The 72,089-nt window shown below is 35.9% G+C and overlaps 1 protein-coding gene and 1 pseudogene across 1 annotated transcript; both read left to right on the top strand.

Annotated features, from left to right (window-relative positions):
* The first annotated feature begins 34,560 nt into the window (after positions 1–34,560).
* Positions 34,561–37,408, top strand: LOC134363918 (tyrosine-protein phosphatase non-receptor type 12-like; annotated as a pseudogene).
* Positions 37,409–45,982: 8,574 nt separating this feature from the next.
* On the top strand, positions 45,983–49,385 carry LOC134364099 (liprin-alpha-1-like). Its single transcript, XM_063080025.1, is given in 3 exon segments — positions 45,983–46,903; positions 47,174–49,174; positions 49,176–49,385. Coding segments are annotated over 3 exon segments (3,132 nt in total).
* Positions 49,386–72,089: the final 22,704 nt, after the last annotated feature.

Below are 72,089 nucleotides of genomic sequence, written 5' to 3'. Positions count from 1 at the left end.
AATGTATATGTAAATTATCTAGATTTAATCATTCCTCTCTATATATACTTTAAAACATCATGTTGTACACAATAAATGTCTACAATTTTATCATTTTAAATATAAATAACTAAAAATTATTTCTTAGATGAATACTTACTGATGTGTGAAAATAATTACAAAGCACTTGGCAAAAAGCAAAACAATTACTACACAGCATAGGTTGTACAATCCCAGTTATGCTTAAGTATATATGAATACATGTAGTTACATTTTAATATAAAAATACTGAGAAATGTGTCATAATTTTAACAATGTTTGTCTCTGGGTAGTGGCATAATAAATAATTTTTAATTTTCTTCTTTAGAATATTTTAAAAATCCTGGACATTTCTTTGTCTTTTAGTAAATTCTTCCATTTTCAGAAAAGTAAATTGTAAGCAATTCAACTTTCTTTTTAAACCTCTCCCAGCACCTGCTTTCCATGTCAAATAAATGGGACTGAGGGCCCATCTCTTAGTTGAAAAGTTTGTACTTTTGTCAATTAGTTTATTACTTTTTCTTTATTACAAAATATTAGCCATTTTTTTCTTTAATAATTTTATAAATTAACTTATTTTGGTTACTTGAAATCATGCAGACACAGTTAAAGTTTTTAAGTCTTTACCTTTATCCATATATTGCAAAGTTCAATTGTTTTATTGATAGTAATATTAAATGTCTATACAAGTGGGCAAAGCACACCAAGTGTATTTTCTATGTTTTTTTCTCCAAGGGACATGCGTCACTATGATACACCCAGCTGTTCACTATGTCCAGTGAGATATGCCACCACCCTAAATAGTGTTCAATATTCCCAACCACATCCATGAGATAAAATGTTAAAGCTAAATATGACTTATTTTGTAGGGAATGTGTCTATACTTTCTCTCCAAAATGAGAATTTTTCTTTTAATGCTTAACTTTCTGTAAGAATCACCCTGCAGACTGTCAACAGTCCTTGTCATTTGTTTCCACTCTAGTCCTCAATAATGCCACATTGTATGTTATTATTTTCTTCTCTGGCCCTTTTTTTTATTTACTATCTATTTACCTCTGGATATCAGACTATAATGTGATTATCTGAGTTCGATGAGCATTCCTCATACACTATTTGTAGCTTCAATGTACTGAATGGTTGTTTCTTACAACCTTTAAATACATAAGAGGATACACAGCCCTCCCTGTTTATCTGCGGGTTCCGCATTCTCAGATTCAACCAAACAGGGAGGTAAAACATTTTAAGAAACAAAAAACAAACCTAAAACAATAAAAGTAAAAATTCAACAATAAAAATATAAAACAATATAACTATCTACATAATATTTATATATTGTATTAGGTATTGTGAGTAATCTAGAGATGATTTAAAGTTCAGACAGTACCCAATTTAAGACGGTTGGCCTTAAGATTTTTCACTTTATGATGGTGCAAGAGTTTGTACCTTTGAGTACTCGTACAACTGTTCCGTTTTTCACTTTTAGAACAGTATTCAATAAAATACATGAAATACTCAACACTTTATTATAAAGTATGCTTTGTGTTAGATGATTTTGCCCAACTGGAGGCTTGAGTTAGTTCTGAGCATGTTTCAGGTAGGGTGGGCTAAGTTATGATGTTTGGTAGGTTAGGTATATTAAATGCATTTTCTACTTAATGATGTCAACTTATGATGGATTTACCAGGTCATAACTCTGCTGTTAGTAAAAAAAAAAAAAAAAAAAATCTGCCTATGGGAGAATGTGGGTAGGTTATATGCAAATACTATGGCATTTTACATAGGGGACTTGAACATCCATGTGGATTTTGGCACCCGCGAGGGTCCTGAAACCAATTTCCTGCAGACATTGAGGGACAACGGTACTGCTCCTCCTGGATAGTCTCTCATGACCATTTGAAAAGACCTCACTGTACCTCACTTGTAGATAGTTGTTAAACTCTAAATTAATGACCCAATGTTCTTCTTCTTACCATTTAGGTAGCCGTGTATGTGTGTGTGATTTCTCTTGCTTGAGAGGTTAGTCTCTCTCTGTTCCACCATTTTCTGCTGTGTGAGACCCCTGTGTCACTGCTGCCACCAAGATTTTCACCAGATTTGTCCCCCAACTTTGGACTTCCAGCCTCAGAAACTGTAAATGATGAATTTTGTTTTCTTTACAAATCACCTGGTTCCATGTATTTTTTTATAAGCAGCAGAAATGGACTAATACACTGAGTGAAGTGTGAAGCAGTGAGCAAGACTGAAGTCTTAATGCATGAAAACTGATTTCTGTTCAACCTTCGTAATGAGACCTAAGCATATAGTTTCTTTAAACTAGCTGAATACATTAATGCAACAGAAATCAACTTGTCAGATCTCTACCATAACCATCAGCATGAGTTGTTTGGATTCAACACTCTTAAAATTAGGGAAATTTTAAATAAGGAAACAGGCCTATTTAATATATATTAGGGAATTGTGACAAAAGTAGACAGAAACAAATTTGTATTAGAAGTTGAATACAACTCTGTGATTATAATCTCAATAAAATAGTCATGTTTATAATAGAGCTAATATGACATGGAGAAGAAAGTCTACAGTTCTGTACTAAAGTGATGACTAATAAGTTCAAAGGTCAGTATTTTATCAAAAAAGATACTCCAAATCAGCCTCACTTTTCTTCATTTTCTAATTTATTGGATCGGCTGTGGTGATACTTACATCTCATAAATGTTTCTGTATCTGTTTTCTTCATTTTTTTCAAGTTTTGTCACATAGTGTAGACTTAAGTGTAATGCTACTTGATGAGAAGGTACACCTCATTAAGAGGATATCTACAAACTAATGATTTAAATACTTGTATTATTTCCCTATTTCCCTAGACTGAGTTAGAAGCCCTGCTTTTTTCTTCTGTTACCTTGCATTCCCTGCACATTTCACATTGTGTTATTTATAATTGATGAGTATGTGTACTTCTTCCCTAGAATACTCTGTCTTTAAGGAATAAGGTGTGCGTGTATATATACGAGGGTACTTTAGAAAATTCATGGAAAGCCTCATATTATCTTCAAGGTGTGTTTATCATGAGCTTTTGGATATATGTATGTGTGTACATACAGCACAGTTACTATCCCACCTCATGCTCGTGTTCTGTGACACTCTCCTGACAAACTCTTCGTTGGCCTCTTTCCCCCACTTTCTCACTCCACCAATAGATACACATCTTGAGATTCAATTATCTAATTGAAAGCGCTCATTAACAGTTTCAAAGTATTTATGGGTATTATGCACTACAATGCCTTACCATCTTGGTGACAAGATTGCATGGCATTACTACTCTTTTCACACATACCTTAGGCCTGGTGATATTAACACCAATGAAGTAGATAGGGTTCTTAAAGGGCTCGTGTGTATTAAATCAGGAAGCCAAGGGCAGAGATATGATCCATAATAGCATTCAAGAAACAAATATAGGAGAGCAAAGGTAAATAATATGTAAGAGGAGAAAATCAGGAGTGTTGACTAACAGAGAAGAAGGAAGGATCACATTTTAAGTAGAAGAGCATTGTGTGACATATGACAGGTTGATGAGAATCAAGCAAGATGATGTTTTGAATGTTCCTATGTAATTTAATGCCATGGAGGTCATTTTTTTTTCCAAATTTTATTTTATTTCGTCAATATACAACGTGGTTGATTATTGTGACCCATTACCAAAACCTCCCTCTGTCCTTCCTCTCCCCTCTCCCTCCCAACAATCTCCGATCTGTTCGCTTGTCGTAGCAACTTCAAGGAATAGTAATTGTTGTGTCTTCTTCCCTACCCTCCCGTTTTTTATGTATTTATTTATTTATTTTTAGCTCCCAGAGATAAGTGAGAACATATGGTATTTCTCATTCTGCACCTGACTCATTGCACTTAATATGATTCTCTCTAGGTCCAACCATGTCATTGCAAATGGCAGTATTTCATTCTTTTTTATAGCAGAGTAGTATTCCGTTGTGTAGATATACCACATTTTCCATATCCACTCATTTGATGATGGACTTTTGGGCTGGTTCCAACTCTTAGCTATTGTAAAGAGTGCTGCAATGAACATTGGGGAACAGGTATACCTTCGATCTGATGATTTCCATTCCTCTGGGTATATTCCCAGGAGTGGGATAACTGGGTCATATGATAAATTGTTTAAGGAACCTCCATACCATTTTCCATAGAGGCTGCACCATTTTGCAGTCCCACCAACAGTGTGTGAGAGTTCCTTTTTCCCTGCAACCTCGCCGGCATTTATCATCTGCAGTCTTTTGGATATTATCCATCCTAACTGGGGTGACAAGATATCTCAGTGTGGTTATGATTTGCATTTCCTGAATGCTGAGTCATGTTGAACATTTTTTCATGTGTCAGTTGGCCATTCGTATATCTTTCTTTGAGAAATGCCTATTTAGCTCTTTCGCCCATTTTTTAATTGGGTTGCTTGCTTTTTTCTTTTAAAGTTGTTTCAGTTCCTTGTATATTCTGGATATTAATCCTTTGTCAGATGTATATTTTGCAAATATTTTCTCCCACTGTGTTGGTTGTCTTTTAACTCCGTTAATTGTTTCTTTTGCTGTGCAGAAGCTTTTTAGTTTGATATAATCCCATTTCTTTATTTTTCCTTTGGTTGCCCATGCTTTTGGGGTGAAATTCCTGAAGTCTGTGTCCAGTCCTTCTTCCTGAAGTGTTTCTCATATGTTTTCTTTAAGAAGTTTTATTGTTTCATGGTGTATATTTAATTTTTTAATCCATTTTGAGTTGATTTTAGTATATGGTGAGAGGTATGGATCTACTTTCATTCTCCTGCTTATTGATATCCAGTTATCCCAGCAGCATTTGCTGAATAGTCAATCTCTTCCCCAGTGTATAGGCTTGGTGCCTTTGTCAGAGATCAGATGGCTGTAGGTGTGTGGGTTGATTTCTGGATTCTCTATTCTATTCCATTGATCAGTGGGTCTGTTTTTAAGCCAGTACCATGCTGTTTTAGTTATTATAGCTTTGTAGTATAGTTTAAAGTCACATAGTGTTATGCCTCCAGCTTTATTTTTTTGCTCAGCATTGCATTGGCTAAGCGTGGTCTTTTGTTATTCCATACAAATGTCTGGACAGTTTTTTTTTCCATTTCTGAGAAAAATGTCATTGGAATTTTGATGGGGATCACATTGAATTTGGGTAGTATGGACATTTTCACAATGTTGATTCTTCCAATCCAAGAGCATGGGATATCTTTCTATTTTTTTGTATCCTCTCTAATTTCTCTCAGCAGTGGTTTGTAGTTCTCATTATAGAGATTTTTCACATCCTTGGTTAACTCTATTCCTAAGTATTTTATTTTTTTGGCAGCTATTGTAAATGGGCAAGATTTCTTGATTTCTCTTTCTGCATGTTCACTTTTGGAAAATAGAATTGTTACTGATTCTTGTGTGTTGATTTTGTATTCTGCAACTTTGCTGAAATCACTTATCAACTCGAAGAGTTCTTTTGTAGAATCTTTAGGCTGTTTGATATACACAATCATGTCATCTGCAAAGAGGAACAGTTTTATTTCATATTTTCCAGTCTGGATGCCCTTTATTTCCTTCTCTTCTCTGATTGCTCTTGCTAGTACTTCCAATACTATGTTGAGTAGGAGTGGTGAGAGTGGGCATCCTTGTCTAGCTCCTGTTCTTAAAGGAAAGGCTTTCAGCTTTTCCCCATTCAGGATGATATTGGCAATGGGTTTATCATATATGGCTTTAATTATGTTGAAATACTTTCCATCTATACCTAACTTATAGAGGATCTTTGTCATGAATGAATGTTGAATTTTATCAAATGTTTTTTCAGCATCTATAGAGATGATCATATGGTCCTTCTGTTTGATTTTATTGATTTGGTGTATCACATTTATTGATTTGTGTGTGTTGAACCAACCTAGCATCCCTGGGATGAATCCCAATTGATCGTGGTGTATAATTGTACATATGTGTTGCTATATTCTGTTAGCTATTATTTTATTGAAGATTTTTGCATCTATATTCATCAAGGATATCAGCCTGTAGTTTTCTTTTTCAGTTGTGTCTTTACCTGGTTTTGTTGTCAGGATGATTTTTGCTTCATAGAATGAGTTTGGGAGATTTGCCTCTGTTTCAATCTTTTGGAATAGTTTGTAAAGAATTGGTGTCAATTCCTCTTTGAATGTTTGGTAAAATCTGCAGTGAATCCATCTGGTCCTGGGCTTTTCTTTGTTGGGAGTCTTCTGATAACAGCTTCAATCTCCTTTATTGTTATAGGTTTGTTCAGGTTTTCTACATCTTCTTGGCTCAGTTTTGGTAGGTTGCGTATGTCCAGAAATTTATCCATTTCCTCAAGATTTTCAAATTTGTTGGCTTATAGTTGTTCATAGTAATCTCCTTGTATTTCAAATGTATCAATTGTAATATGACCTTTTAGAATTTTTGTTATTTGAGTCTTCTCTCTTCTTTTTTTTGTTAGCCATGCTAATTGTTTGTCAATTTTATTTATCTTTTAAAAAAGCCTACTTTTTCATTCATTGATCTTTTGTTTCATTTTCTTTGTTTGTTTCAATTTCATTAAGTTCTGCTCAGATCTTAATGATTTCTTTCTGTCTGTTAACTTTGGGTTTAGATTGTACTTATTTTCTACTTCTTTAAGGTGAAGTGTTAGGTAGTTCACTTGCCATCTTACTTCTGAAGTAAGCATTTAATGCTATAAATTTCCCCCTTAGTCCCACTTTTGCAGTATCCCACAGATTTTGGTATGGTGTGTCATTATTTTCATTAGTTTCAATAAATTTTTTGATTTCCTCTTTGATTTCTTCTTGGACCCATATGCCATTATGTAGAATGCTGTTTATTTCCCATGTCTTTGTATACTTTTCATAATTTTATTTGTTATTGATTTCTAATTTTAATCCATTGCAGTCTGAAAAAATACATGGGATAATTCAACTTTTTTTTTGGAATTTGTTGAGACTTGATTTGTGACCTAACATGTGATCTATCCTGGAGAATGATTCATGTGCTGATGAGAAGAATGAATATTCTGAGGTTGTTGGATGGAATGTTCAATAGATATCTGCCAAGTCCAATTGGTCTAGTATGTTGTTTAGATCTTGTGTTTCTGTGCTGATTCTTTGCCTAGATGGTCTGTCCAATATTGACAGTGTGGTGTTCAGGCCCCCTGCTATTATGGTATTAGTGTCCATTTCCATCCTTAGGTCTAATAGAGTTTGTTTTATAAATCTGGCTGCTCCAACATTGAGTGCATGTATGTTTATGATTCTTATGTCTTCTTGCTGGATCAATCCTTTTATCATTATGTAGTGGCCCTTGTTATCTCTTTTTATGGTTTTTAGTTCAAGGTCTATTTTATCAGATATAAGAATAGCTTTTCCAGCTCGTTTTTCATTTTTGTTTGTACGGTAAATATTATTCCATCCTTTCACTCTTAGTCTATGTGAGTCTTTATGGGTGAGGTTGGTCTCTTGAAGGCAGCATATAGTTGGGTCCTCCTTTTTAATCCAGTCAGCCACTCTGCATCTTTTGATTGGGGAATTTAAGCCTTTTACATTAAGAGTTGTATTTGAAAAGTGTTGATTTAATCCTAGCATTTTATTGATTTTTGTTTGGGTGTCTTAGGTGTCTTTTATTCCTTTCTTTCTGATTTACTGTTTGTTTTCTGTATTTGTTGGTTCCTTGGGTTGCAGATAGCCTTTTTTTGTTTGTTTGTTTTCTCTTCATGGATGCCATTTTTATTATACTTGTGGGTTTTGATTTTTCTTGGGTTTTTCTGGCAGTGCTATTTGTTTTTCAGGTACCAAACCCAGTACTCCCTTGAGAATTTCTTGTAAGGGTGGTCATCTGGCAGTGAACTCCCACAGTTTTTGTTTGTCTGAGAAATATACTATTTTCCTTTCATTTTGGAAGGATAGCCTTGTAGGGTAGAGTATTCTTGGCTGGCAATCTCTGCCTTTTAGTATTTTGAATATATCATCCCATTCCTTTCTGGCTTTTAGGGTTTGTGATGAATAGTCTGATGTTAGTCTGATTGGGGCTCCCTTACAGGTAATTTGACACTTCTCTCTTGCAGCTTTTAAGATTCTCTCTTTGTCTTTGAGTTTTGCCAATTTGACTATAACATGTCCTAGAGAAGACCTTTTTGGGTTGAATACAATTGGGGATCTTTGAGCTTCCTGATTCTGAAGATCTGTGTCTTTTCCAATAACTGGGAAGTTTTCTGTGACTTTTTTGTTGAATATGTTTTCAATGCAATCTCCATTTTCCTACTCTTCTGGAATACCCATTACTCAGTTATATGAGTGCTTAAGGTTGTCTGATATCTCTCTTAGATTTTCTTCAATGCTTTTAATTCTTTTTACTTTCTCTCTCTTTTTTTTTTTCGTCTGCCTGAGTTATTTCAAACAGCCCATCTTCAAAGTCAGAAGTTCTCTCTTCTGCTTCTGCAAGCCTGCTGGTTAAACTTTCTGTTGTGTTTTTTACTTTATTGAATGAATTCTTCTGCTCGGCAAGCTCTGCTCCATTCTTTTTCATGGCATTGATTTCCTTGTACATTTCTTCTTTCAGATCCTGTATACTTTTCCTCATTTCTTCATGTTGTCTAACTGAGTTTTCTTATATCTCATTCAGTTTCCTTAGAATTGTTGCTCACAATTCCTTGTTAGTCATTTCAAGGACTTCTTGTTCTATAGGATCTAGAGCTTTGAGAGTTATTACCCTTTGGTTGTGTACTTTCTTGATTTTTCATATTTCTTGTATCTTTCCTTTGATGTTTAGTCATTGTGGCATGGTGTTTTATAGTCCATTGGTTTGACACTATTGTCTGGCTTGGATGTTGCTGGGGTTGCCAATTTGGTATGGCTACCTCAGTGTCTGCTCTGTTGGCCACTATTGCCTTGTGTGTGCATGGTTGCCTTGGGTCTTGGGCCTCACCAGGGAGCCATCTCTCTGGTCAGCATGCACTCAGCCAGGCAGGGGATGGAGTTGGGTGGCAGCAGTGAGGCCTATCTGCTGGGTCGTGCACTGGCACTGCAGGGCATGTGGTCTCTGTGGACCTTCCACCTCCCCAATGTTACCCCAGCACTTGAATTCCAGAGCAATATTAGAACTTGGATCTCCAGTGTTGGTTATAATTTTTCCACATTTGTTAAATGTTTATTTTCTTTTTTACTGTTAAGTTTCTAAAGCAGAGAAATCCAAAGTCTGTCTGATGGTGGTGAAAGTGACACAGAGGTTTCGTATTGCAAGATTGTGGAAGCAGAAAAAGCAGAGAGCATGGAGGTCATTTTGGACATTAAAGAAGATCCTCCAGTGGATCGTTGGAGCTGAATTTCTGTCTGCAATGTATTTTGTCACAAGTAGGATATAGGTAAAAGAGAGGATATGTTTAAACACAAAATCTTATAAGAAACTGTTCTATGAAGAAGAGTAAGAATGGGTAGTATCTGAAGATGGAAAAAAAAATTAAGAGAGAAATTTTGTTGTTTTGTCTAGATGCAAAAAAGTCAATATCTAAGTTGGAATAGATAGATTTATAGATTTGGGTATTAAAGGTGTTGCTTTCTTATAGATTTTAATTTTCTATATGAAGTAGATTAAGTCATATACTAAGAGTGATTCAGAGTTAGAGACTTATAAAGTAGAAGTGAATCAATTTATAGCATATGCATGTATGGGAACAACACCCTGTACCCCACAGACATGTACACATAAACGTTCACAAAGAAATGAGATATGCAGGTGTTTTGAAATAGTAATTTTGGAAATTTGATGAATATGGTGACTAGAAGAAAAGAACTGTGGACTAGTATTGAGAGCCTCGTGTGAGTCTGACCAGTTATGTGATACTTTCTGGAAATGCTGAGCATCTTGGAACAGTTTATTATTGCTGAGAACACAGGGACTATAAGGGTCATTTTTATTGCTTATAACATAAGGCATAAAGATAGCACTTATGGTCTTTTAATCCCTTATCATTGTTCCAATGCAATTTTGCACTTGAATGATCTTGAGAGAATAGCTGTTCTTTCCACTAGAGTATGATGTTTTTCCTAATGAACACCTGTGCATGATATAATAAATGATTCATTGAATTGCTCACACCAGAAATCAAATTCTGATCTATGGGAACTATTTCACAATCAACCTACCTCTACTAAAATATGCATTGTTGCCTGTCTTGTGGAACTAAAAGAAAACAGAAATAGAAAGGTTCTTTATTATTATTATTATTATTTAGTGAATTAATAAGAACTAGACATAAATATGCAATGTAATGAATATATTTGCCATCTTTTTGCTTATCTCTTCTCTGATTATCATGGTGATCAAAGGTAAACATTGTTACATAATTAAGCACAGATATTTGTATATTCATGTTTACTTTATATATGGAAGTAGTAAAAGGAAGTGAGGATGCCAAAATGCCATCAACGTGGCATTAGACAATATTTTAAGCCTTTTTGCACTTAAGGAGATAAATACTAATTTTTGACATATGTAGGAATGCCCTACACAGTATCTTAACATGTGGAGAGTTTGACACAGTTCCTTGGGAGATGCAGAACAAGAATCTGCATTTTAAACGAAATCTAAAAATTTTATTTTTTCTGAAAATAAAATTTTAACACTATTTTATTTTGATGTGAGTGATGTAGAAATTATATTTTAATAAACAGAGTACCAGAGGTTATTTAAAATATATTATGATCTGCAATACTTTATGATTTTATTCTACTTTTTGATATTGCAAAATATATAAACCATTTTGGGGTAATATAATAAGTTAGAAAATCCAGGAACAGTTCATAATGCCGCCTTATCCCACTCCAAACGTCTTCCAGTAAAGGGACATGAAAATCAACTACAGTGTATATTGATTCCAGTGTTAATAATGTGATATGTATCTTTTCATGCTTCTATCTATGCACACACACCCACACACACCAATTATATTTCATGAAAAATGAGTATACTTACACATTCTCATGTATAATTTCTGTCATGGGAAAACCAAATCCCATGGCAATTTATGCAGATAAGAAAAAACCACAAGCAGCTAAATGGCTCTCATATAATAGGAAAATGTGGAAACAGGTAGAAAGAAGACAGAATATTCCAAATGATCAGGATAGGTGTGAAAGGGCAAATAATAAGGAGACTGCTCAAGTAAAATGGGAGGGGGTTAACAGAAGAAGACCATCTCGGTGAGTATAAGACCATGGTTTGAACATGAAATGAAAACAGCAAAAGACATATCTGGAGTTATGAAAGTAGAAAAGCTATTTTAGAAAAGGTTAACCACCTGACTCTGAAAGTGTAGATATGGCTCATTGTATTTTAAATGATTACTAGAAAAAGAAGTCATAGTTGAATCTCATATTAGTTATTTTAGAGAGAAAGAGAATAAGATCAGAAAACCATACTAAGAAGCTCTGAAGCAAACCAGAAATCATACTCCCCCCAAATAAAAATATCACAACTCAATATAAAATAAAAGCTATGAAAAACAATGTCAGAATTAGAAAAGACCAGAAATGACATTATTACAGAACAGAAAATTTTGAAAAGTGAGGTAAAAACACTAAGAAAAGAAAAAGGAAAATAACCATTTAAGGAAACAACTGCAAAGAGAACAATAGTAAATAACCACAGCCTAGCCTGATAAGAACTAAAAGATGAATAAAGAGAGAAAAATAAATATAACAAGCAAAATTTATCAAAGATTAGCAAGTATTAAAAGAAAATTATGTATAGAAAATATAGATAAATAAACATATATGTATATATGACTGTGTGTGTGTGTGTGTGTATAAAATTCCCTAAAGAAGGGAAGCAATTACCATGAACAGAAATATAGTTTCACTAATATAAGAAACATTACCTGAAATTTTAAAGAGTTGTTGAAACAATATAACTTTTGAAGGATAGAACTAGTATCTGGGAAAATTGAACTCTATAGCCAAACCCAAAATATATCCCAGTAAAAGTAATGATCTTTAAACAAATAAATGAATGGTATAAACATCTAAGCAAAAGGCAAAGTCACTTGTAAAAGGAAGAAGCCAGATCCAGAACTTTACTGGGTTTTTTTGTTGTTGTTGTTGTTTTCCATACCAACAGTTCAATGCCAGAAAGCAACAAAGTAGTATATCTAAGACACTCGAGGGGGAAATATATAAACTTTTGTTTTATTTATTTATTTGTTTATAAATGAATTTATATTTTTATTTTAATCGAGAAAACTGAAGTATTACTCAAGTATTATTGATCAAGTATTAAAGTCAAAGAATAATTGGTAAATATGCAATAATGTAAAGAAAATTATTCCCATTTATCTTTTGCTAGTGTCTACTAAAAAACTAACTCAACCCTCTTAGATGACTGGGGGGACATCAATGTATAGACCGGTGGCTTCCCAGAAGCCCACTAAATATGTGAGGAGGAAGAAAGTATGTGGCAAAAATCTCAGATGATTTAAGAACACTTTATGTTTTCATTGCTAATGTGGACCACATATCTTTCATAAACTTCATTCTAAGCTCTACATTGGATCTGGGAAAAAGGAAGGTTAAAAGACTGTCCTCCTTCTGTTCTCAGCATCATCTCAGTGCATTTGTATTCATTGACTTTTAAAAATAAACTTTAAAAATTCAGAATATTTACAGAAAATTTAAAACAATAGTACAGAGAATTTCCATATAACTCATATTCAGTTTCTCCTGTTATTAACATCTTACATTAGTATGGTATATTTGTGACACTTAAAAAAATTGTATATAAAGAAGAGAGAAAAAGTAGTGTCAAAGATGACTCATATTTCTAGATAGTACAATTATATCAAAATCCGAAAACTGGAAGTCACCCTGTCTTTTTCTTTGTTTGATTGTTTGTTGTTATTGTTACTTTTTGTTTACCTGTTTTTATATGGGTGTGGATGTGAATAATAACTTTCATTTTATATTTTATTTAGATGAGTCATTAAAATATTTATATATAATTTATATTAATGTAAACGTAAATATGTATTACTTTTTATTACTTAAACATAAATAAAACCTCAGAATTATTTAGCATCTGTAAGGGGTTTGGTCTATTAGAACATTAAGGGTTTTTGGAGATATTTTTACCGAATACAGAATTTTTTATTGTACTGATCAGAATTTTTTTGTTGTTTTTTGAAAAATATACAAAACTTTAAAAATATATTTACTAATTTGTTCTTTATAATCAGAGAAGTGTATACAGAAAGCCTAATGTACTATCTTTCAAGTGAAGGTATTGAAACCCAATCATTTATAGATGAGAAAAGAGGGCCTCAGGAAATCAAAGCACCTTCACAAAGGCCTCCAAAATTTAGTTGGCAGTCATGAAATCTACATGGCAGGAGAAAAGCCTGTATTCTGACTCTATGTCTAGGTCCTGGTCTCTCTATTGCTTCCTGCTTAGTAGAATATCGCAGCACTGAGCTAACGCTTGTCATTTCAGGAGAATTCAGCCCCTGCGTAGTCTGTTTGTGATCATGTGAAAGGCAAAAGACAGGATTAAAAGTAAAGTTTGGATTTGTCATAATTCTATTCTCACTTAAGTAAATATCTCTTTTTCAGAGTCATGTAACCTTCAGATATTTGCATGTGGTTTAGGTACAGTTTAATCTTCCAAGTATATTTGTGTTCCAATAACTTTTAATATTTTCAAAAATTCCTAAATGCCACAAGATTTCTCAAATATCAAAAATGATGTCATTTAAGAGTCCATTTGGATTTTTTCATATTGCAATAAGTGTGATCTAATTGTATATCTTCATTAAAAATCACTGAAGCATTCATTCATCATCTCAAACATCTTTGTTTTAATACACAAATGTCATATTTAAAATCTAATAGTGATTTATTTCAACAACATATATGTGACATATAGACATAAATGAGAGAAATTTTTTCTCTCTGCTTCATATTTCCACTTTGTGTTTTGAATTAATCACATTATTGTAAAATATCTCATGATGTGTTTTGACATTGTGAATACACATTTCCAAATATGTTATCAAAAATTTTAAAATAACATCAATAACTTTGTAAATGTAATTCTGATAAGGCTTTCTCACACATCCTTCCTAAGAAACACCTGGTAGAATGTAATTTATTCCTACAGTGTCTCACAAATAGTTTTTTTTTTCTTTTTTCAATAGTAGTAAAGTTTAGTACAGATATCAACAAAAACTTTTTGTGAATGTTATAATAATTAAAGTGATTGGCACTATCTTACATTTCTTAAATTTCATATAGACAAGAAGAAAATTTAACTCTCTTCATTAAGGTACAAATATAGAACAATTGTGGCAATTGCCAATTTCTAGAAAATTTAAAATTTATATTGATATGGTTATCAATGAAAGGTATGGCCTGTTGGTCTTAATTCCATGGAGATATTAAATGCAAATAATTTAATATTTTTAAGGATTATTTATATTAGTGAGGATATTGCTTGCTGATGTGCTGTAGACAACAGACGTTTTTGGCCTCTGTTCATTACATTATGTGATTGATAGGTCATAAAATTTTCCATGGGAATGTAAATTAAAAAATTAAAACATTCAAAAAATATTCAAAATGAAAACAAGTTTAAAAGGGTAAAATGTCTGAGAAAAGACAAAATGAGCAGTACAATATTACTTTCAGGTGCTTTACTGCTTTCCAGTAGGGGTCTGATTTTATAAAATTTACATGTTTAGACTGGAGGGTACAAGCGCAGTTTCCATGACCTTCTCTAGTTGCCATGATCTTCTCTAGTTGCCATAGACAGTTACCTTTTCTGAATTACAGTATTTCTTCATTTCCATTCATCTCACTGTGTAAAATGCAAAAACTAAAATGATAGCCATTTCCAAATCTCTGTGTACTTATAATGCCGTTCTTAAACGCCTCACTCAGTAGGCTAAAATGTTTCTCTTAGATTACAATGTTTCCAATAAACTTGCAGTACATTTCCTGTCTGTGCATTTCTTTACTCTATATTCCTAATTGGCTTTTTTGGTAAAAAAAAAAAAAAAAAATAGAAAGAAAGAAAGAAAGAAAAAAGAAAAAATTAGCCTCGTGCTATTTTTATCTCTTTTTCTATAAATTACATTACAGAAGATTTTCATAACCCTTTAAATTTAGTTGTAAAGGCTTAATATCAGCTATTTAGGTGAATGGGGGGGCATGAAAAAGGAAGACAGTCCACGTGGAGGTGAAAGCCTCGGTGCAGGCGCTGTATTATAAGCATCCTTTATATTGAATTAGCACCTGGTAGAATGACTGGCATATGAAGATGCTCATGATTATGTGTTTAATAAACAAATAATCAGGGAAATAGAGATTAAATTTCCAGTATGGCAACTTCCAAAGTCGTATCTCAAAGATAAGCAAGAAATCAGTCTTTGAAAATGACGGACTGTTAAAGAAGAACAGGATAAAGATAAAAAACACATATCCTGGTAGAACACCAAAATGTAACAATAGAGAAAGAGAAAGAAAGAAAAACAAAGAAAGAAAGATCCTATAAGAAGAAGCTAAAATCGAACAACTTACAAAGCTTATGAAACTTAACGAAAGTCGAGAGAACATAAGTCAGAACAGAACCCGAGTGGGTGGGGGTGGGGAGGGAGAGAGACGGGGAACTTTAAGGTGCTAGCAGTTATTGGATTATTATCTTATTGAGGCAGGTCCCATGTACTTGTAAGCCTGGCCCTCTTCTAGCTTCTACACGTATCTATTTACACATTGTGAGGGAACAAAAGGGGTGTTTTTTGCAGTGGGACTAAGAGCTGTCTTCTGAGACTTCCTTCCTTTTCTTATCAGTGGTTAAGGAACCCCAGACATTCACTGCTCTCCAAATGCTAATGGGCAGAACCACACACTACCATCTGCCTTGGATTCTCTAGGACTAATACCATGGTGCCCCTCTCCCCGGTTTGTGTTTCTGCAAGAGACCACCCATTTCCGTTGACTTGTCAATTTCCACACCGATTTGCACGAGGCTCTGCAGCAAGTCCTGACAGTTTCTTTCTCCCAACCTTGACAAGTTCTGAAACCTTTCCACTCTGTAACTCGTGGTCCACTTTCAGCAAAATTTTCAATAACTCCCGATTCCCTCTGAATGTGTATTTCATCTGCCGTCTCTAAAAGAAACCTGACTGTCCCTGGAGGTTGCCGATCTCCCCAGTGAATGCTGTTTTCCCACCATCCGTTGTTCACCTTTGCCACTCATTCTTTCTTTTCCTCTATTTTCCTTAGCTTTTCCTGAAATATTTCAACATTTAACCTCATGCCGTCCTATTTTATCACCCACTGTACCATATCACTGCTGTCATTTACCAACTTGTGGTCTCTCACCCTTTTTAAAATAAGCATACTTATTTTAGTATTTTTAAAAATACTTTGGCTTTTGTTTTACTTACACTGTCTCCATGTAGTGATCATTTTAACATACTAGTTCTTTGAATTTCTCTCCTCTAATTACCATGCATGACACCATGTCTCAGCCACTGACTCTCTTGCTCATTCTTAGGAATTGTCATTACCTACGTAAATTTCTTGCACTCAACTCTCGGAAGAATATCTAAAATTGCAGGAAGACTCTTTCTCATATAACTCTCATACAAATTGACACCCTTGGACTTCCAGTTCGACGATATCACCATCTATTCACTGGCACTTGATAACTTCTCTCCTCTTCTTATCCAGATTAAACACTCAATTATTATAATAATTCTCTTATTTATACTCTTATGTCCCTCGAAATTCTCTCCATCCCTTTTACTCCCACAGAACAAGCACAGCACTCGATGAGTCTAACTCTGAATACTACATATGAGGGTACTTCAAAAAGTTCATGGAAAAATTCGTATTATCTTATAGCTCTATTTTTCCATGAACTTTTTGAAGAAACCTTTTATCTCCACCCAAGCAGATGCACATGGCTGGAAACCGGCCAGTCTCCACACATGTGGAATGGTCTCACACTAACTTTAGAAAAATATATTTTGAGTGGGCTTATCCTGCCTGGCTATCATACTCTATTTCCTTATCCATTCAACTTTTCCCTTTCTTAGATAACTATTTAATCATGGTTTCTGTTCTAAGATATTTCAGACCACTGTCATTCTCAGTTGACAACCTTGGATTCAAAGTAACTGTCATTCATTGATGGAGAGAATATAAAATGGCACAGCCATTTTGAAAGACAGTTTGGCAGTTTCTTACAAAGCTAAAAAAATATACCATGTAATCCAGCAGTCAAATGAGTTGAAAACTTATATCCACACAAAGACCTACACGTGAATGTCTATAACAGCTTCATTCATAATTGCTTATTACTGGAAGCAATCAAGATGTCCCTCAATAGGTAGATGGGTCAACAAACTGTGATATATATATATATATATATATAGAGAGAGAGAGAGAGAGAGAGAGAGAGAGAGATACATATATATATAAAACTGAGATATATATACACACACATAAATAATATAATAATGCGTTATATATGTATAATATAAAATACATAATGCATTATTATTAAGTGATTAAAAGAAGATCAATCAAGCCATGAAAAGACATCGAGGAACATTAAATACACATTTGTAGTATAAAGAAGACATTCTCAAAAGGACGCATATTGTATAATTTTAACTACATGGCATTCTATAAAAGACAAAACTATAAGGCAGCAAAAAGATCAGTGGCTCCCAGGGATTTGGGGGAAGGGAGTAAGGGGTGAATAGGTGAAGAGCAGGGGCTTTCAAAGCTGCGAAATTATTCTGCATGCTATCGTAATACTGTATGCATTTTGCACTTGTCAAAACACATATCATTTTACAAAGAGTAAATAATAATGTATGCAAGTAAAAACAAGTTAGGCATTGAGACTCCCAAGAAAGAATAACTATTATGACAAGATAATCTAATTATGTTACAAAAGAAGAAAACCATCTCACTTAAGGAGGTTAGGAGAAAGATGTAAATCACAGTAACTATAAAGAAATGGTGTCTGTAAGACTAAACTAAAAACAAATGGCACTTCAGTGCTATACTCCAGTTATTATAGTTGCTTTCCTTATAAGTACTGGTTAATAATTTTGATACTACTGTGCATGTACACTGGAATTAAACAATTATGTAAATTGATGGTGTATAGTGAGAGTCAGGTTTCTCACTGACTGAGTGGAAGTTTATAGATCAGGGAACATAAAACTAGACTGAATCACGTGATAATAAAATGGATTTAGACTTCATTAAGAATTAATGATTAGTTTATTATAGATAAATGAATACATATAGAAATATTTATTATATAACATGTAGAAGTGCATATGTAAATATATATACATATACTTCTATTTCTTTACTGTCGGTTGAGAAGGCCAAAAAACCAAATAGCACTTCAGTTGCAAGAAGCACACCTAGCACCCAGGTCTTTGTTTGTAATACAATTCTGAAAAAAATAAATAAATAAAAGGAACCAGGGATTCTTGAAGAAAGGTTGACTCTAAGAATACAACAGAAAATATACAAGAGGATGCTCCAGTATTGAGTGTGTACACATTTTTGATTGTTATATCATGGAATATTACTCTGCCATAAAAAGGAATGATATTCTCCCATTGGTAACAACATGGATGAGCTTGGAGAAACTTATGTTGAGTGAAATACACAAAGCACAGAGGGATAAATACCGCATGTGCTCACTCATAAGTGGGAGCTAAGAGAAAAAGAAGGAAGGAAAGAAAGACCACAGTGGTGTGTTGGACTTGCAGAAGGAGAGAGCACACGTAAGAATACAGAGTGGACTGGGGGAAAGTGGGATGGGGAGGGAGGTCAGGGATAATCGGGTGGGGGATATGGGGTTTAATCACAATTTGTGGTAATGAGAACACTGCCTGTATGGATCTAGCCATCACATCTTAAGCATGAGTGGTGAAGATCACCTTTTATCTCATGAATATTTATAACTAATAATAAATAAATAAATAAATAAAACTAGTATTAAAAAAAGTATACAAGAGGAACCTGGAACCTCTTGTGCAGAAAGTAAGGAAGTGACCCTCCAAAAAAAGAACACGCTGATAAGGGTATGTCAAAAAGACACAGGAGTCACATGAAAGAACTTCTAATAAGCAAAGCTAGAACAATTTGAACAAGAAAATAAAATAGTATTAGATTATAACACAAAGTATAAAATAAATATCCAGGAGTTCATACTTATATATAAATGACTGAAAAATTAATTTAGAAGAGACAAATCTGCCATGCAGAAGATTCTAAAATAAATTATTTAGATATTTGCCCTAAAAGAAGAGAGAATAAACGTACACTTCTTATGTGTGGTCTGCATGTAGTGACTTCCTTACAAAGATTACAGTACAAAAAGAAGGAAAAAAGAGTAACTTCATAATGAAGAAACCTTATGAACACTAGGTCAATATCAAGTCATAAATCATGTTGATGATATGGACTCATGACATGAAAATGACAATTTAACACTAGATCTTCCTCTTCAAAAACCATAATTCGTGTCTAATATGATGGTCAATTTTATGTGTCAACTCAACTGAGCCATGGGTGCCCAAATATTTATTTAAATATTATTCTGGGTGTGTCTATGAGGGTGTTTCTGGAAGAATTTAACATTTAAATCCCTAGGGGTACAATGTGATGTTATGATGCACGTATACATTGTGAAGTGGTTAATTCCAGCAAACTGTTTTAATAAGCTCACCACTAACCTCCACAGTGATACATCTGATAGACAATACTCAGTTTTCACCTTAATTGTCCTAATACTTTTTGACTCATTTTCTCACTCCCACTACTTTCATACAATTTCACTTAAATCCTACGACATTACATTAATCTTACTTATCTTTCTATCTTGATTCCTTTTCAGTTCCTACTACTGTTTCTTCTCCTTTTCCCCCTAATCCTGTAAAGCCCAAGATAGCATCCCTAGTTGTTTTTTTGTTATCTCTGTACCTTCTCTCCACTGGTGATATAAAACCCCTTGTTGCTTGAAATATCATCTATATTTTCTCACTTATAACTTCTTAATTTCAGTCCAGACCTGTCATCTGAAAACCAGGCACCTACTCAGATTTTCACGTGGATGTCTAATACTTTGCTATTCAGAATTTGGTGCAAGCTTGAGCAGTGTCAACATTGCTTGAGTGTAAACTAGCAATGCATTTCCTCAAGCCCCACCCCAGAACTATGAAATTAACATCAACATTTTAAGAATATTCTGGATGACTGCATGAATATAAAATTTGAGAAGTATTTCTTTAATAGATATCTCAAATATAATAAATCAAAACTTAAGTGCTGATATTTTACCCATGATGGCTGAAACCTTCCCATTTAAGATGAAGAATATTCATTGATTACAATTGCTGAGGACAAATAAGTTAAAATAATTCAACCCTTCTTTTATTCATTGTTGTTTTTTAAATTTTAATTTATGAATATACAATGTAGTTGATTTTTGTATCCCTTTGTGGATTTCTCTTTCCTCCCTTCCTCTCTCCCCTTGCCGTCCATCAACATCATATCTGTTCACTTGTCTTAAGAAGTTCAAGGAATTGCTGTGATTATTGTGTCTTCTCCCTCCCCTCCTCTCCATTTGTTTGCTTGTTTATTTATTTATTTTTAGCTCTCACAAATAAGTGAGAACATGTGGTATTTCTCTTTCTGTGCCTGACTTGTTTCACTTAACATAATTTTCTCTATGTCTATCCATGTTGCTGTGAATGGTAGTATTTCATTCTTTTTTATAGCAGAGTAGTATTCCATTGTGTAGATATACCACAGTTTCCATATACACTCATCTGATGATGGACATTTGGGCTGGTTCCAGCTCTTGGCTACTGTAAATAGTGCTGCAATAAACATGGGAGTACACGTTTCCCTTCAACATGATGATTTCTGTTCTTCCGGGTATATACCCAGCAGTGGAGTAGTTGGGACATATGGTAGATCTGCCTGTAATTGTTTGAGGAACCTCCATACCATTTTCCGTGAAGACTGCACCAACAGTCTATGAGAGTTGTTATATCTCACACACTGTTGATTGGACTTGGTAGTCTAACCAATAGTGTATGAGGGTTCCTTTTTCCCTGCAACCTCTTCAGCATTTATCATTCTCAGTCATTTGGATATTGGCCATCCTAACTGGAGTGAGATGGTATCTCAAAGTAGTTTAGACTTACATTTCCCGAATGCTAAGTTGAACATTTTTTCGTGTGCTCGTTGGCCATTTGTACATCGTCCTTTGAGAAATAACTATTCAGCTCCTTTCCTATTTTTTAATTGGGTTACTTATTTTATTTGCTGCAAAGTTGTTTGAGTTCCTTGTATATTCCAGATATTAATTCTTTTCAGATGTGTATTTTGCAAATATTTTTTCCCACTCTGTTTGTTGTCTTTTCACTCTGTTAATTGTTTCTTTTGCTGTGCAGAAGCTTTTTAGTTTGATATAATCTCATTTGTTTATTTTTTCTTTGGTTGCCTATGCTTTTGGGGTCATCATATTCGTGAAGGCTGTAACCAATCCTACTTCCTAGAGCATTTCCCCTATGTTTTCTTTAAGTAGTTTTATTGTTTCAGGGTGTATATTTAATTCTTTAATCCATTTTGAGTAGATTTTGATATATGGTGTGATGCACAGGTCTAATTTCATTCTCCTGCATATAAATATTCAGTTTTCCCAGCACAGCACCATTTGCTGAAGAGGCAGTCTTTTCCCCAGTGTTAGACTTAGTGCTTTTGTCAAAGATCAGATGGCTGTCTGTGTATGGGCTGATATCTGCATTATCTATTCTATTCCATTGTTCTGTGTGTATGTTTTTAATGCCAGTATCATGCAGTTTTGGTTATAATAGCTTTGTAGTATAGTTTGAAGTCAGGTAGTGTTATGCCTCCTGCTTTATTTATTTATTTATTTATTGCTCAGGATTGCTTTGGCTATTCATGGTCTTTTTTTATTCCATACAAATGTTAGGATAGTTTTTTTTTTTTTTTTCCATCTGTGAGAAAAACATCACTGGAATTACGATGGGATTGCATTGAATTTGTCTATCACTTTGGGTAGTATGGACATTTTCACAATGTTGATTCTTCCAACCCAAGAGCATAGGATATCTTTCCATTTTCTTGTGTCCTCTTTAATTTCTCTCACCAGAGCTTTGTAGTTCTCATCATAGAGAATTTTTACATCCTTGGTTAATTTTATTCCTAAGTATTTTATTTTTTTGGTGGCTATTGTAAATGGGCTAGCTTTCTTGATTTCTTTTTCTGCATGTTCACTGTTGGAGTATAGAAATGCTACTCATCTTTGTGTGTTGATTTTGTATCCTGCAACTTTACTGAAATCATTTATCAACTTTAAGAGTTTTTTTGTAGAGGCTTTAGGCTGTTTGATATATAGGATCATATCATCAGCTAACAGGGACAGTTTGACTTCATCTTTTCCAGTGTGCATGCCCTTTATTTCCTTCTCTTCTCTGATTGCTTTGGCTAGTACTTCCAACACTATGTTGAATAGGAGTGGTGAGAATGGGTATCCTTGTCCGGTTTCTGTTCCTGAAAGCTTTTCCCTTTTCAGGATGATATTGGCACTGGGCTGGTCATATATGGCTTTAATTGTGTTGAGATATTTTCCATCTGTACCTAACTTGTAGAGAGTCTTTATCATGAACGAATGTTAAATTTTGTCAAATGCTCTTTAAGCATCTATAGAGATGATCATATGGTTTTTGTCTTTTTTTATTGGTGGGGTGTATCACATTTACTGATTTGCATATGTCAAACCATCCTTGCATCCCTGGGATGAATCCCACTTGATTATGGTGTATAATTTTGCATATGTGTTGCTGTATTCTGTTAGCTAGTATTTTATTGAGGATTTTTGCATCTATATTCATGAAGGATATTGGCCTGCAGTTTTCTTTTTTTGTTCCATTTTTGTCTGATTTTGGTATCAGGGTGATGTTTGCCCCATAGAATGAGTTTGGGAGAATGACCTCTGTTTCAATATTTTAGAATAGTTTGTAAAGAATTGTTATCAATTCCTCTTTGAAAGATTGGTAGAATTCTGCAGTGAACCCATCCAGTCCTGGGCTTTTCTTTGTTGGGAGAGTTCTGATTAACAGCTTCATCTCTTTTATTGTTATTGGTCTGTTCAGATTTTCTATCTTTTTCTTGGCTTAGTTTTGGTTGTTTGTGTTTTTCCAGAAATTTATCCATTTCCTCCAGATTTTCAAATTTGTTGGCAAATAGTTGTTTATAGTAGTCTCTAATGATTCCTTATATTTCTGAGGTATCAGTTGGAATATCACCTTTTCATTTCTCATTTTCGTTATTCAGGCCTTCTCTCTTTTTTTAGTTAGCCCTGCTAATGATTTGTCAATTTTATTCACCTTTTCAAAAAAGCAACTTTTTGTTTCATTGATCTTTTGTTTCATTTTTCTGGTTTCTATTCATTTAGTTCTGCTCTGATCTTCATTATTTCTTTCCATCTGCTAACTTTGGGTTTGTATTATTGTTTTTCTAGCTCTTTAAGGTGAAGTGTTAGGTTGTTTAATTGCCATCTTTCCATTCTTGTGAAGTCAGCATTGAATGCAATACATTTCCCAATTAGTACTGCTTTTGCAGTATCCCACAGCTTTTGCTATGATGTGTCATTATTTTGATTTATTTCAATAAGTTTTTTGATTTTCTGTTTAATTTCTTCTTGGACCCATACACCATTAAGTAGAATGTTGTTTAATTTCCATGTGTTTGTATACTTTCCAGAGTTTCATTTGTTATTGATTTCTAATTTTAATCCATTGTGATCTGAAAAAATACATGGAATAATTCCATTTTTTTTGAATTTTTTGTGACTTGATTTGTGACCTAACATGTAGTCTATCCTGGAGTATGTTCCATGTGCTGAAGAGAAGAATGAATATTCCGAGGTTGTTGAATGGAATGTTCTTTGATATCTGCCAAGTCCAATTGGTTTGAAATGTTGTTTAGATCTTGTGTTTCTCTGTTGATTTTTTGCCTAGATGATCAGTCCAATGTTGAGAGTGGGATGTTCTGGTCCCTGCTATTATAGTATTAGTGTCTATTTCATTCTTTAGGTCTAATAGTGTTCGCTCTATAAATCTGGCTGCTCTGATATTGGGTGCATATATATTTATGACTGTTATGTCTTCTAGGTGGATAGATCTTTTTATCATTATATAGTGGGCTTCTTTATCTCTTTTTATGGTTTTTGGTTTAAAGTCTATTTCATCTGATATAAGAATAGCTACTCCAGCTCATTTTTCATTTCTATTTTCATGGCATATCTTTTTCCATCCTTTCACTCTTAGTCTATGTGAGTCTTTACAGGTGAGATGAGTCTCTCAAAGGCAGCATATTGTTGGATCCATCTTTTTAATCCAGTCAGTCAGCCTGAGTCTTTTGACTGGAGAATTTAATCCTTTTACATTAAGACTTATTATTGATAGGTGTTGATTTACTCCTAGTATTTTATTGATTTTTGTCTGGATATCTTAATTGCCATTTGTTCCTTTCTTTCTGATTTACTGTTTGTCTTCTGTGTTTGTTGGTTTCTTGGGGTGGTAAATAATTGTTTGTTTCTCTTTATTGTTAGCATTTTTATTTTACTGGTGGGTTTTTTTCTTTCTTGAGTATTCATGGCAGTGGTGGTTGTTTTTCAGATACCAAACCCAATACTCCCTTGAGAATTTCTTGTAAGCCTGGCCATATGGTAGTGGACTCCTGCAGTTTCTGTTTGTCTGAGAAATATACTATTTGTCATTCATTTCAGAATGATAGCCTTGCTGGCTAAAGCATTCTTGGCTGGCAATTTTTGTCTTTTAGTATTTTGAATATATCATCCCATTCTTTCCTGGCTTTTAGGGTTTCCGATGAGAAGTCTGATGTTAATATGATTGGGGCTCCATGATAGGTGACTTGATGCTTCTCTCTTGCATCTTTTAAGATTCTCTCTTTGTCTTTGAGTTTTGCCAATTTGACTATAACATGTGTTGGAGAGGACCTTTTTGGGATGAATATGTTTGGGGATCTTTGAGCCTCCTGAATCCAAAAATCTGTGTCTTTCCTTATACCTTGGAAGTTTTCTGCCATTATTTCATTGCGTATGTTTTCAATGCCATTTCCTTTTTCCTATCTTTCTGGAATGCTCATGAATTGGATATTTGAGCACTTAAGGTTATCTGTTATCTCTCTTAGATTTTGTTCATTTTTTAAAATTCTTTCTTCTTTTCTTCTTTTTTGTCTGTCTGTGATATTTCAAACAGCCCACGTTCAAGGTCAGAAATTCTCTCTTCTGCTTGTTCTAGCCTGCTGGTTAAACTCTCTGTTTTGTTTTTTATTTCATTGATTGAATCCTTTAGCTCCACAAGCTCTGCTACATTCTTTTTCAGGGCATTGATTTCTTTGTACATTTCTTCTTTCAGGTCCTGTATACTTTTTCTCATTTCATTGTGTTGTCTAACTGAGTTTTCTTGTAACTCATTTAGTGTACTTAGAAATGTTGCTCGCAATTCCTAGAGGTTGAGAGTTATTATTTTCCTTTGTTGGTGTCATACTTTCTTGATTTTTCATCTTCCTGGTATCTTTCCTTTGGTGTTTAGCCATTGTGGCAGGGTGGTTAACGGTTTGCTTGTTCCACCCTGGTGTCTGGTCTGGATTCTGCAGGGACTGCCAATTCAGCACAGCTGACTCAGAGCCTCTCAGCCCGGCAGCTCTTGGGCCTCTCTGGGCAGTGCAGACTGGCCTGGGCTGGGGGTCCCGTGGTGTGTGGCCTGCCTGTTCTGGCATAGCTGTCTCAGGGCCTGTGGGCTGGCAGCTCTTGGGCCTCTCTCAGTGGCACGGACTGGCCTGGGCTGGGGGTCCTGCAGTACAGCATCTGCCTGTTCCAGTGTGGGTGGCTCAGGAGCTGTGGGCCTGGCAGCTTCAGGCCTCTCTGGGCAGAGCAGACTGGCCTGGGCTAGGGTCCCACAGCACAGTGCCTCTGTTTCTTTGTTTTTGTTCTATGACACACTGTATTCAAGCCATCAGAAAATCCTCTTGGCTCATTCATTGAAATATATCCAAGATCTGTCCTCTCCCATCAGCTTCACAGCCTCCGCTCTGTTCAGAGCCTTTCTAATCTCTCTCCGGGATCATCCACCTCTTCATTGATCTCCTGCATTACTCCTCTTGCAGTACTCTCAACATATGAATGCAATTCCTTTTAAAAGATAAACTTCTACTTCTCTGTCCACAATCCTCAAATGCCTTTCCATTTCACTCAGAGTAAAATCCACACTCCTTATTATGGCCTGTCCTTCTGATTATTCCTGGATATGAACCTAAAATTGTTTTAGTACAATTACTGGAGCCACTTCACATTCCTAACACCAGCCTCCATTCTGTTTATCTTCTCCGGACATTTTATTCTCTTTAGCGTCTTAGTAGTCACTCTTTCCACTGTCTGGTATCCTGTATCTCCTTATAGCCACTTGGCAAACTCCCGCACCTCTTTCAATCCCTTGTTCAAATGTCTTTTTCTCCATGGAGTCTACCTTGACAATCTTACATACTTTATACTTTTCTTCATTTAGAATGTCTAATACTTATTGTTATCTCCTCTTCCCAAATGTGAGCTCCATTAAGACAAAGACCCTTCTGTACTGTGTTTATGAATCTAACAGTGGCAGGGACATAGGTGCTCCTAACATTTGTTGAGTAAATGAATAGTGTAAAAATAAGTGTACATTAGTCAAATGAGAATTTGGATAGAGAAATTTCAATGAATCAATGAAGTTCAAAACTAGAGTGCAGTTTTGTTTTTTTTTTAGGTGTATATGAAAAGAAAAGTGTGAGCCAACTTAATCAAGATGCTTAATCAGCAGAGTAGGTATTTGTTCTTTGCCTCTACCATCTATAATCTACTGTCTAATCAATAGCTAATGCTTTTTCCTAGAGGAATTTATCTCTCTTACATTCTCACCAATGTTTATCCCAATCCAGCTCCAGAAGTTGTCCCTAGCCAGTAAGTCAGTAAGCATTTCTCTCATCCAGAGCTGGAAGGGTGATTCAGGAATGGACGAGTAATGAATCAGAGCCAATGCATATGAACTACCTGTGGTAGAATTCTAAAGATAGATGTGCGTATCATGTTCCCCAACTACGGTGGTTAAGGACATGGGAACTATAGCTCTTACAGCCATTTTATCATTAGATAGGAGGTCAGCTTGTGGAAAAGACTGAAACGTGGGCATAGGCAGCCCAGAGTGACAGAGAAAATGCAGCTTATCACTGCTGTTGAGATTTCCTATCAAAACAAGCCCGAAAGGGGACTTACATTTGGTTTTAAGGTGCATGAATTAGATATTTCATTTTTTGTTTAGTTCAATTTGATATAAAATTTTTGTCATTTGCAACATAAAGATTCTTATTATTCATATAGTATAATAGGTAGGAAATCTATCCTGGGAAGCTAAAAGGGGCATGTATGCTAAAGTATTTTTGTTTCTGTAGTTAGTTTAGTTTGCTTCCTTAAGGTAGTATACATTTGGGACTTTCTAGACATAACGAAAAATGAGAGAATAGAAAGGAAAAGTTAAATATATGAAAAATTTATGGCATTCTTAATGTAGTTGAGTAATCAAGGGAGTAAGAGGAGATGATGGTAACATCAGGTTTAGCTTTAGGTGAGAATAGCAATAATATTTCCAAAACTACTAGAAAAAAGCATGAATAGATTAAAACTCAGTGGGCATTTATTTGGACTGAAAGTGACATAGAAGTTTAAAGGATATATACCAATGATCTTATGTAATAGCTATTAAAAATTATTCAGTGCTTTTAATTAGGAGACAAATCTGCATGAGAATAATATTTTATGTACAGTACATGAGTCTTCAGAAAGATACACATAGACGGACTGCAAAATGGTGCAGCCTCTATGGAAAATGGCATGGAGGTTCCTCAAACAATTGCAGATAGATCTACCATACGACCCAGCTATCCCACTGTTGGGAATATACCCAGAGGAATGGAAATCATCAAGTCGAAGGTATACCTGTTCCCCAATGTTCATCACAGCACTCTTTACAATAGCCAAGAGTTGGAACCAGCTCAAATGTCCATCATCAGATGAGTGGATACGGAAAATGTGGTCCATCTACACAATGAAATACTACTCAGCTATAAAAATGAATGAAATACTGCCATTTGCAACAACATGGATGGACCTTGAGAGAATTATATTAAGTGAAACAAGTCAGGCACAGAAAGAGAAAAACCACATGTTCTCACTTATTGGTGTGAGCTAAAAATTAATATATAAATTCACACACACACACACACACACACACACAAAAAAAAAAAAAAAAACCGGGGGGGGAGAAGATATAACAACCACAATTACTTGAAGTTGATACGACAAGCAAACAGAAAGGACATGTTGGGGGGGAGGGGGGAGGGAGAAGGGAGGGAGGTTTTGGTGATGGGGAGCAATAATCAGCCACAATGTATATCGACAAAATAAAATTTAAAAAAAAAGAAAAGAATAAGAAATACACATACAGAAAAAAGTCATTGATAGGAAATCTATTTCAGAAGCTGTGGTAACTGTCCAGTAATAAGAAAGATCAAAACTAGAAAAAAAAATTATAGAAGAAATGGAAATGAAGGGGCTGTCAAGAAGGATATTGCTTTGATGTGAGTGATTCATATTCTCTTGGGGTTTATTTATATTGTGAATATTTCAAGTTCATGGAACAGAAACCACCTACTGAGTTGTGGGCACTTCCAGACATAATTTCTATGCTCAATAGCTGTTGAATGATAATATCACTGAAGAAAGACAAGAAATAAGAAAGAAGACTCCACCCAGAAGAAAATCTAAGCATTTGTAGTGTTATTAATTAAATCCCTCTTTTGAATAATTGTCCTATTATTTCCTACTTTTCTTGTTAAGGAAATGACATCTTCATTCATCAAATATATACTCAATGTCAAAAAGGCACCCGTCTAAGATCCGGGGTGACAACATAGGTCTCTAAAGTCAATAGAAATTAAACATGTGCAGTGCTTTTCACAGTTCTGTGGACTAGTGAATAATACATTTATATGCATAAACAGATGTTAAAAGGCATTTACAGTAGAAACAATAACACTTCTGTCTAAAGTACTTAAAAATGGGTTTTTGAAATAATCAAGATTGAATCTAACTAGAGCTTGAAGAGTAGAATTTTGAGAGGGAAACAAAGCAGTTTCACATTAAAGGGTAATGGTGTGATAAAAGAACAGTAGAGAAAAATGCAGTGAAAATTTTATATATAAAGTTGCATAGTTTCACTGAAGCACATTTTCTACATAGAAAAATAATGGAAGGTAAGCCTGGGGAGATGCTATTTTTTAATGCCTCAAATTCAAGGTTGAAGTATTTAACATCTTCCTTGGCATTAAAGATCCAGTTAAGATTTGAATGGGAAAGACTATAAACAAAGTGTGACTTTAGGGGAAAAAAAAAAAAGATGGATTAAGTTCAAGATGGATGTTAGAAGGGTACATTAGATACAGTGAAACTTCAGCTATTCTAATAGTCTAGACATGAAGAGATTGGATGAATATAAATGGAAGACTTGGTGAGAATTGAGGCAAACAAACCAGGAAGAGGATACAGATAATGAACTGTAGGCAATTGTTTAGATAAGGAGTCGGGGGTTGACAGGAAAATGGAAAGGACCCTCATAAAATAGTGGTGCTCTTAAGATATTGTTTTAGCACAGGCAATCAACAATTAGCTTTTTCATTTCTGCATTTTCAACAGATTTAAAATAAATAATTGCTAACAATTACACACCTTATTAAAAGTATCCTGTAAAAAATATTTGAGCTAAGGCTTAAGAAAATAAAATAAAAAGGGCAACAACTATCAATATCCTGCACACATCTGCAATTTTGAAACTCAGGAGATCAGTGTTACATTTAGGTAAATTTATTTACACAAAATTATAAAACAAATTCCCCAGGGAAATACAGTCGCGGAAATACAGTAAATCACGTCTGCAACTTATATAACACAATAGTGAAACACACTGAAACTTTTAAAAGTCATTTTATATATTAAAAAATAACTTGTTAGATGATATCTCTGTACATTTCAAATAAGATAAAAGAAATTTATATCAGATAATTTCAGAAAAGATTAACCAGTTTTGAAGAGTAGCCTCTGAGGGGGATGGGTCTAGATGGTAGGTATAATATAAAACATGTGGTTTTAATCAAAGTCATTGTGAAAATAAATGTAACATTTGGTTTATTTGCATAGGGAAAAATAAGGTTTTCTCATTTAACTGAGACTGAATGGTATTAAAGATTTATATGCAACCATTGCAGACAGGGCCTGGAGCTAAATTTTGTTGCTGTTATAATCAAATTATACCGGAGGCAATAGAATGTATAACAAATTGAGCAAAATTATACAATGTTATTTGATCTCAGTGGTCATCACCTGTCACCTACTAAGCATTAGACATTTCAAGGAACCATTTGTCTCATAAGCATTTTCTTTTCAATTTTACTTAAAAACCTATATTCTGAAATGAAATTTGGTGTAAGGTCTATGGGAGAATGAGAAAATTTCATCGATGATACAAATTTGTTAAGCAAAGAATGATAATATGTGTAATAGAAATATTTCTACCCTCAAGAAGCTCACCATCTAAGCAAACAAGATGTACATTTTATACTTATACTTGCATTTATTTTTATATTTATTGCTAATATGATCATGATTCAAGTGAATACCATGAAGGCCTTGTGAAATGCCAACAAACATTTCCTTTTCTTGTTGGTATTTACTATAAAAATATGAGGAGAAAATCTTGTTGGTCATAAGTCTCTGAGGCACAGGGTCAGACTTTAACATCTTTTCAGCTGTGCGACCTTGGAAAAGCTACTTGAAATATCCCAAATTCTGTTTCTTCATTAATTAAAAATGAGAGCAATTCTAATATTTCTCATAAGATTAAAATTACTTTTAAGAAAAGTCTATAGGAAGTGATTAGGACAATATTTTTGCATATAAAATGACTCCATAAATCTTATTACCTCTTATTGAAATCAGCAAATTTAAGAAAAAAGAATATTTCATAATTATAACTGCAAAAACTCTCAAAGAATAATTTTCATGAGGACTACATTTTAAATTGGTAATACTCTCTTAACTTTCTTATTAAATTATATAAATGTACATATTTATATGTACATAAAATATAGCATATTATGTATAACATAAAATATGGATTTATTTATTTTGATAACTAATTCTAAATAGAATGATTTTGATTCAACTTATCTTTAAAAAATCTTGCTTTATACACATTACTTCCATTATATTTTAAATTAAATTATCATATTTAGTATAACTGTTTATTTTAATTCACGTATGCACTTTGAAACACGTATCAGCTATAACAGAAACACCCTTCGCTTTTTTAAAATGAGCATTAAAAAACCAGACGAATTATTTAACTAAGAAATTTTATTCAACTTTCCAAAGTAACATTTCTGGTTCAAACTCCTTCACTGGAAGTAGAACTTAGCTTTATTTCCCCATTTCTCTTGAAGTAATCCTTTTTTTTTTTTCTTTTTTTTTAAGTCTGTGAAGTTTATTTTATAATTTATTCATCCCCCTCATTTGGTAAATATTTATTGCTCACCCACGAGCATGACACACTAACGTTCTAGAAAAAAAAACTTGTGATAACTGAATAAGAAAAGTTCGATGCTCTTCTTTGCGCTTGCATCTGCCGCTCTCCTGGGTGCCCTGTGGACCCCGCATCCTGCTCTGTACTTTGTGTCGCTAATGCTCCTAGACTGAAACCTTTGAACCTCTTTGTTCAAGTTAGTTCGGCCAACAGGAGGCAGCAGTGAGGGCTTGGGAGAGGGAGGAAAAGGTATTTGACATAGTAAGTGAGTATTAAAATGAATTCTAGTGCTGATGTTCAGTTTTCTTGTTTTATTTTGTTTTTAACTTCTTCTTAATTAAGGCTTACTGTAGCTTGTGCTGCTTTCTAAGTTCTCAGTTCCACGTCAGTCTCGTTGGAGCACGTTCCCTTCCACAGGAGATGATGCTGGCCGTGATCTGTGCTACCCCTTCCCGTTGTTAGCAATGGGAAAATTAGCACAGTCAAGGGAGATATTTTCTCAGCATAAGATACCTGTTTTCTATGCATTTCTGTTTCATCTTTACACAGGAAGGCTTTGTATAGTTGTTTTAATTTTTTATAAACAGAACAACAGCTGAGAAACCTTATTACAATTCAGCCTTCAAACGGTTACATGTTATTTTAAAACCAGTCATCGTCACAATTTCATCTCACTTTTAGCACCCTTTACTGTAAACTGTGACATAGACATAGGGACCATATCCTCATACTGTAATAGTTAAGATCATTAAACGATTTAATATATGTAAGCTTTTTGGATCAGTGACAGACATTTAAGTGTGATAAAAATGGTTGCTATAATTACTAATAGTCCACACTCTAAAATATATAAGTAATGTCTATTATACAAATAATTTCTTTAAACTTAATTCAATTAAATGAGAAAACAATATTTTAAAAAGTTAACCCCTATATTTGGAGATTAAAAACCCGTATAATTGATGAGTGAAAAAAGAAATCATAATAGGAATAAAAAGCCTACTTAAAATTAGTGGATAATGGAGCCACTGAACATAAAAAAAGTTTGCTGATGTAGCAACTGTGTTAAATAAAGGGAAATTTGTTGCAGTAAATACTTGCATTAGAAAAATAAGATGAAAAAATTAAAAGCATTGAATATCAAACTCAAATACTTAGAAAATAAACCAGGTAATAAACCCATTGAAAAGTAGGGGAAAGAGATTAAAATTTCAAAGAGCAGAACTCAATGAAATATAAAACAAAGATAGGATCATCAAAGGCAAAAATTTAAAAACGATGAAGTAGACAGAACTGTGATGAGATAAATGAAAAAAAAATAATTTATTTTATCAGATGCATTATTGTTAGTGAGGAAACTGAGACTTAGAAAGATTAACTCACTCCCCAAACTCAAATAAGTCGTGGCTAAAATGCATCCCACTACAGTTTTACTATCTATTTGTGTAACATATAGCAAAAGGTCACTACATATAGCCAATTATTCACAATGGCTTCATTCAAAATATCATATTTAACAGGGTATTATTCTAAAAGTAAATCATTTTTATACTAATATATAATGCACTTCAACACAGGCAGAATTTAATCTAAATAGTAGAAGTACATGATTTGATTTTTTTGTTTGTTTTACACTCATTATGTTGTTTCTGCTGCCTTGACCAAACTCCTCTTTTATTAGTCACATATTAACCTCCTCCATTTTTTTTCTTTTTTTTTATATTGCCAGTAAAAGCCTCCCCTTTCTGCCTTAGGTCCTTATGTAGCTACAATTTATGCTCTGTTTAAAAGATGACGTAGCTGATAAAAATCAGCCATTTATTGACAAAACAAGTACTGCATACACTGTAAGCAGAGTTAGTAAAATGTTTTATTCACATAATTTATTATAACATCTGAATAAGGGTATAAAGGTAGAAGTATTTTCTTGAGCCTGCCTGTCAACAGTGCAAAATTTACATCACTTGGGAAGATTCAGGCGTGTTCATATCACCTTTCAAATTGTTATCATGACTTTTATATACTGAGATTTATTGGAATACAATTATCACCAGAAAAAGTGATAAGTTATGTGGGAAAGTCCATATAACTAGGAGCTTTTAAACAAAGCCGTGCTTTGATTGTATATATTATGTGAAATTTGATCATTCATTCTCCGATTATTTATTGTGCCTTAATAAACGGTCTTGACCTGTCAACATGAATCTTGTGGAGAAGTCCTGGGAGAGAGACACAGGGGACACACAAGAATGGATTGTAAAAAAGAACATAAGGTGCATGTTCACACGCACACACACGTGTGCATATGACAAGTGAAGGCAGTAGGTGAAAACATCTTAGCTTTGCTCTGAAAGCCAGAGATGGCATTCAATAGGCTTATTCATGTTGAGAAGGTGTGTAACAAATATGCCAGTAGCGGATTCTAATTTTATGAGAGGTATACTTCTGGATTTTATTTTACTAGTAATTTCAAACATTATATAACTAAACGTTTACATTTATATTCTATAAAGAGAGGGTGGGTTTCATACAAGGCCATGAAGAAATATTTCTAAAACATTTCTGTTGGACTCTTCAAAATGGCAAAGAAGAATAACTATATTTGTCTTCCCTCTCTCCAGTGGGTCTGGGATCACATTTTTATGAGGTTTTTAAAAAGTTGAATGTGGGGCGGCGGGGGCGCGCCCGTGGGGAGAGGCGGCTGCGGCGGCTGGTGGGGGGTGGGGGGAAGGAAGAACCGGGAAGCGGGGCCGGCGACCGCAGCCGGGGGGACGCGGGAGGATGGAGCAGGTGGAGAGCCTGAGGAAATTCATCCAGAGGGTCCAGGCCGTGAAGAGTCCGGACCACAAGGGGGAGGACAACTTCGCCCGGGACTTCATGCGATTCAGAAGATTGTCTACCAAATATAGAACAGAAAAGACTTATCCCACAGCCACTGGAGAAAAAGAAGAAAATGTGAAAAAGAACAGATGTAAGGACATACTGCCATTTGATCACAGCCGAGTTAAACTGACTTTAAAAACTCCTTCTCAAGATTCAGACTCTATCAATGCAAATTTTATTAAGGGTGTCTATGGGCCAAAAGCATATGTGGCAACCCAAGGACCTTTAGCAAACACAGTAATCGGTTTTTGGAGGATGATATGGGAGTACAATGTTGTAACCATTGTAATGGCTTGTCGAGAATTTGAGATGGGAAGGAAAAAATGTGAGCATGACTGGCCTTTGTATGGAGAAGACCCTGTAACATTTGCACCATTTAAAATTTCTTGTGAAGATCAACAAGCAAGAACAGACTATTTCATTAGGACACTCTTGCTTGAATTTCAAAATGAATCTCGTAGACTATATCAGTTTCATTATGTGAACTGGCCAGACCATGATGTTCCTTCCTCATTTGATTCTGTTCTGGACATGATAAGCTTGATGAGGAAATACCAAGAACATGAAGATGGACCTATTTGTATTCACTGCAGTGCAGGCCGTGGAAGAACAGGTGCCATTTGTGCCATAGATTATACATGGAATTTACTAAAAGCTGGGAAAATACCAGAGGAATTTAATGTGTTTAATTTAATACAAGAAATGAGAACACAAAGGCATTCTGCAGTACAAACAAAGGAACAATATGAGCTTGTTCACAGAGCTATCGCTCAACTGTTTGAAAAACAGCTACAACTGTATGAAATTCATGGAACCCAGAAAGTTCCTGATGGAGTGAATGAAATTAACACTGAAAATATAATCAGCTCCATAGATCCTGAAAAACAAGATTCTCCTCCTCCAAAACCACCCAGAACTCGCAGTTGCCTTGTAGAAGGAGATGCTAAAGAAGAAATACTACACACACAAAAAAAAAAAAAAAGAAATACTACAGCCTCCAGAACCTCACCCAGTGCCACCGATCTTGACACCTTCTCCCCCTTCAGCATTTCCGACAGTCACTACTGTATGGCAGGACAATGACAGATACCATCCAAAACCAGTGTTGCACATGGTTTCATCAGAACAACATTCAACAGACCTCAACAGAAACTATAATAAATCAACAGAACTTCCAGGGAAAAATGAACCAGCTATTGAACAGACAGATAAAAAAAATGGAGCGAAATTTAAGTTTTGAGATTAAGAAGGTCCCTCTCCAAGAAAGACCAAAAAGTTTTGATGGCAATACACTCTTGAATAGGGGACATGCAATTAAAATTAAATCTGCTTCACCTTGTATAATTGATAAAATCTCTAAGCCACAGGAGTTAAGTTCCGGGGATGTAAAAGTTGATGACATTTCTCAGAATTCGTGTGTGGACTGCAGTGCAACACAGTCAAACAAAGCTCCAGAAGAATCACAGAAGAATTCAGACACACCTCCTAGGCCAGACTGCTTGCCTCTTGATGAGAAAGGACAAGTAACATGGTCACTTCATGGACCTGAAAGTGCTGTATCTGTATGTGATTCATCTGAAGGCAAATCCTCAGATATCCACTGTCAAACTATGAAAACTGTGAGTTTAGCATCAAGCTGTACAACACAAGTTGAAACCCATGATCTTGTGGATCATCGTAATAGTTCACTTCTTTTCAGAGCACCTCTCAGTTTTACTAATCCTCTTCACTCTGATGACTCAGACTCAGATGAAAGGAACTCTGATGGTGCTGTGACCAAGAATAAAACTAATATTTCGACAGCAAGTGCCACAGTTTCTGCTGCCACCGGTACTGAAAGCATTTCTACTAGGAAAGTATTGCCAATGTCCATTGCTAGACTTGATATAACTGGAACAATACATTCAGGTGCTGAAAAAGATGTTGATGTTAGTGAAGATTCACCTCCTCCCCTACCTGAAAGAACTCCTGAGTCTTTTGTATTAGCAAGTGAACATAATACACCTATAATACCTGAATGGAGTGAACTTCAAAGTCAGGAACGGTTTGAACAAAAGAAGGCTGAAGGCTTGACAGCCTCCGGAAATGAAAAATGTGATCATTTAGCAGGAGGTATTCACACAGAGACTTGTACAGAATGTCCACCTACTTTCAGTGACAAGAAAGATCAAATATCAGAAAGTCCAACAGAAGCCACAGATATTGGTTTTGGTAATCGCTGTGGAAAACCCAAAGGACCAAGACATCCACCTTCAGAATGGACATGATTCAGGGAGCTAAAATAGACTTTAAATTATACTGGAAAATTCAAGTGCCACTGAAAGCCAGGTTTATAGTATTCCATCTTTAAAATGTGGGACTAACAGCAGTGTAGATTGTTACCTTATTATTTTTTGCTGGGACCATCTACCTGCCTTTTACTACACTTAGGAAAAAGTATTACATATGGTTTATTTTGTAACTTCAAGTATTATTGCCTTAATGTCTCTTAACCCTGTTACACGCTGCTTGTAGACATGTTGATATAGTAATAGTTTTATGATAAATTGAGTTTAAGGACTACACTTTTGCCATTTTATCATGTGTGCATTATTTTGTATATGTACAGGGCAAGTAGGTATATAATTTGATAAAGTGGCAGTCATAAAATATAATTAACAGAAGATGTAAGAAGTTTCTGCATGGTCTAAATCTTTGTGTACCTTATTTGTAAATTATTTGCCCTGAAGTTTTAGAAAATAGTTTCTTAATTTTAAAATTGCTGGATTCATGCAGCCAGCATTGCAGGTTATCAGAGATCAAAGATTGTAATAATACATTTTGTAAATTGTAAGCAAAAAGTTATTTTTATATTATATACTGTCTAATTGTTTATCCTAATTGTTCTTGTTTTCATCTAGTCATGGAGATTCAGTAAGTGCCTTGGAACAATATTGAATTCTCTTAGGTTGTGTGTGTTACTTTAATATTTGAACTGGACTGGGATTAGAAGACTATCAAAAATATGTATGTTTCAGGATATTTGACCTGCCATTAAAAAAACAAAAACAAAAAATAAATAAATAAAATAAAAAGTTGAACGTGCTTAGTCTTAAACAATTGCAGATAGATCTACCATATGGCCCAGCTATCCCACTGCTGGGAATATACCCAGAAGAATGGAAATCATGAAGTCGAAGGTATACCTGTTCTCCAGTGTTCATTGCAATGCTCTTTACAATAGCCAAGAGTTGGAACCAACCCAAATGTCCACCATCCGATGAGCAAATATGGAAAATGTGGTAAATCTACACAATGGAATACTACTCTGCTGTAAAAAAGAATGAAATTCTGCCGTTTGCAGCAACACGGATGGACCTAGCATTCACTATGTCAGAATAACTGTAAGAGAGAACTAAGCAATTCAATTTGGTTTTCTCCAACATGGAACCATTCTTGTGAAAGCCCCTAACAAACCTGTAGCTAATGTTAGGAAGCAGTATATTTTTGACCTTATTGAAACAACTCAGCTAATTTTAGAATAGAGTTACTAGAAATTACATCACATATATTATAATCTTCTTTACTAAAAACTGAGGGAATTACCTGCTCATTTGTAGCCATTTCATCAGGAGAATAGGTGTTTCTGAAAGTACATCTATTAGAACAACATAATTTAGGAGCTTTAGGACTAGGAATTCTATTGTTCTCTTTTGTTGTCATTTTAAGTGTGAATATGCGGCTTTGGGGAGACTCCTAACAACGCAAATAGTGCCAAAGTCAGAATTTAACAAAGTTAATAATCATATATTAAAACTCAAAAACTGGCCAAAATAGAAGTGTTATTAATATAAATGTAAACAAATTAATAAGGATGTGATTTTGGGTTAATACAGTTATGTTTTACTATTGAAGATATCTCTGACAATTTAGTAGCAAATCATACATTCTTGTCAGGCTGCACTAATATCTGTTTTCTGAAATTTTACTCACTGTAATTTAGGTTTAACAACTCATATTACAGTATAACACATATCTCTTTGGAAGTCTTGAATGTCTCCAAATATCATATTCCATGAAGGAAAATTGCAGATCCACATTTGCTAAACCCTATTATATATAAATATATAATCTGTAAAAGGGTGTGTATAAATTATGAGTACAGAAATACCTTTTTACATTTTACTACTTGTTTTTACAGATTTTCTTTAAAAATCATATATTTATCTTGATGTTTAAGAGAAATATTCTAAATACAAATTTATCTTGCACATGCTATCCTTGTTTCTTATTTCATATCCACTAGCTTTTTTACTTCTGTCAAAACCTTTGCAATCATGATGGAGAGAACATTTACTTGGCACTGCTGATCCTTATACTATACTATAATATAATATTTTATCTTTTCCTTTTCTAACGAAGAGTCATGAACAGGAGAAAAAACAAGAGAATATGTGCCTGGGAAGCCCAGTGAAGAAAGGAGACTATTAAAGAATGTAGTATGATTATATATGAATATATATTTATAGGAGCCAACATGATTTATAGTGATAGCATTCATCCTTGTTTTTTTTTTTCTTTTTTTACTAATTTTATTCAATTGCAGGGGTACAGCAGTGAAAGAAGAGTAAAATTGGATTTAAGCAGGGTTGTTGTTTAACGTAGTAAGTATAACAATGAGAGAAAAACAGGAAGTTGAGAATGTAGGGAATGTAGGGAAAAGTGTGTTTATAATAATTAACCAAAAACTTTAAGTTGGTTGTGAGAGATAAACGACTAACAAAGGGATGAGAGACGGGAAAATGTTGTAGCATCATGAAAGTCGAGTTGGAGAAGTTGAATGAATAAGTTGGAAACTTGAGAGTGGTGGTCAGGGCGCAGAATGAACGAAGGTGAAACTTTGAAGAATTTATAGCTTGGGTAACAACATATTGGGTAAAACCATGGAATAAGGGACTGAAGTAGGGTAAATAGATTGCTGGTAGTGAGTTGTTAAAGGAAACGAGAAACAGAATGTTGAAAAGATCATATTTGGGGAAGCCTATTGAAATAATAAAGGATTATGACATAGGAAGGCCTAAAGGAAATGAGACAACCAAATACTATAATTGTTCAGAAATGAGGTTGTTGAGAAATGATTGAGCTGTCAACAGACGACAGCAACAGTGAGGAGTGGGTAAAGTAACCTGAGATTTAAATGTGGCCCAGAAAGGATAACGAGGAACAAATACTACATCGGCCATACCTCTAGAGCCAGTGATTCGTGTTGTGAGTTTTCCTCCATGCCTTGAGCAGGCTACGGGGGTGGCAAGCAACGTCTTTGGGGATGTGATGAATATCTCTTCATACAAAATAATGTGCAGAATATTCAGAAAAGAGGTTGAGCTTAGAGGGGATTCAGTTGATGATGAAGCATGAATTTGCAGGTGTCACATTGGAAGGGCTAATCAGTTGGGAAGGAACGGGAAGAAAATCAAAGAGCCCTACATACATCAGACACTGAGGGGTGATTTAGAATTCTGGGGTGTATCATAGTAAATAATAAAAACAAGGAAAAGGGGGTACATTGAAACAGTCTTAGTACACTTCAGAGATGGAGCAGTGATGAGGCTATGATCAGTGGCTCATTCTAGGAAGAGGCTGTTTGGTTTTTCTGTGGAAGCCGCTTAATGCAGGTAACATGGGAGAATTTCCTGCACCTGGACCACCTCCTTAAGCCAGTCATTTGAGACAAGGACAGTCACTGGGACTCTCCTTTTGTTTTGATCTCAACAAATGTCCTTGCTTTCTTTTCTTTCTAACAATGATTCTACTTTATTGTAAAACTCTCTTTCCCCTTCACTGTGGATATTTATGAATGCTCACATTTTAACATTTTATTTTGTTCCCTTCTAATTTCTCTTTTGAAAAAGTTTGCTATGCTTGCTTTTCCATTAAATAGTATTTTATTGATCTAATATGTTCCAAGCATTGAGCAAGTCATTAAGAAAGCAAAGGTCAATAAGACTCAGTGCCTGCCTGCAAGGACATTACTGTCTTAAGAAGTCCTCTTATTTCTACTTTGCTGAGAGTTTTTAAATCATAAAAAAATCAATGAAATCTTTGTTTTTTGGTTTAAAATTTATTTCATTTTAATTGACATGTAATTGTACATCTTTACAGGGTTTTGTTACATATATATGTTTAGATACATATATATCTGGTATAATGATGGGGTCAGGGTAGTTAATGTATCTATCACCTCATGCACGTTTCTTCTTTTTGGTGAAAACATTCAAAAGCCTCTCTTCTCTTCATTATGTAATATACGAAACTGTTAACCATAGGTAACTCCACTGTGCAACAGAACACCAGAAATTATTCCTCCTATCTCATTGTACTTTAGTAGCTGTTGGCCAAACCCTCCCTGTTTTCCCTTCCTCCCTCCCCTCCCCAGTCTCTACTCTTCGTCTCTATCATACCAACTTTTCCTTCTTTAGTTTCCACATATGAGTGAGATCACGTGATATTTGTTTTTCTGTGCCTGGCTTACTTCATAATGACCTCCAAATCCATCCATGTTGCCACAAATGACAGTATTTCATGTTTTTGTTTTGTTTTGCTGTGCTTTTAATGGCTGAATAGTATTCCATTGTGTATATATACCACTTTTTTTTTTTTAATCCATTCATTCGTTGTTGGACACTTAGGTGGAGTCTGTATCTTGGCTATTGTAAACTGTGCTGCAATAAACATGGAAGTGCAGATCTCTGTCATATTTCATTTCCTGTGGGTATATACCCAATTCTAGGATTACTAGACTCTATGGTAGTTCTATTTTTAATTTTTGAGGAACCTCCATGTCTCGAGCCATCCCGCTATAGGGAACGGCATGGGAGCCTGACAAGGGACACCCCTTGTTCAGCTAGACTGCGGGGGGATCCTGCGTGTGTGGCACGGCTCTGTGGAATTTCCTGTCTGTTCGCCTTTTGTTACTTGACAAAGATTTCCAAAATTAAAAGGCCCAACTTTTTGCCTTGGCATGGCTTTGGGGAGTTTCAAGGGCCATGGAGTTTCTCAAAGGACATGTTAAATATGCACCAGAATTAATTGGTTTATTTAAAGGCCATTGTCAGTACTAAAGGTGTTTTTGATGCATGTTCCCAGTATGGGTTGGCTTGATTTAATTTTATTGTTGATTTTTCTTGTTAGTGGTGTGTGCATTGACCCATTGTGGCTGTGGTCATGCTCTTGTACATGTGGAATGAAGCTGTTGTGTTGGAAATTTATCCACACCCCCCAGGGAGCCAGTGGGTCTGAGTGCAGTGGTGTTTACAACTAATTGTTCACAACCAGTTACAGATTTCTTTGTTTTTCCGCATTCGCAAAGTTTCACTTGATTTACCAAGAACATGTTGTTTCCTTAGTAATAATAAGAATGATATAATGTGTTTTTGTTAGTTTGAGTAGGATCATTTAACTTTTCACTTTGTCCCCTGTGCTGTTCCCGGAGTCTATTAGCAGGGAAATAAAAGGTTTCATTATAAAATAAATAAGTTAAATAGTAGAGAAACACAAACAAATTTTGATATTAATAGGTTTTGTTTAAATCAATTAGTAACACAAAATTTGTAACAATAACATAGAAATTTAATAAAGATTTATAGTTAAATTTTATAATATTAATGTTATAAACATTGTGATTTTGATTATAAATTAAAATGATCAATATAGAGTATAAGCAATATTAAATTGTTAACCATAACTAATCAATGTTATTCAAATTAAGGGTAGTAAGTATAAGTAAGATTAAAAAGGGGTTAAATTATAAGCTAAGAAGGTTAAGGTTTATGATTCAGACAGAAAGCCTGATGTTTTAAAGCCAATCATGTGCTATTGTATAGTTTCTGGTCACAAGCCACAAGCTTTGAGGTGAACTACTGATGCATGAGTAGATGTTTTTGTCAGAGCATGAGTGCTTTGGAACATTTTGACCTTTCTTTTTCAATAGAAATGAAATTAAAAAATGTTTTGATTAAAGATAAATCATTATGTAGAGGATTAAGTAAAAATAAATAAATAAAACAAGATTCACGTGGTCATTGTCCACACTTGCACTAGACATCTGCGGTCCGTGTCTTTCCTTTTTCACTGAATCCACACCACCTGTTCAGCTACGATGAATCCTGCGGAGCTGGTCTCCGGCACCTCCATACTGTTTTTCATAATGGCTGTACTAGTTTACATTACCATCAGCAGTGTGGAAGCGTTCCCTTTTTCCACACCCTCTCCAACACTTGTTTTCTCTTGTCTTTTTGATAATAGCCATTCTAACTGGAGTGAGGTAGTATCTCATTGTTTTGATTTGCATTTCCCTGGTGATTGGTGGTGTTAAGCATTTTTTCATATGCCTGGTGCACATCAAAGGAAACAGCAGAGTGAAGAGTCAACCGATGACAGAATGGGAGAAAATATTTGCAAGCTGCATATTTGACAAAGTGTTCATGTCAAGATTATATGAGAAACATAAACGGCTCAACAACAACAACAAAAAAACCCCAAAAGCAATTGAGAAATGGGCAATGGGTCTCAAAAGGCATTTCTCAAAAAAAGATAGCTGAAGTTTTTATCACATGATTTTTTCTGCATCTATTGAAATAATGTCAGTTTTATTTTAATCTGGATTCTGGGATTAATTGAAAACAGAAGTAAAAATGAAATCAATGGACATTTATTTTTTGAGGGCCCACACATAAGCAATCATCGTTTCTTCTTTCTTTTACAAAACCAAATATCATGAATTAAAGAAGAAAATGAAGTGGTATTTAAATATTTCATTTTTATAAAAAATATTTTTTTTTCTGTGAAAACGTTCCTTTCCTTCCTGACAAACTTTGAGCCCAGATCAGTGGTGCACACAGGTGGAGTGACAGCCTAGAACACAGGAAAGCCTGACATTTGCATACGGCAGGTTGACTCTGACTCTTTTATTTAAGCAGCTGATCAGTACGGGATCGGAACCCTTGACTTTGGTGTTATAATACTGTACTCTAACAACTGAGCTACCCAGCCAGCCCCTAGCAGCTTGACTCTTCCAGGACTTCTGGAAGAAGTTTTGCACTTCTCAAAATAGGAATGAATTAATCTAATTAATATCCCTGCTCGCTTAACATTTCTAATATTTCAGTGAGAAGATACTCTCCCGATGACACTGGTGGAAAAACAGACATGGAGAAGTGATCATTCACATGACACAATGACAGTCAATAAGGACGTCAGCCTAACAATGAGACAAACAACCTAATGACCCCTCAGCGTTTCCTAACTTAAAAGAACACCCAGATAGAAACACAAAATTATAGACAGAAATCAATGACACTAACACACCATTTACTCCTTCACTGCTCATAATTATTCATTTTTAAATGATGAAACTCATTAGTTATTGCAAAAAAAGTAAATCTTACAAATGAACATAAACTAAAAAAGCAAAATATCTAATCCTCCTTCATTCTAATCCCATCCCGTGACCTTTTTTCAACAGTTTGGAGTATGTTCTTCTAGACCTTTCTGTGGATGTGTGTACATATTTAAACACACCTGCCATGTACATATGAGTCAGCATGGGTTTGCCACTGAACGGTGTGTTACAGACACCTCTCTGTGCACAAAACAGGAAAGGAGGCTTGCAGGAGGAAAACCTGACTTCTCACCCTAGCTGTGCCACCTGTGAACTAAGGGAACCGGGACAGGTCCGCTAACGCCACTGACCCCTATCTGGAGAAGAGACATAAAAACACCTGCCTTCATCCACCTGACTGATTAGTTGTGATTTCAAATGACACAATGACAATAAGGGCATTTTGAGGCACCTGGAGAGAGAGACAATTGTTAAGTCTGCAACTACCTGCCAAAAGTCACAAAAGGAAGAGACTGAAAGAGGTAAAATGGTTTGGTGAAAATCAATGAGTACTCATGGAAATCAACTCAAAGAATTTGCTACCTATCATAGGAAAAATGACATAGAATACAAAGTGTGCTGCAACACATAGGGCTCCAGGCCCGCTGGAAGATGATAATCGCTGTGAACAAATGCTGAGTGCACATGTATGGCACCCACGCACGCACATATGCACACATGTGGGCACACACATGCATACGCATGCACAGATCATGCATACATGTGGGCACATATGCACACACACCCTGAGGCATCCTCCCTGGGACAGATCAATGCAAAGACATCAAATTATACTATTAACTCCAAGAGGCTCTTCCAGTGTCTGGCCACAGGCCGGCCTTAGTGACTGGGGCTGAAGGGACGCGCTCTTGGGACCACGTGCTGCCCTTCCCCCGACCAAACAAGCCGGGACCCAGCGTGGGTTCTAGAACCCCAGCTGGTGCAGGCTCCTTGGAAACGGTTGTCAGTGCTTTGTCAGTACCGTGGTGGCCACGGCTTCTGCAGCACCTGATTCGGGCGCAGAGAGCAGGACGTGGCTGGGCCGGGGGTCAGCCTCACCGTGAGGGTCGCCGGGGGTCCGCCGTGCCCGGACTGCGGCCCGGACCCTCGGGAGCGGCCCCCTTGCCCTCGCCCCGTCTGTGTGTTGGTGACACTTCATCGCCTCTCATCGACTCACCTATCACTTTTCCTTCCCTCCTAGCCGTCCCCGGCTGTCCGGACCTGCTGGCTCTATTTCCATCGTGGAATTTGACTTTTGGCTGGAAACTGAGGTAAGTTAGGTTGACTGACCAACCACTGGAGAAACCTCTCCCAACCCTTCACGAGTCCCATTCCTTTAGTGCTCACCAAATCCAGCCCAAGAATTCAGGGAGCCATCAGGCCTTCCCAGGAGCTGACTGCACACATTCCTATAAGATGCCTGACGGGTTCTGTACCTGTCAGTGCTGCTGGCTCTGTGCTCCTTCTATGCTTTTCCTGAAAAGTGACTGGGTGGCGTGTGTGTTTGACTTGCTCTCCCCCCACCGGGAAGTTGGAAAAATAGGTACCTGAAGCACACTTGTTCTCAACAACTAAAAAGTACAGCTTTGTGAACAAAATACTGCTGGGTTTGCTCTTTATGTGAGGGGCAGTCCTCTGGCCTTGACCCCTTCACGGGGTTATTGTCCCTGTGAGTATCTTCATGGTGTGTGTTCCTGCACTTAGTATTTGCCGGTGGATGCTTTCCCAACTTATTTGCATACAAAGTGTAACAGATCTGAGAATAAAGAGGCTGTGAACCTTTCATTTATTAGCTGAAGATACTTATGAAATTGCAGATTTACGGGAACCTGTATTCTGCTCTTAATGATTCTAGTCTGGGTCTTTCATTTGCAGATGATGCGTGAGGTGATGCCAACCATCAGTGAAGCCGAAGGCTCCCCAGGAGGAAGTGGGAGCCATGCGTCCGGCTCCCCTTCACAGGCAGACGCAGATTCTCATATTGAACAGTTGATGGTCTCTATGCGAGAAGAAAGGGACCGACTTCTTGACACTCTTAGAGAGACTCAAGAAACGCTGGCATTAACCCAGGGGAAATTACACGATGTTGGTCAGGAAAGAGATTCCTTGCAGAGACAGCTCAAAACTGCACTTCCACAGGAGTTTGCTGCACTTATGAAGGAACTGAATGTATGCAGGGAGGAGCTCCTTGAAAGGGAAGAAGAAATTGCTGAACTGAAAGCAGAAAGGAACAACACCAGGCTGCTTTTAGAACATCTGGAATGCCTTGTCTCTAGGCACGAGAGGTCTCTCAGGATGACCGTGGTGAAGAGACAGGCACAGTCCCCAGCAGGTGTGTCCAGCGAAGTCGAAGTGCTCAAAGCACTGAAGTTGTTGTTTGAGCACCACAAAGCTCTGGATGAAAAGGTGAGAGAGAGATTACGAGTAGCACTTGAAAGGTGTGGTTTGTTAGAAGAAGAATTAGGTGCCACACACAAAGAGCTAATGATTCTTAAAGAACGGAATAAGCAGAAAAAAACACTAACAGATGGAGCACTTGACATGAACCATGAACAAGAAAATACCCCGAGCATGAATGGAAAAAGATCTTCTGATGGTTCGTTAAGCCACAAGGAGGACCTTGCTAAAGTAATAGAGCTCCAGGAAGTCATAGACAAGCAATTGAGGGAGCAGAGCCAAATGAAAGAGCACATGGCCACCCTCTCCAGTCACGTGGCAGAGCTGGAGGAAGATCTCTACACGGCCAGGGAAGACTTGATCAAATCTGAGGAGATGAACTTGAAATTGCAAAGGGACATTCGTGAAGCCAAGGCCCCAAACAAAGACATGGAAGAGAGAATCAGTCACGTGGCAGAGCTGGAGGAAGATCTCTACATGGCCAGGGAAGACTTGATCAAATCTGAGGAGATGAACACGAAATTGCAACGGGACATGCGTGAAGCCATGGCCCTAATGGAAGACATGGCAGAGAGAATCAGTCACCTGGCAGAGCTGGAGGAAGATCTCTACATGGCCAGGGAAGACTTGATCAAATCTGAGGAGATGAACATGAAATTGCAACGGGACATTCGAGAAGCCATGGTCCAAAAGGAAGACATGGAAGAGAGAATCACTACTCTTGAAAAATGCTCCCTCGCTGCACAGCGAGAAGCCATGTCTGTGCATGACCTCAATGATAAACTTGAAAACGAAATTGCAAACAAAGATTCTATGCATCGCCAGACTGAGGATAAAAACCGCCAGTTACAGGAACGGCTGGAATTAGTGGAGCAAAAGCTGCAGCAGACCATGAGGAAAGCCGAGACACTCCCGGAGGTGGAGGCGGAGCTGGCGCAGAGGGTGGCAGCGCTCTGGAAGGCTGAAGAGAGACAGGGCAACACTGAAGAAAGGTTAAGACAGATGGAGGCGCAGCTGGAGGAAAAGAACCAAGAACTGCAGCGGGCAAGGCAGAGAGACAAAATGAATGAAGAGCATAATAGACGTTTATCAGACACTGTTGACAAGCTTCTTTCAGAATCTAATGAGAGGCTCCAGCTTCATCTGAAAGAGAGAATGGCTGCTCTAGAAGATAAGAATTCTCTGTTAGGAGAAGTTGAAAATGCAAAAAAGCAATTGGAAGATACACAACATGATAAGGATCAGCTCGTCTTAATCATTGAAGCATTGAGGGCTGAACTAGACCAAATGAGACTAAGAGGTGCTTCACTTCATCATGGCCGACCCCACATGGGCAGTGTCCCAGATTACAGGTGTCCTGTGGCAGACAGTCACACAGATTCCTACAGCACCAGTGCAGTGTTGCGGCGCCCCCAGAAAGGCCGCCTAGCTGCTCTACGGGATGAGCCTTCCAAGGTACAAACTCTTAATGAACAGGATTGGGAACGTGCCCAACAGGCTAGTGTCTTAGCAAATGCAGCACCAGCTTTTGAGAGCGATGTCGATGGGTCTGATGGTGAAGATGAGGACGCCATGGACGTGAGAAACTCGACAGGCTCCCAGGACGGTCCCGTGAGCAATCCCAGCAGTAGTAACAGCAGCCGGGACTCACGCCACAAAGCCCCAAAGAAGAAGGGCATCAAGTCCTCTATCAGCCGCTTGTTTGGCAAGAAAGAAAAAGGCCGACCTGGTCAAGCTGGCAAAGAATCATTAGGACACGCTGGTGTTTCAGCGACAGATAATGCATCTCAAGATGCCTTGTCACTGAGAAAATTCGGAGGACAGGCTGAAAAAAGTCGTAAACTTCCAAAAAAGCATGAATTGCTCGATGAAGCCCGAAGACAAGGTTTGCCTTTTGCCCAGTGGGATGGGCCGACCGTAGTTGTGTGGTTGGAGCTCTGGGTGCGGATGCCCGCCTGGTATGTGGCTGCCTGCCGAGCCAACGTGAAGAGCGGGGCCATCATGTCAACCCTGTCGGACACCGAGATGAAGCGTGAGATCGGCATCAGCAACCCCCTGCATAGGCTGAAGCTGAGGCTGGCCATCCAAGAGATCATGGCTCTTACCAGCCCGTCCAGCCCTCCCACGTCGCGAACGACACTCGCATATGGGGACATGAACCACGAGTGGATTGGGAACGAGTGGCTGCCCAGCCTGGGCCTCCCTCAGTACTGCAGCTACTTCATGCAGTGCCTGGTGGATGCCAGGATGCTGGACCACCTGACCAAGAAGGACCTCCGCGGGCAGCTGAAAATGGTCGACGGTTTCCACAGAAACAGTTTCCAGTGTGGAATGATGTGCCTGAGAAGATTAAACTATGACCGAAAAGAACTGGAAAGAAAAAGAGAAGAAAGTCAGCATGAAGTAAAAGATGTGCTTGTTTGGAGCAATGATCGAGTGATTCGCTGGATCCTGTCAATTGGCCTTAAAGCATATGCAAACAATCTTTTAGGGAGTGGCGTTCACGGTGCCCTTCTGGCCTTAGATGAAACCTTTGACTTCAACGCACTGGCGCTATTGTTACGGATCCCAACGCGGAATACACAGGCTCGTGCTGTCTTAGAAAGAGAATTTAACAACCTCTTGGTCATGGGGACTGACAGAAGGTTTGATGAAGACGACGATAAAAGCATTTAGGAGAGCACCTTCATGGAGAAAAAAATTTAGACCAAAGGACATTCATGGCTTAGCTGCTGCATCAGCAGGGACTCTCTCTGCAAACTTGCAAGTTACTTCTTCTATGTCTTCACCCTCCACGCAGCCAAAGAAGATGCAGATGGACGGCAGTGTGTCAGGAACACAGAGGTTGGATTCTCCCACAGTCAGGATTTACTCCTGCTAAAGCCTCCTGCTGTTTACCCACACTACTTCTACAGATGATTACGCAGCATTTTGAATCCAACAAAGACTACATTTTAGAATGCAATGGAATCTTTAATCTCTTAATACTTGTTATATGGACCCTAAGATATTCTATTACAGAGTTTTTAATTAGTAAAAAATCCATGAATACCATAGAGAAAATATTTTAGAATTTAATGCTTCTTATATTTATGTAAACTTATGACTCTTCATTTATATAGTTACTTACTTTTTCATGAATATCCAGGCTATAAATATCCTTTCAAATCAATTCATGTTCTTATACCTAATTTTAGTTTTTCAAATGAATGTACTATAATGCTTATATGTATAAATCCTATGGACAAATATAGGGCTTTTGTAAATTATACATTTATTGTAATTATTATTGTTTAATTTTTTAATGATAAACCGTTACAGAGAAGAAAATAAATAAATAAATAAATAAAATTAAAAAAAAATTTTTTTTAAAGTATTAACTCCAAGAGATGATTCTTGAATGTGAAGACTAAAAAAGTAACTTCAGAAACCAAATGGAAAGATTAAGATTGTGACATAATCTAAACTCAGGAAGGAGATAAGCCAGGACATGACCTCCTCTTACAGTCATCTTTGGTGGGTTACAGAGCAAAACTTCTGTCTCAAAGGGAGGTGTAAATCTTGTAAGCACAGGGAGTAGGTGGCCAGGGGCAGGAGCCCAAACCAGACAGCCAAGGGGACAACTAGAACTGTGTTGTCCACCTCAGGCACCCTTGGCAATATGCAGAACCACAGGGCATGAGCCTTTTCCAACCCACTGCAGTGGCCCATAGAGGAAGGAAGACATGCTCAGATGGCAATGTGTGCAACCTACTAACGCAGCTTCTAAGGTTTTCCTTCTAAGAACACAGACTCCTGGGCAGAATTAATTCACTAATTAAACTGATATTTATTGAGTACTCTTTATTTATATTTACAAAAACTAATTATTTATGTGATGACTGTCAGAATAGGGAAGTTGAGCCCCACGGAAGCATTTAACTTCAGAGGGAGCTAACCTGGCCAAGGCTTCAGGGAGAACTTCCCAGAGGAAATAAAGCTAAAGTTGGGATCATAAGGGTTAGGAGGAGTCAGCAGGGGGAAGACTCTGGGGCGACAGCGGAGGCAAAGGTCCTGAGGTGGCAGAGAGCCAAACACGAATTTTAAAGAGACTTGAAGAACTGTGTAACTGAAGAATAGAAAGAGAGGGTAGGAACGGAGCACAATGGGATCTGCTGTACTCGTTGATTTCCCAGCCAATGAGAGTCACACTTCACAACACTGGTAGAAGATATCAGACAGATGCCTTGGCTGAGAGTATAAGGAAATCACGCAAAACTTCCAGCCACCCTCAGGGAGCTTCAGGCACGTAGTGTAGAGCAAGAGTGTTTAGGCAGTAGTTATGCTCAAACCACAGATTTTTTATGAGTGCGGAGATTTTAGCTCAATGTATTAAATCATATTAAAATTCCAGAGATGGTAAAATACTCTAGAATTGGTAAAATGTTTAATAAAAAATTTTCTAAGTCATCTCTACCATGATGTGTAACCTCCAAGCCAAGAAATAAAATTACCACGACAAAACAAAACAAAACAAAATCTAATGTACTCGGTCCTTCAGGGAATGAAGGCTAAGTCAACCTTGACACTGACTCTGAGCCAGACCCTCCACCTTGTTCTCTCAGTCACAGAACAGTTTCCGTCTGTTTCAGGGAGGGTTGTCAGATCGAAGCTGCCTCTGAGACCGCCGGCTAGATAGTATGGAAACATTATTATCTGGACTTGTCAAGGTCATCTTGCATGGCTTTCTTGCATCGTCATACTTTGATACTAGTGCTAAGTAGGGATGATAGCACTGGGAAGGGAAGTGAAGGAGGGAATGAGAGAGAGAGCCAAAGAAATAAATGCAAACAAAGCCAGAGTCAGGTCTAAGCAACAGAGGGCAAGAGTGGGGCAGGGGTCACAGGGCACTTACAGAAGAGAAAAAGCTCCAAGGCAAGGAGGAGGAAGCATAAGGATGTATAGGAAGACACACCGAAATACAGAGTAAATATGGGGAGAGGGCCAAGAGTAGGATGAGATGAGCCTGAAACCAATTACCCATAGTCAAGGTTATTTGTACACCTGACTTTCATTCCCAAACCAAGTACTTAAGAGAAGTATTTTCATTTTCATCAGTGAGAAGGAAGTAGAAGCCACATAGTGTAGAGGTTAAGGCCTGGGTTAAATCCAAGCTCTTTCACTTATTCATTGGATGACCTCGGACACATTCCTTCATTTCTCGATGTCCCCGTCCTCTGCTTTAAAATGGGGATAATAATACATAGAGTCATTATGAGAATTTTAAAAGTTTACACAGACCTTAACACAGGGACTATTCCTACTAAGCAGTCAATAAATTCTAGCTATTATTAAAAAAGGACACCACTAGTCACCAAAATTATCCTTCAAGGACTTCCATACCTCATTCTCTAATTCCCCACAGTCCAAGAAAGGAGTTTTCATATGGAAACAGGCTGCTACTGAGTAAATTGCTGCAGCCTTCTACAGTTTTCACCATTAGAATATAGTTTGTGTTAGTGAGACAAATGCTACTGAGAACAGGGAGCAGGTTCACCCTGACGGTCCTGACCAATCTGGTCGTCTTCTCCTTGCCTCACATCCTTCAAACCTACCTCCTTCCCCAGGAAACACGTGTAACTTCCACATTTCTAACAGCTGTTTGGGGACCTTGCTCAGGGTGTTTATTCAATAATAAAGCAATAGCCAGGCAAGACAGCACAGTTTAAAGGAAATAATGCCAAATTACAAGATCTCAGAGTAAAAACACTCTACATCATGAGTCACAGCAGTGCCACCATACTCTAGTTCTTCGTGTACTTCTGTCATCTTATTACTGTGACATAGACAAATGTGGTCACTTTCATCATCTGCAAGGCTGCAGGATGAGTGTGCTGTTTACCTTTCTCCAACACATAGAAAACCTAGGAGACAGTCATGCCACCAATTCATCAATGCTGTTTGACTCTTCCTCAGTTATTAGAACATGAATTTCTGCTCAGGAGCATTCTACCTGTGTCCCTTAAATGCACTGTTTTATTTTTTGTTTTGTTTTGTTTTTTGCAGGGATATTTAAAAGACCATCTCAGGCTCTTTTATGTGGCATATTACTTCTTTCTTATTTTTTTACTTAAAAAAAAAACCCTGCAGAACTCCAAGCAGTGGGCACTGTCAATACCTCCGTATTACAGACATGGAAACAAGTAGGGCTAAGTTCCTCACCAGAGGCAAAGGCAACGTGCGCAGCGAGACAACTCACAACCAGTCCCTCACATGCTCACGCAAATGTTTGTCCCACCTCTCCTGTCAAGTGAGCACTTGTCACAATGGCCCAGGAACCACCTAAAAGAAGGAAATGCAGCTAACACATTCTGAGCACCTTCTCTGAGTCAGAAGCTGGGCTGAGCCCTTTTACTTCGGAAGAGTGCGGTTAAAACTCTCAGCCACGGTGGACTGACTTGTATGATTTCATGGGCTCCGTGTGCACTTTTAGCCATGAAGACCTTTCTGAAGTTCAGTTCAAGACATGGAGGCTTCAAAGCCTAAACCCATGTTCCTTGCTCATCTTGACAACTTTCTTGAGCTTCTGTGACTACGGTCTGGCCCTGTCACAAACCATCAGACACTTCTCCTGTCCATGGGTTCATACCATCCCTTATGACTCACTGAAAATAAAAAAGGGGAGAAGAGAGTTCCTCTCTGACCTTGGGTAAATAACAACTTCAGAAGCCAACGCAAACTTTCCTATGTCAGCAAAGGGGTTAGATGAGAGGCAGCAAAAGACTGCCACTGTCTAGCATCGACAGAGGAGCCAGTTAGAGAGCCATGTTCCTCCTCAGTGGCCACGGTGCTTCCCAATCTCTGCCTCTCTGGTTGACCCCCATGGACCCTTCTTCCCCCAAGAACAACACTGGTGCTTACTTAATGCACCCCCACCCGTGGAGAATCAAAGCAGAAAAGGAGGGCTGCGGCCTCCGCCTAACTTCTTTTCTTTTAGACCCTATAATTAGTATATTCCAAAACTTTCAGTGACTTAAACCAGCACTGTGCAACAGAAATATAATGTGAGCTAGGTATGAATTTTTAATATTTCTAGTAGCCACATTAAATAAAAGAAAGCAAGTAAAATTAATTTTAATAATATATTTTATTTAACCTGATATATTCAAAATATTATCATTTTAACACATAATCAATAGCAAAACGATTAGTTAGCTATTTTACATTCCTTTTTTCATATTAAATCTTCATTTAATATAAAATTTAACAGTGCATTTCATATTTACAGGACATCTCAATTGGGACTAGCCAAATTTCATATATTCAACAGCCAGTGTGGCTAATGGTTACAATATTGGATAATACAAACATTCTTTCTGTTACTGTCTCATAAGCACAGGTATGTTTAATCAATCTTCACTTCATGCAGTCAGAAGGTAGCAGAGGAATAAGCAATGAATTATTACTTTGCCTCCAACTGCTTTCAATTTCTGAATAAATCTGATGTATTTTCTCATTTTACCTTTACCATAACCCTATGAAATACACCATTACAGCATTTTAGATGGGTAACAGATTGGTGTAACACACACACACAGACACACACACCTGTTATATGCTCTCAATATATAGCCAGTGATCAGAACTTAGCTGAAGCCATGTAGCAATATAGAGCCCAGGTGAAAGAAAGCAACAAACCTTGCTTGTTTTACTGCTGCTCAGTCTTCCACCACCATTCCAGAAGAATTTTCTGTAATCATCTAAGCACCTTCATCTAAACGATGTTTACAAACATCAGATGCTCTTGGTCCTTTAACCAAACTTGGCAGTACTCAAGGCCATGGGGAGCTGGTACAGTCAGTGCCTAACCTGATCACAGAACAACTTCTGCCTCCAGCTCTCTGCCCTTCTGGGAACTGTGTCCTCTCAAGACCATGCAGTCCCTGCCTTCAGGGAGCTAACCAGCTCATAAAAGAGATTAGATATATGAAGAAATAAATCAAATAAACAAGAAAAAAACAAGCAACCCAGTTAAAAAATGGGCAAAAGAGCTAAGTAGGCATTTCTCTAAGAAAGATATACAAATGGACAACAGACATATGAAAAAATGCTCAGCATCACTCAGCATCCGGGAAATGCAAATCAAAACCACACTGAGATACCATCTAACCCCAGTTAGGATGGCTAAAATCCAAAAGACTCTGAACGGTAAATGCTGGCGTGGTTGCGGGGAAAAAGGAACTCTCATACATTGTTGGTGGGACTGCAAAATGGTGCAGCCTCTATGGAAAATGGTATGGAGGTTCCTCAAACAATTAGATCTACCATATGACCCAGTATCCCACTGCTGGGAATATACCCAGAGGAATGGAAATCATCAAGTTGAAGGTACACCTGTCCCCCGATGTTCATCGCAGCCCTCTTTACAATAGCCAAGAGTTGGAACCAACCCAAATGTCCACCATCAGATGAGCGAATATGGAAAATGTGGTACATCTACACAATGGAATACTACTCAGCTATAAAAACGAATGAAATACTGCCATTTGCAGCAACATGAATGGACCTAGAGAGAATTATATTAAGTGAAACGAGTCAGCTACAGAAAGTGAAATATCACATGTTCTCACTTATTTGTGGGAGCTAAAAATAAATAAATAAATACACAAACAACCGGTGGGGGAGAAGGGAGAAGACACAACAATTACAATTCCTTGAAGTTGGTACAACAAGTGAACAGAAAGGACTTTGTTGGGAGAGAGGGGGAGTGGGATGGCGAGGGAGGTTTCGGTAATGGGCCACAATAATCAACCATATTGTACATTGACAAAATAAAATAAAATTTAAAAGAGGAAAAGAAAAATGTCTGTATAATGTTTGTCTTATATACAAAATAATTACTGTGAGAAGTAAAGGAATTTCAAAAAGATTTACATGAAAATTATATAGAAAATGAAAGATACGATTGATTTTGAATTTGGAAAAATTATCCATATTTTAATTGAAGAAGAATCAATCAATTCAAGGAGACCAATTAGAAACCATGACAATCTAACTGAGCGATGACATCATCTTGAATTACAGGAATTAAGAGATTGGGATATACTGAATTAATAGATTAATAACATGATGAGATTGACAATGAAGGGGAAAGACGGAGAAGACTCCAGATTTCTGGCTCTAAGTAATCTAAAATCTTCCTATTGCATGATGGCATAATATCACATTTTATGACTTAACTATTATTTAAAAAACTATTGGTGACTTTTCTTGGTATTATTTGTTTTTTAATAGTATGACAAACATACTAATTTTTAATATCTGCTATAATTTGCATGCATAATTTATTTTCTACAAGTTTTTCTATCTGCTTTCATTGATTTATAAAGTACTTGAGATGTAAAACTAAAATGGAATACTTCAGCAATTTTTCAGCTTTTAAAATTAATAAAAATCATGTAAATTACTGTTCTCTGTACAGTTTTGCATTTATGCTATGATTCCACTACACTCCTGCTTGTGGAAAAGTTGACTTAACCATTCAGTTTACAATTATTTTTTAAAATCCTGCATAAATGATAGCTACATTCAAATAAAGTCATGAGAGAATTAGGAAAAAGAAAATAGGTATAATTTTCTATAGTCATTATAATTAGATATTCACAATTGACATCATGAAATAATCATTTCAAAAATTTTCTAGATGCAAGCGTTTTGATTATTCAGATTTTTACTGTAATGTATCAAATATGATGTGGTCAACAGTAAAAGTATTTGTAGGAAGCAGAAAACACTCTATTCAAACATCAGTGCTGAAAGGCAAACCGTTATGCATTACTTGTAAAAAAGGGGTTATAAACTCACATGAATATAAATATTTAAAATAAATTATTTTAATACAGAGAGAGTAGAATTCTCTTTTTACATTTTCTCATCTATATTATATGTTATTACACAATGACAAATATTGATGTCATTCAAGCCCTTTCACTAATGATTTTACATCAAAGAGAAAGTATAATCTATCTGAAATGCTTCCGAAGGAAAATATTTTGGTCTGGAAATGGATGGGAGTGGAATTGTGAATAACATCAATTTTCTTTTCTTCTAAGTATTAGTTGTTCATTGTAGTAAGAAAGTAAAATGGGCAAATAAGGCCATGTTATTTCAAAGGAATTCTTAACATAATATAATAACACATTAGGCACCCTTTTTATAAAAATCAAGTCTTTTTAATGCAATTAATAGTTGATTATTATATTAACGGAAAATACAATTAGTATGCTCAGTAAAGTAAAACAAATTAATAGACATTTTTGGAGCTTGTTGTATTTTATGTAAAGCTCTGTAAAGAATGTAAATTGGCTTTAAAAGCATGGCTCTTGACTTCCAAGTGCTTCAAATTAAATGTGGTCATTTTCAGAAAGGATTACAGAAAGTGATGGTTTCAACAGAGAGATGAGTGTTATTCATGACTCATTCTAAAAATTTTCTCTCAATTTATAATTCTAAATTATCCAAATAAAAATATCGTTTTCTTCTATTACTCCCTTAATTAAATCAGACCCATCACAGTGAATGGGAATACAATTTTCCTAGTCGGTTAGCCCAAAATTCTTGATTAATTCTTGATTAATTTATGTGAAACACTTCCCATATATGCTAAATCTGTAATTCCTGTTGATATTTGTTTTGCAGTATATCCCATAGTCAACCACTCTAGTCATATCTGCCCTGGAATAGTACAGTAGTTCCATGAACCCAATTCTACCCTGGGTTTGAATCTCTCTTTTTAAAATGTACACCATAAATATATACATTTTTAGTCAATTATAGCTTAATAAATCTGAAAAAAATAAAATAAATAAAAATATAATGTAAATCTTATTATATTCAAAATGCGTAAGAAAATCTCTCCATTGATTTTTTACAGCCTTCAAGTAAAATCCAATATCTTTAATACTCATATAGCATGAAGGAAATGTTTGGCTTCCTGTTCCTATCACTGCTGTTATCTTCCTACATTCTCTTCCTTTCTTATTCTACCTCCAGAATCACAATATTTCTTTCAGTTCCTTGAACAGAACAAGCTCAGTGCTAATTCAAACTCTCTGTATTTGTTGTTTCTTGTTTCTGACATGCTCTCCCAGACTTCAGTATATTTAGATGTGCATTCTGCGTGGCTCCACCATTTCAGAGACTTTCTTGTCCACCCTATCAAGAGTTGTGTTTCTGTCTTTAATCTCTAACCCTAAACCATGCAGTATTTTTCTCTACAGCAATCATCACTACCTGAATTTATATTATAGAATATTTTCACCTGTTAATTAAGTTACCTACTAGAAAGTAAGCTCTGTGAAGGCAGGAGTTATTTCTTGCTCATGAGGAAAAGTTTAGAAAGTGTTTGATAAATGCCTATTGGATGAACTGATAAATGAACAAAGACTGCTGCCAATGTATTTATTCAGGATTAGGGGAAAGGGTGATGGGGACAGGGGAACGGGTTAGGGGGAAATTAGCTAATGAGCAAAATGAATACATTTTACAATGATGAATATAATAATTATTCTGATTCGATCATCACAAATTGTACAAAAACATCAGTAGTCAACTCTGTACTCCACATATATGTATAATAAGTAATGCTTCAATAAAAATAATTATATTGAAGAAATAAATAATTCATCTTATTTTTACCTAAATTTAGATCAACTAGTTCACTGAAAGAAATTAAAAATAGTTACATTGATATATTGCTTAAAAGCTAATAAAAAAAGAGAATTTAAATTGTTTTAAAATTATAATTTTAATTATATTTCACAATGAAAGATATTTAAAGCTTTATTTTCTGGCTTTTTGTTTGTTCGTTTGTTTGTTACTGTTGTTTTTGTTGCTTGGGTAAAATACATGTTGGGGAATTCTGTGAAATAGTCCACAGTGGTGGTATATGTGTTTAGAACCCCTTTGTCCCATGCAATTTTTATGGACATGAACATGAAAAATTGAGGGAATAATTAAATATTTTGGAAGTACATCTATCTTTAACAGAAAATACTACTACAGTAGGAAGAAATTTAAAATGTATTTCTTTGAAAAACAATGTGGAATATTTTAATGTCATTTTCATTTATAAAGAATTTAAAATAATCAAAAATCTTTTTGCTTAAATTCAACTCACTTAGAAATATTGATAGCTATGCATTGAATTCTTTCTGATAAAATTATCATTATTAAAAATAAACAAATAACTTAGGTGCAAAAATTCAGTAATGATTCCTGTGAACACAGAGTTCTCCTAGACCATATATCTTCATTCAGGTGGGCAGGAAAGAAATATGTTTTGTAAATCTTATTTTATATTTGCTCTCTGTAAAATATTTTAATGCATTGCTGTCTTTCCCTACAAAGAGAGTTTTGGGCAGGTAGGATACAATGAAAGTTGTAGGGGCCACGATTAATGTCATCTGCAGAGGTTTTTGGAATTTTTGCCAGCAGGATAAGGCAATAGATTAACTATCTCTGAATAAAACTGCACTATGCTTTGAGAATTGACTAGTATCACCACTGCACTGCTGTATTTTTGTGACCCTGACTTTTGCAGCCATTTAAATGTACTCACTTGGCCCTAATTCACTGTGCTGTTCTTTGAGATTCAAGTCAACACAGAGTAACCTGCTGAAGTTTTCAGGGTTAGGATGACAGTAAAGGCCACAATAATAGCAACACAGTTACCATCATAATCATTGTAAATATAATAGAGAATATACTCTACCTCAGAAGGTTTCTTCAGCATGCCAGGAGCTTGTAAAGGTGCTTGCTTGTCTGTAATAAAACTTTGAAAGTAGCTTAGTTTTATCTCTGCAGTAAAATTTTGGTATAATGATCATCTGCTAGTTTTTATATAATTTTAAACATTTCATAACACATAAGGACTTTGAAGATCACAGCAGGAAATTTACAAGGTTTTACCCTGATAATGTGCATTTTTATATTTTTTGATATGTTTTTCAAATTATAATATTATAACACTTGTAGTTTGCAGATGGCTATGCTAAATTCCTTGCTTATATTAAATGCAATAAGTTGATAACATGCTCTCTAAACATGTTTTTCACTACTGTGATGTCTTCATAGCTCATGAAAATTTTTCATTTCCTAATGTGCATTTTTATAAAGTGAGTGTATTAGAATTTTCGTAGTCAGAGTATTTTAAGCCTATATTGAAATACTATAATCAACTTTATTAATATCCGTTTATTCTAAACTTTGAGTTCCCATTATATCTTGATAAATTGGGAAAGGGGTAACTACAAATATGAATATTGTTCTTTGAGAAACACTGAAAAAATATATTTTTATGTTGTTTTGAAAGACATTTACAAATACATTCAATCTTCAACATAAACCAGAATATAAGCTTTTTAGTTGTATGACTAAAAGGACATTCTCTGAAGCAAATTGCCTAGGTTCAAATCCTGAGTGTTCTACTTGCTATCTGTAAGGGTTTCTTAACTTCTCTATACTTCATTTTATCAATCAATCAATCAATCAATCAATCAATAGATTAGGAAAATAATAGTACTTACCTAACAGGAACACTGTGAGAACAAAATGAATTGTGCTTTGTGTTTGAAACTGGGACTGGCACAAAGTGTGCACTATATAAATATATGTTAGTATTATCATTATTATTATTACTATTACTGCTATTATAAAACATAGATTACCATTTCATTGTACAAATAAGCAATTTTATGATCATAGAAGTAATGACTTACTCAAAATCTATTGTAAAGAAAATATTAAAACCACATTCCGTTTTACTTATATATAATCAGTTTTTATAGGAGAAAATATTTTTGTATTTAATGAGATACTTACACTGGCAATTTACTTCTGCGGTTTACTATATTAGTGATTTCTCTCTGTTGTTAACCTCTTACAAAGATTTACTTTAAAATAATATAGGAAAATGTGGTAACTATCATCACATACAATCACTATTGGAGCACAGTGGAGAGGACTGAGAAGACTTCAGAAGAAAAGCATGAGATGTATGTGGAACTGAAACTGATTAAAATCAAAATTTTAAATCAAATGTGTGTCTTTTCATGCCATCTATCTGCCACTTTCTAATACATGGTCAAGATATTTAACTTCCTCAAAGCGTAGTTCTCTCCTCTGAAAAATAAGGACAACAAAAACATTCTTTGTGGCTTGCTAATTAATCCAGTTGTCTTTCCCAAAAATACATTTATAACTGGATATCCAAACATGCATGGGGATATTTATTGTAGCATTTTTATAATAGTAAAAGGTGTTACTGGAAATATGAATATATCTCTTTCAATAGGAAGATAACTGTAATTTATTTCATTATAAAAGCAGGGGGAAAAAACCTCCTAGAAACCAGGAAGAATGTTATTTACAAAATTGAAAAAATATATATTTTAAAAATACACTCAATTATTTATTTTAAAATAAGAAAGAAGAAATAATGTCTACTCTAATCATCTTTATATGGCCTTACTTTGAAGAACCCTGCAGTTCTTAGCAAATGCAGTAAGATATAAGCAGATAGACTATACACATGATAGATAAATAGATACATACATACATACAAAGGGTCTTTAAAAATTAAACATTATCTAATCCTGAACAATACAAATAATTCCCTTCAAGTTTTGACTTCTCTTTTATTTTATTTTACTTTATTTTGTCAATATACATGTGGTTGGTTATTGAGGCCCATTACAGAAACCTCCCACCCTCGGCCCTCTCCTCCCTCCCTCTCAGCAATGTCCTTTCTGTTCACTGGTTGTATCAACTTCAAGGAATTGTAATTGTTGTGTTTTCTTCCCTCCCCCACTCCCGGTTGTTTTTGTGTATTTATTTATTTATTTTTAGCTCCCACGAATAAGTGAGAACATGTGGTATTTCTCTTTCTGTGCCTGACTTGTTTCACTTAATATAATTCTCTCTAGGTCCATCCATGTTGTTGCAAGTGGCAGTATTTCATTCTTTTTTATAGCAGAGTAGTAATCCATTGTGTAGATATACCACATTTTCCATATCCACTCATCTGATGATGGACATTTGGGCTGGTTCTAACTCTTAGCTATTGTAAAGAGTGCTGTGATGAACATTGGGGAACAGGTATACCTTTGACTTGATGATTTCCATTCCTCCGGGTATATTCCCAGCAGTGGGATAACTGGGTCATATGGTAGATCTATCTGCAATTGTTTGAGGAACCTCCATACCATTTTCCATAGAGGCTGCACCATTTTGCAGTCCCACCAACAGTGTATGAAAGTTCCTTTATCTCCACAACCTCGCCAACATTTATCATTCACAGTCTTTTGGATATTAGCCATCCTAACTGGGGTGAGATGGTATCTCAGTGTGGTTTTGATTTGCATTTCTCAAATGCTGAGTTATGTTGAACATTTTTTTGTGTGTCTCTTGGCCATTTGTATATCTTCCTTTGAGAAATGGCTATTTAGCTCTTTTGCCCATTTTTTAATTGGGTTGCTTGTTTTTTTGTTGTAAAGTTGTTTCAGTTCCTTGTATAATCTGGATATTAATCTTTTGTCAGATGTATATTTTGCAAATGTTTTCGCCCACTCTGTTGGTGGTCTTTTAACTCTGTTAATTGTTTCTTTTGCTGTGCAGATGCTTTTTAGTTTGATATAATCCCATTTGTTTATTTTTTCCTTTGGTTGTCCGTGCTTTTGGGATTGTATTCATGAAGTCTGTGTCCAGTCTTACTTCCTGAAGTGTTTATCCTATGTTTTCTTTAAGACATTTTATTGTTTCAGGGTGTATATTTAATTCTTCAATTCATTTTGAGTTGATTTTGGTATATGGTGAGAAGTATGGATCTAGTTTTATTATCCTGCATATTGATATCCAGTTATCCCAGCACTATTTGCTGAAGAGGCAGTCTCTTCCCCAGTGTACAGGCTTGGTGCCTTTGTCAAAGATCAGATGGCTGTAGGTGTGTGGGTTGATTTCTGGATTCTCTATTCTATTCCATTGATCATTGTGTCTGTTTTTATGCCAGTACCATACTGTTTTAGTTATTATAGCTTTGTAGTATAGTTTAATGTCAGATAGTGTTATGCTTCCAGCTTTATTTTTTTCTCAGTATTGCTTTGGCTATGTGTGGTCTTTTGTTATTCCATATAAATACCTGGATAGTTTTCTTTTCCATTTCTGAAAAAAATGTCACTGGAATTTCGGTGGAGATTTCATTGAATTTGTATATCACTTTGGGTAGTATGGACATTTTCACAATGTTGATTTTTCCAATCCAAAAGCATGGGATATCTTTCAATCTTCTGTCCTCTTTAATTTCTCTCAGCAGTGGTTTGTAGTTCTCAGTATATAGAGATTTGTCACATCCTTTTTAACTCAATTCCTAAGTATTTTATTTTCACATGGAAATTAAACAGCATTCTACTTAATGACATATTGGTCCAAGGAGAAATCAAAGAGGAAATCGAAAAATTTATTGAAACTAATGAAAACAATGATACATCATACCAAAACCTGTGGGATACTGCAAAATCAGTACTAAGGGGGAAATTTATCACATTAAATGCTTACTGCAGAAGAATGGAAAGATGGCCAGTGAACTACCTAGTTATTCACCTTAAAGAACTAGAAAAACAAGAACAACCCAAACCCAAAGGTACCAGATGGAAAGAAATCATTAAGATCAGAGCAGAACTTAATGAAATTGAAACCCCCAAAATAATACAAAAGATCAATGAATCAAAAAGTTGTTTTTTTGAAAGGATAAATAAAATTAACAAACCATTAGCATGGCTAACTAAAAAAAGAAGAGAGCAGATCCAAATAACAAAAATTAGAAATTACAAAGGTGATATTACAACTGATACATCTGAAATACAAGGAATCATTCTAGACTACTATAAACAACTATATACCAACAAATTTGAAAATCTGGAGGAAATGGATAAATTTCTGGACATGCACAAGCTACCAAAACTGAGCCAAGAAGATGTAGAAAATCTGAACAGACCTATAACAATAAAAGAGATTGAAGCTGTTATCAGAAGGCTCCCAGCAAAGAAAAGCCCAGGACCAGATGAATTCACAGCAGAATTTTACCAAACATTCAAAGAGGAATTGGTACCAATTCTCTACAAACTATTCCAAAAGATTGAAATGGAGGCAATTATCCCATACTCAGTCTCTGAAGCAAATATCACCCTGATAGCAAAACCAGGTAAAAACACAACTAAAAAAGAAAACTGCAGGCCAATATCCTTGATGAATATAGATGCAAAAATCCTCAATAAAATAATAGCTAGTAGAATACAGCAACACATACACAAAATTATACACCATGATCACGTGGCATTATTCCCAGGGAAGCAAGGTTGGTTCAATATACGCAAATCGATAAATGTGATATACCATATCAAGAAAATCAAACACAAGGACCATATGATCATCTCTACAGGTGCTGAAAAAGCATTTGATAAAATTCAACACTCATTCATGATAAAGACTCTCTATAAGATAGGTATAGATGGAAAGTATCTCAACATAATTAAAGCCATATATGACAAACCCACTGCCAATATCATTCTGAATGGGGAAAAGCTGAAAGCTTTCCCTTTAAGAACAGGAACTAGACAAGGATGCCCACTCTCACCACTCCTATTCAACATAGTGTTGGAAGTACTAGCCAGAGCAATCAGAGAAGAGAAGGAAATAAAGGGCATCCAGATTGGAAAAGATGAAGTCAAACTGTCCCTGTTTGCAGATGACATGATCCTATATATCGAACAGCCTGAAGCCTCTACAAAAAAAACCTCTTGGAGTTGATAAAGGATTTCAGCAAAGTAGCAGGATACAAAATCAACACACAAAAATCAGTAGCATTTCTATTCTCCAATAGTGAACATGTAGAAAGAGAAATCAAGAAGCCTGCCCATTTACAATAGCCACCAAAAAAACAAGTTTTAACTTCTGGGCCATTTAAAATAGATAGCAAAGAATGACCAAAAAGTCCAAAATATCATCCTCTTTACTTATACTAATATTGGAAAAGCAATGCAAGTAAATGGATTTCCCATTTTTAACTCTATAACTAAACAAACTGAACCATGGATTACCAGCCCCACTTTACTACCTCATTCTTCCACACATGGAGTGGGGTTTGGGATATCCATTTAAATTAGTCTGTCTCTGTTGCTTATAGCAGAAATACCTGAAATTGGGTGGTTCATAAAGAAACAATATTCATTGCTTACAGCTTCAGAGATTTGGAAGTCCAAAGTCCAGGGAATGCATCTGGTGAGGGCCTTGTTCATGGTGACTCTATGCAGTGACACAGGATGTCACATGGTGGATGGCTAAGCAGAGACAGCAAGAGAGAGAGAGAGAGCGCACACACGTGCAATTCTGATGTGCTCTCTTTTAAAGCCATCAGAATCACAGCCATGATCACCATTAAACCATCAATAGATTAACCCATCCATCAGGGTACAGTCCTCACAATCTAATCACCTCTTTAAAGCCCCACTTTTAATTACTATGATAGGATTATCTACCCAGTAAACATTGTCACAGTGGGAATCAAGTCTCAATGAGCTTTGCGGGGACATCTAATCCTTAGCATTCTCCCCCTAACTCTCCAAAACTCATGTCCTTTTCACATACAAAGAAATTCATTTCATCCCCGAAGTCTTAACTTGTTTCAACTCAAAATTTCAAAGTCTGAACTCCCATCTATGAAATCAAATCAAGTTATCTACTCCCAAGACAAAATGGTACGACAAACATAGGGTACACATTTCCAGTCAAAAAGGGAGAAATAAGCCAAAAGAAAGAAGTAATAGGTTGCAAACAATTTCAAAAACCAGCAGGATAGGTGTTAAATATTAAAGCTGGAGAATCATGTACCTTGACCCCATGTTTGTCATCCTCCACAGACTAATGTGGGGATTGGGTCCTCAAGACCTCAGGCAGCCCTGCTGTAATGGCTTTCCTGATTTCCAGCCATTCTTTACCTTTTCCAGGTTGGCATTGCATGCTGGTAGCACTACAGTTATGTGATCTCCATGGTGGTTCCATTGTCGTGGCTCCACTAGATATAGTACTGTTGGGAATTCTCTCCTGCAACTTCGACCCTATGTTTCCACTTGGCATTGCTTTAGTGAAGGCTTTATTTGGTGACTCCAACCCTGTGACAGATCTCTTCCTGGGTCCCCAGGTTTTTTCATACATCCTTTGAAATTGAGGTGGAGGCTTCCAAGCCTCCACAGCTCCGAGATTCTGTGAGCCTATAGACTTAACGCCATGTGGATACTGCCAAGACATCGGGTTTGTATATTCTGAAGGTGCAAGTTCTGCCACACCAAGGGTCATTTTAGCTACTGCCGGGCAACAGAAGCAGCTGGAAAAACTATAGCAAGACAGGGTGTTGGTGCAGGGAGTAGGTTCCTGAAGTTTCCCTGTGCAGCAAGCCTGCGGAGGGTGTCTTGGGTTGTTCCCAAAAGTCATTCTTTTTTGCCAGGCCTCCGGACTTGTGATGGGAAGGGTGACTTTGAAGATCGCTGAAATGCCTACAAAGTCTTTATTTCATTCTCTTGTATTCCGTATATTCTTTACTAATCTCCTTAGCAAACGTTTGCTGGACTACACCCCTGCTTTATTCTCCCAAAGACAATTTTTCACTCTTTACATGGTCAGGCTAAGAATTTTTTTAAAAAAAATTTTTTCCCTGTTTTCTTTTGAATTATAAATTCTGGCGTTATGTCTTTTTTTTTTTTTTTTTTTTTTTACCATAACTCAGCATAGGCTGTTCTAAGTAGGCATGCCACTTCATGAATGGTTTGTTGCTTAGAACTTCTTTCCACCAAATACCCTTTCAACACCTTATACTGTCAGAAAGGATTAAAAAGTTATACCCAACTACTTGCTGTCTTCAAGAGACTCACCTCACCTGTAAAGATCCACACAGACTAAAAGTGAAGTGATGGAAAAAGATATACCAGACAAATAGAAACCAAAACCAAAACTAAAACCAAGCAAGAGTAGCTATTCTTATATTAGATAAAATAGACTTTAAAACAAAAACCATAAAAAAGATAAAGAAGGCCACTATATAATGATAAAGGGATCTATCCAAAAAGAAGACATAAGTATCATAAATATATATGCACCCAACACTGGAGTACCAAGATATATAAAATGAACACTATTAGGCTTAAAGAAAGAGGTAGACCTTGATACAATAATAGTGGGGGACCTGAACACCCCTCTCTCAGCACTGGAGAGATCATCTAGGCAACAAATCAACAGAGGAACACAGGATTTAAACTACACTTTACACAAATTGGATGTGGCAGATATCTACAGAACATGTCATCCAGCAACTACAGAATATACATTGTTCTCATCAGTACATAGAATATTCCTCAGGATAGACCACTTGTTAGGTCATAAATCAAGACTTACCAAAGTGGAAAAAAAAATCAATGTCATCTCAAGCATCTTTTCAGACCACAATGGATTGATACTAGAAATTAAGAAGCAAAACTCAGGACACTATACAAATGTATGGAAGTTAAACAAAAGTCTCTTGAATGACCTATGGGTCCAAGAAAAAATTAAACAGGAAATCAAAAAATTTCTCAAAACTAACAAAAATCAAGACACATCATATCAAGACCTGTGGGATATTGCAAAAGCAGTACTAACAGGGAAGTTTATTGCAATTAATGTTTACATCAAAAAAGTAGAAGGATTTCAAATAAACAACCAAATGCTACACACCTCAAAGAACTAGAAGAACAAGAACAATCCAATTCTAAAGTTAGTAGATGGAAATAAACAATTAAGATCAAAGGAAAACTAAATGAAATAGAGACAGAAAAAATGACACAAAGGATTAATGAGACAAAAAGTTGATTTTTTGAGTAGACAGACAAAATAGACAAACTATTAGCTAGGTTAAGAAGAAGAAGAGGGAGAGAGAGAGAGAGAGAGAGAGAGACCAAAATAACAAAAATCAGAAATGAGAAAGGAGACATTACAAACAATACCACAGAAATAAAAAGAATCATTAGAGACTATTAAAAACAAATATAAGCCAAGAAATTTGGAAATCTGGAGGAAATGGATAAATTTCTGGACACGTACTAACTACCAAGACCGAACCAAGGAAAAATAGAAAACCTGAACAGACCAATAACAAGCAATAAGATTGAAGCATCAATCAGAAGTCTTCTAACAACAACCAAAAAAGCCAAGGACTTGATTCATTTACTAATGAATTATACCAAACTTTGAAGAGGAATTAACACCAGTTCTCTTAAAACTATTCCACAAAATTGAAGCAGAGGCCACTCTCCCAAAGGGGCCAGAATCACCTAGCTCCAGACAAAGATACAACACAAAAAAGAAAAAGTACAGGCCAATATCTCTGGTGAGCATAGACTCAAAAATCCTATACAAAATATTAACAGTCAGAATGCCACAACGCATCAAAAATATTATACACCATGATCAAGTGTCCATCCCAGAGATGCAAGGATGGTTCAGCATACACAAGCCAATAAATGTGATGCACCACATCAATAAAAGCAGAAACAAAAACCATATGATCATCTCAATAGATGTAGAAAAAGCATTTGATAAAATTCAACATCCCTTCATGATAAAGGATCTCAGCAAATTAGGTACATAAAGAAATTATCTTAGCACAGTAAGATCTATATACAACAAATCCACTGCCAATACCATCCTTTCAGCTTGTTTCTTAAGATCAGGAACAAGACAAGTATGCCCACTGTCACCAAACCTATTAAACATAGTGGTAGAAGTGCTGCAAGACTAATCAGGCAATAGAGAGAAATAAAAGGCATACAGATTGGATATGACAAAGTCAAACTGTCCTGGTTTGCAGATGACATGATCCTATATATGGATCTAAAGACTCTACCAAAAAACATGTAGAGCTCATTACAATTTCAATAATGTTGAAAGATACAATATCAAACACTCAAAAATCAGTAGAATTTTTATTCTCCAATAAAAAAACTAGCAGTAACAGAAATCAAGAAAGTAAGCCCATTTACATTAGTTACAAACAAAATAAAAACAAACACCAGGAAGCAATTTAAGCAAGGAGATGAAACATCTCTACAGAGAGAACTAGAAATTAGTACTGAAAAGAATTAAAGAAGACACAAAAAGGTGGAAAGATATTCCATGCTCTTTGACTGAGTCAACATTGTCAAAATGTCCATACTACCCAAAGCAATCTACAGACTCAATGCAATCCCCACAAAAATATTGATGACATCTTTCACAAAAACAGAAAAAACTATCCTAACTTTCACATGAAACAACAAAAGACCCTGAATGGTCAACGCAATCCTGAGCACGAAAAAAAAAATTAATTAATAAAATAAAATAAAATAAAACAAAATAAAGCCAGAGGCATAACAGTACCTGACTTCAAATTTTAACACAAAGCTACAGTAACCAGATCAGCAGGATACTGGCATAAACATAGACATTCAGACCAATGGAACAGAATAGAGAACTTAGAAATCAACCCACAGACTAGCCAGCTGATCTTTGACAAAGGCAACAAGAACATGCATTGGGGAAAAGACTGCCTCTTCAATAAATGTTGCTGGGAAAACTGGACATTCATAAGTAAAAGAATGAAGCTAGACCCATACCTCTCACTGTATACCAAAGTCAACTCAAAATGGATTAAAGACTTAAGTATAAGACCTAAAACTATAAAACTACTAAAGGAAAACATGGGGAAATACTTCCAGAAGTAGTACTGGGCAAAGCATTTACAAATAAGAGCCCCAAAGCACAAGCAACAACAACAAATATAAGCAAATAGAATTATATCAAACTAAAAAGCTTCTGCACAGCAAAAGAAACAATTAACAGAGTGAAAAGACAACCTAGAAAATGGGAAGAAATATTTTCAAACTATGCTACTGACAAAGGATTAATATCCAGAATATACAAAGAACTCAAACAATCTAACAGTAAGAAAATGAGTAACCAGAATAAAAAATGGGCAAAGGATCTGAATAGACATTACTCAAAGTAAGCTATACAAATAGCCAATAGGTACATGAAAAAATGCTCACCATCACTAATCATCAGGGAAATGCAAATCAAAACTTCACTGAAATATCATCTTACCTCAGTTAGACTAGCTATTATCAAAAAGGCAGAGAGTAACAAATGCTGGTGAGGATGTGGAGAAGGGGAAACCTTCCTACACTGTTGGTGGGACTGTAAATTAGTACAGTCACTATGGAAAACAGTATGGAGGCTCTGCAAATAACTACAGATAGAACTGCCATACAATCCAGCAATCCACTGCTGGGTTTATACCCAAAGGAATAGAAATTGTCATGTTGAAGGAATATGTGCACTCCCATGTTTATCACAGCTCTCTTTATAATAGCTAAGTTAGAACCAACCTAAATGTCCATTGACAGATGATTGGATAAGGAAAATGTGCTATGTAAACTCAAGGAAATAGTACTTGGCCATAAAAATGAATGAAATTTTTCCTTTTGTAGCAACATGGATGCACTTAGAGAATTTTATGTTAAATAAGCCGATATAGAAAGAGAAACACCACATGTCTTCATTCCTAAGTAGGAGCAAATAAACAACCAACAATTACAATATTAAATTGAACTTTCAAAAACAAAGAGAAGAAAATTGTAGCTTTTAGAGGTGGGAAAGAGGGAGAAGGGGGGTTAGAAAGAAATTTGTTGAGTATCACAAAGACATTACGTTTTGCATACTTGATTATACTAATTATCCTGATTTGATCACCAGATATTACATTCAATACACCAGGTATTGATATTCAAATCTGTTCTCCACAATATGTATAATCAATTATGTTTCAATAAAAAACGATCAAAAAAAAAAAAGAATTAGCTATCATCACTGAGGTTGAAAAATTTACCAACTTGGAAAAACACATTTAGTGAAAGAAAACATATGAACAGATACACATCAATGCAGTATAGTAATTGAAAAGGCAGAGCTTTCTATAAGGTAGTGGGCAGCAAGGGTTAACCCCATCTCTGGGATGCAGTAGATAATATGTTTGGGAATATTCATGGATTTCTTTATAGATGAAAAATATGACTTTGTTTTTGTAATCTGAGTCGGAATTCACAAAGCAGAAAACTGGAGACAATGCAATTGTGGCAGAGATAAATAACAATTTTATTCAGGGACATTCAATCTGTTTTATGTTGTTGGATAGTAAAGCTGTTTAATTTTTTTTATTTCTCATATTCTTTAAATATTATCTTCAGTTAATCTCTGCAAATTAGATGCCGTTATGATACTATTAAAAGTATGAATCATGGATATGACTATAAAATCTGCAGGTGTAGGAGAATCTGCTGTAATAGTTTTAATAAAAATAGCCTGCATTTCACTGATACGTGCAAAATTTACTTCTCCCTTCCCCCTTTTTCTTAAATATTAATATTATCTAAATGTTTTTAAAACACTTTTATCTGTAAAAGTTCTAATAATGCAACTAATTAGTAACATATATTTTTATTTCCTACTTCATTTCACAAATGATTTACAGAGACTCCTCAGTCTCATAATCATGAACAGTTTAATCCTAGTTTAATTGAAATAGCTAATCTTTTTATCCTTTTTAACCCCGTATTATCACTGCACTTGTGCTTTAACCTCATTTAAAAAAAATTTTGGACTCTACATTCTCTCAAGTTATCAATCAATTTTCACTTCAAGCCTACCCAACAGGGTCCTAATGATTCATAATTATAAATTACTGTCATCCTGTCAGTACCCTCACATTACTTGCCCCCTTACTCTTCTGCAGAACTGACCTATCGCACACCAACCATGCAGTATTTCTTTGTTCTCTCCTTTCTATTCCAGGAAAAATGCTGACCACTTTTAAGTATTTACCTGAAGTGCACAAATCAGTCCACCACAAATTTATGCTCTTTAATTCAAAATAAACTATCTTGGCTTTTCTATGCTTTACTAATAGCATAGAACAGAACAATTCGATATCTCAATACAGGTTTTTAAGTAAGTGCATAAGCTTTGGAATCAGAAGTGCATGAGACAGAAACGCATCTCCTTTACTTAGTGATGTTATTTGCGGACCTTCTCCTAGGAATGGAAAAATAATATTGGAATGTGATTTTGGAGGTTGTTTATAACATACGGTCTGTATTAGATAACATGGCTCATTAATATTTCCCACAGTAGCTATTCCAGAATTCTTTAACGCTTCAAATGTGCTTTACATCATTAATTACATATTTACTCTTCTCACATGAACATACCAAAGACTTCAATAAGAAAACAGAAGGCACCACAAGGGAACTCCGTCTTTCTTCCCCTTTGTGTATCTTTTTCTATTCAAGTGAGTAAACACACATGATTTTCTCTGGCTAACTTATTCATCTGGGTGCTACATCTTGTTGCCTAATTCATCTTTAGGAAACTGCTCCATTACATCCCACTACATTTTGGCGGTGGGGGAGGGGGATCGTATTTCTCTCTGTTT

Source organism: Cynocephalus volans, chromosome 15 (genome assembly GCF_027409185.1).
Source record: "Cynocephalus volans isolate mCynVol1 chromosome 15, mCynVol1.pri, whole genome shotgun sequence".
NCBI classification, from domain to species: domain Eukaryota; kingdom Metazoa; phylum Chordata; class Mammalia; order Dermoptera; family Cynocephalidae; genus Cynocephalus; species Cynocephalus volans.
The sequence above is the reverse complement of the archived record's forward strand: the minus strand, read 5'-3'. Positions and strand labels throughout refer to the sequence as shown.